At 34.8% G+C, this 72089-nt stretch overlaps 1 protein-coding gene across 1 annotated transcript; it reads left to right on the forward strand.

Moving 5' to 3' along the window:
* The first annotated feature begins 21783 nt into the window (after positions 1–21783).
* Positions 21784–35960, forward strand: INHBA (inhibin subunit beta A). The gene is made up of 2 exons (XM_072412168.1): positions 21784–22463; positions 30384–35960. Exons 1-2 carry the CDS (start codon positions 22076–22078, stop codon positions 31229–31231), a joined length of 1236 nt encoding a protein of 411 aa, XP_072268269.1. The 5' UTR covers positions 21784–22075; the 3' UTR covers positions 31232–35960.
* Positions 35961–72089: the final 36129 nt, after the last annotated feature.

Genomic DNA, 72089 nt, shown 5'->3' on the forward strand with positions numbered 1-72089 from the left:
ATGTTTGGTTCTCCCTATGCATTAAGTGTGACCATGAACATAAAGAATGGACAAACTTATTCTTCACATGCGTTATCACAGGTTGCATACAATTTTTTTTGGTTTAATACCAACTATTTAGATGTATGTAATACTATTTTACAATATTTTTTAATTTGTGGCTATAAAAGCCAAAGAAGCTACACTATTTAGAGGACTTTCTCATCTCTCTCCCTGTTTTCCATGTTTTTACTTTCCTAAATATTTCTAATAATGCAGTATTTAGGGTAGATGTATGATTTAAAACTGTAAAGCATTTTTTAATTCAGCTCTAGGTGGATGGCCTTTTAGAAAATAACCAAAGTTTTTGTTCTGTCCCTTATTTTTTGTAGATGTAAAATACAAATTTTACCCAAATCAGATAAAGCTTCTTTGTATTTATCTTTAAATATTTTTTAAACTAACTGCTGGATTTTGGAAATAAACAGGGTTAAATATAAAGAGAGTTTAAGTAAACCAAGGTTAAAAAGTCATTTGGCTTCAGAAAGTGTGGGCAAAAGTAAAAAAAAAAATCTGAACGTCTTGTTTTAATTCTAGCTTTGGGCCATTTCCATACTGAAACCTGAAGAGCTTTGTAACATAATGGAAACCAAAAAAAAAAAAAGTCAGCTAAATTTTTTTTCTGTCATGAACCCGATGGAGTGATTGTAAGAAAATGTGTTGAACACAAATAGGAGAGGCATAAAAATATATTGTGAAGCCCTTGCAAGATCTTTAGAGATGCATTAATCAAAACTGACAGAATACACATGAGGGTTTTCATTAGATGTGAAGTCTACTTATCTCGTCATTCTGTTATCTCTGATTTCAACAACAGCCCTTAGAAAAATGTGGAAGGCTCGCAATGAAAGAAAAATGACCTCTTAAGTATGGTGCCATTTTTCTTAATGCTGGATGACATACCACAAGAATATTAATAAAGAGGGGGGAAAAAAGAACAGTAAATATTTTAGTGTTTAACCTATTCAATGATCCAGTGGCTATACCTAAAAGTCAATGCACAAGCTTTATTAGGTTAGACAAAACTTAAAACAACATTAGAATATCTATTGTCTATCCTAAACAATACTTTGGAAGCTGACATTTGCTTCTTGCATTGTCTAATGATTTGCTAACTAGTAAGATGATAGCAGAAAAAGTGAAGTGAAGTATTTATTTACAGGATTAGGCAGAGCATTGACCTCTACCCTGACCTGGACGCACATCCTCTTGAAGGGCAAAAGGTAATTTTGCCTCTACTCTAGTTCATTCATAGGTCCTTCCTGCTAAGAAATGTCAATTGAATCAAATTATACTTAGTGACTTCAGGGTTTAACATACATCTAATGGTGACAAATGCTAATGACATGACTCAATCAATACATTAAGCAAATAAAACAAACTGGTTGTGAAGAAATCACATATTACTCTTGTAGATGGTTTGTTGATTTTTCTGTTAATGTGCAGTTTTAGTTTAGAGCTGGTGGATTAAAGTAACCATGTAGTCTAAAACACATTACAAGTTACCTTTAGTAGTTAATAGTAGTTTTACATAAAAAAAATGTGTACATTTTTGTATTTAGGTACACATGACATTTTGTTCTTTATTATTTTATATTCTGCTTTTGAGCCAAAAGCTAGATAATTTGGAGCACATTTTCTCCCAGCTTCAGCATATCTTTTCATAGAAAAAAATAAAATAAATAAAATTCTGCTGTTTACAGATCTCAAAAGCTAAAGCTGAAAAAAACACCACAGTGTCTTTATTTTTCACTCCTGCACACTTTCACTCAGCTCCATCTGAAATTTAATTCTGAGTGCCTAAAAGGGATGCAGTCCATTTACTTTAGGAAACCCACAGTCTCTCCAGAATCTGCCTATGGTCCCGCTTATATGCATTTTTTACTATATTTTTGGGGGGGCAACACCACATTACAAAACTAGGTTTTGTGTTTACCCTTTCACTTGTTGGTGCATTTTATGTTTGGACACATGTAGATAAATACAGCAGCCACAATCAATGGAATAATAAATTGAACTGCTAAGAGTTTTTTTTCCCTTAATAGTTTTTTTGAATCTCTAGTAAACATGTTGGCACAAATGACACAAGCGTTAAGTCTTTAATAATTATATTTAAACGTGAATGGCAATAAAAGGGGTGATGTCTTCATGACAAAGATTTACTATTATTTTGTGCCTAAGGCTAAATGATCTCTTAACAAATCTGGCCTAAAGGGTTGTTTAATAGGGCAAAAAGTCAGAAAGGCAGCTGAAGGTACATCAGTTGAAATACTTTACTAATGATTTTTTGGTTTTGAATATGCTAACATTTTTGCTAATTTACATGGTAAATACAATTGCTTCCTTTTATTTTAATTTTTATTTAGATTTACTTACCCTTTAACTCAGTATAACATATATTAATTTACACTTAATTAAGATTTTGCTTCTATTGCTCTCTTATGGTGATGTATAATACAAATTCTATATGGGTGTTTTTATATAGCTTTATGAATCCATTAGTAAGGAGAATGAAAATGTATATACTCGGTTAATAAGGCAATCACATGCTTAATTTCCAGTGACAGTCTGTGGCAATTCATTAATTGTAGGTGATTAAACAGATATTCCACCTCAGCTTACTATGGCCTATTTTTTATTACAGTAAAGAGTGTGGGTTTTATGTAAAGGGCCTGCCAAGGTCAATTTTGTGAGTTTACGATGGTATTATACATCTGATGTCAAGGCATGGTGATGGTAATATTCATTTGGCATAATACAATAATTTGTCATCTGTATATAAAAGAATTACTGTTTTTGGCTGTTGCACAATTTACACTGGACAGTTAATGGATTTGTTTGTTGCACGTTGTAACATATTTAGGTATACATAGAAAAACGTATCGTCTCTGAGTATGATGTATTCTTTAACGAATGCTATTTGTATTTACAAACACATTTTATTGAGTGCAAATATATTTAAATACAGATATTCTTTAGGTGTATTATTAATACAACTTTTATTTTGACTTGTAACAGGGAAATACTTAAAATCTTAAAGTCATTCTTCATGTGACATGTTGTGTTAGGGTGTTTTGAGAAATTCCTATTCAATTTGATTGTATTTCATCCAAAAAAACTATTATACTGAAAGCCGCCATAAGGCTTTCAAGGGGGCTTCTTACGCCATGTAAAAGTCAATATAAAGCAAAAACAGTAGTTTCTAGTTTTGCAGGATTCTTCAAAAACTGAATTACGTGCTGGCTTCCCATATCTTTTAGTGATTCCAGTGACAAGTATTCCCGGCAAAACAATTGCCTATTGCAATGGTCTTGATAGTTGAGCAGAACTTGTTTATTCTTCATTTTTAGGATAAAAAATATTACGTAGTAAAAAGGCAACCAAGCTTAGCTAAGAAAATTATAGTGTATATTTAGTCACATTTATTTTTAATCAAGTTGTGGCTACTGGTCAAAGGGTCAGGGTCCTAAATATCATGGAAAATTCACTGTGTTGACAAACACAAGTTCTTGGAGGTCAAGAACCAAGGTAAATGGTTAAGCAAGTGGAAGGCTCTATAAATATAGGACAAACAAAAGTAAAAGGCAGAAGAGTGGTTTTATCCTAACAGATTATTCTTGTTGCTATAGATGTGTTCCCTACTGAGGGGTAAATCCCAGGAATATGTAGATACTTTTAGAAGTATGTACCAATAAAAGATTTAGGATGTACACTACATACCAAACCTGACCATAACTGCTATATACATCTTGTTGGATATCCTATTTAAGAAGCATGGACATTAATATGGAGCTGGCCTTCCTTTTGCAGCTATAATGACTCTGCTCTTCTAGTAAGATTTTGTAGTGTGTCTGTGGGTCTGTGAGTTTTCACTTATTCGGCAAAGGAGAATTTCTGTGATAAAGTACTGATGTTGGGTGAGACCAAAACTTTAAAAGGTGTACAGTAGAATTAATTTAACACCACTCAAGTTTCTTTGCATTAAACTCAATAACCATGTTTCTGTGGAAATGGCATTGTGCACAGGGGCACCATCACACAGGAACAGAACGAGGCCATCTTCAAACTTTTGTCACAAAGTTGGAAAAAATAAGTAACGGTCTAAAATATTTTTGACTGCTATTGTATACCTGGTACTCAACAATGGAAACACCTAAACTCAATAATTTAGAAGGATGGCCACATACTTACCACATAGTGTAGATAAAGTCAAATTAAGAATATCTGCTTAGTCTGATGGTGACAGGCTCCAAGGGGATTTCATTTTGTAGTCTACATTGGCGATCCTGACAATACATGGGCTACACATTGCAAATTATAGACAACCTGTAGGCAGCAAACAGGTAATTGCTATGAAACATAGGCAACAAATAGGCAATAATGACAATACATAGGCTATATACTGTCAATCATACCAAATATGTGAACAACTAACAGTAGATTGTGATAATGGGCCTGATTTATTAAAGCTCTCCAATACTGGAGAATAGACAAATTTAGTTGAATTGGCCAATCTGTAATGAATTTCTTAAAAAAAATTGCTATTGGTTGACAAACTTTTTCAATCCTGGACTACATCCATTCCACATTTACTGGATCACCCACATTAGTCTATCTTTTCCAGCTTTCATAAATGTAGGCCCAATGCATGGGAAACAAATAGGCAAAAGTTACAACAAAAGGCAGCAAATGGGCAAAAATTGGAAATATACATCCAACACACACCTTAACACAGAGGCTCCTAACACATACCCACCTTAGCTTTCAGCATCTCCTTAACGTAGCCAGCTTTGGTACTGGCCACTTTCTCCCCCTTTATCTATGTATCTTTACCTATCACCCTTTCTGTGCATTCAGTGCTTTCATCCATCAATATGCAGAAAAGCAATATACAGGCAATGTCAGGCAGATAATCAATGTGCTCAGCTAAGCCTGCCATCTTGCCAAACATTAAAACTGGCTTTTCCCAGTGCTGTCTGCACCCTGTTCCCTATCCCTATATATTTATTGTATTTTAATGCCTATACAATAAACAGCCTAGAATAAGAAAATGTCTGGCTAAATGTAGTAATCAAGGATTAAGTAAAGGGCTAATGAAACTCTGTCTTGTTTATTTTATACATTTCCATTAAGTAAAATTATATTGTTAGACTTGTTTGATTCAGCACTACAAATGGAAAGAAACATAAAAATATGAATGTGAATCAATCTGTATAAAAATAGAGTTTTTTGAAAACATCAGTAATAGTTTTGAATTGGGCCTTTTTTGGCATGTGTATAGTATTGGATGCCTCAATACCAAGTAAGGCAGTAACAGATAAACATGAAAATTGTACCCATGTGTACAAAAATAAAGGACAATTTGTCAAATATTCAAACTAAGATGGTAATCATTTTCATGGGACATATGTGAGGCATTATACGTTCAAAATGTTTTAAAAGGAGCATAGAATATGTGGTACCAAAAATCACCATGAGTAATAACAGAGGAGAGATCATTACTGTAACTCTTGCTTGGTGGACAAGAACGACATTGATAACAGCTGAACAAACTGACTTGACATAGTTATTTTTTTGAGAACTAAGACGAGGCTAACGTAATCTTGCAACACAAAGGGTCCTTGCAAGTAAAAATTGTACGGATGAGCCTTTCAAAAGAAGCCTCTCTTTTAATGCTGCAGTTTTTTTTTTCATGAGCAAATTATGTTTATTTTGGCCCACGGAGCATGACTGCTTTTTTTGTTCAAAAATTAGCTCAAAAACTAGCCTTGGTTGAAATACTTGTCATCTTTTTCAGATATAGTTTCATTGGCTAAAAGTTCCCGTCAAGTCTTTTTTTAGAACTCAATCTATCTTTAGTGCATGGATTAAAACAACAGCAATTATGGAAATAAAGCAATTTTTTTTTACTATAGAGTACAGAATGCAGTGCCTTTGAGTTAATCTCTGGAAGAATGTTGAGTTTAATTACATTCCCTTTATCAAACTGATAGAGACTTATGGAAATCCTGCCTGCTATTTAACCTTTGTAAACTTGACCTTCCTAAAATTAGAGCTGGGCACCTGGAAATATTTACCAACTGAACTGAAATGCACTATGATGAAAGTTTTACCCGTTTACACTGATGATTTTTCTTGTTCTTTGTGTAATAGCACTTACAATGTGCAGCCCTGAACGTGAATCTGAATTTGGCTGACAACAGGTCAGATACTTTGGACTCCAGTTTATTCCTACATGTAACAGATTCTGGACAGCTTGTACGTGATAAGCATACACAATCCATTCATCACAGTACATGCATCATATCACCGTTACCATTTATATCAAAGATCGATGTTTAAATATATATAGAGTAAACCAACAGACAGCTAAGTATTCTCTATATGCAACCTATTTTAAACAGCAATCATATTCATAATAAAATACATCAATATTTGACTCAATACTGGTATGGTACTTAGCATGTTTCATGGCTATCAGGAACAGCATCTACAAATAAACTTTAAATTTGCATAAATAAATGCTAATAAAAGCCACATCTCTTTTGTGTTTAATATACTTTTTTTAGCTATTGAAGAGTATAATTAAAATATTTTTTTTTTTGTGAGTTAAGCTTCAAGTGCCCAATGTACCAATTTTCTGCTCGGAAGATATAAGTGAACCTGAAAGCAGTGTAGAAGGTTAGCATATCATTCCTTTTCAGGGTTCAGTTCCTGGTTAGCAGTGGGCACACAAATTGGGGGCCAGTCATGATACATTTTAATGAGTTTATTTGCAGAATACCATTTAGGAGAGAGACTTAAGGAGGCAGGGTATCTGAAAAGATAGCAGCACAACATAGCTCAAACAACTAACAGGCAAAATCACTATTTCAAAAACCTTAGTCTTGTGGTCTATCCCTTTAAGGTATATCTTAAGTCATTTTTCGATAGAATCAAGCAGTGTTTTTCTAACAGGGTTCTGTGGTACCCTAGAGTTCCTCTACAAGTTGCTAGGGGTTCCTTGGGCAATTTGTTCCTCCCAGGTAAGTTGCCACTGTGATCAATGATTCATTTGGGTATCTGTGAGGGTTGCATTATTACCACTGGCCAAAAATATAAGAGGCATTAATCCTATTGACCACCAGACTATTGTTCCATGAATTGGCATATCATACATATAAGCAGGGGATCCCTGAGTCCTGAAAGGCTCACTACTTTATCAAAGTAATGCCCCTAGTAATACTTTAATTTGCAGTGGATTTGTCTCTTGACTTTTTAAGAGCAGCTAAAGGTACCTATTTAATTGAGACTCTTTTTTGCCAGGACTACTAACAGCTTTCTACATGAAAAATTACCATCCCAGAAGGATCGGATCTAGATGGTCCATTCCTAGTTACATCTGGACCACCTCTAGAACAAGGGTAAGCAACCCTGGAGAGGTGGACCTAAAGAACAGATGGACCTGAATGAACAAATATTCAATGATCACCGGTGTGCAGTTCATTTATTTTAGAGGTCCCAATATAAATGAGTTCAAAAAACGAAAGATTCAAATAAACTGTGAACTTCAGCCATTTCTCTGGACAGTTCCACAAGCTCTGCTCGTTTCTGAAGGTGCCTTTGTCTGTCTACAATTGGGCTGCCAGTGTTGCCCACTCCAGACACATCAGCATGACAGGGGTCTAACAATATTAGCGGCATGATTTACCAGAAAATTGTAATCTACCCTGCTCAAAGCAACAGACTTTACAAGTGACCATTTACATAGGCTCTATATGTGCAGGGCCTAGAAAGGAAAAACCCACTTAAATATTAACATTTATCATCTTTCCAACTCAGACAACTCAACAAACCTTTGATTGGTGGAGTGTATAACTATCCATTACCCAGTAATTGCTACCTTTTATACTGCTGGAAACTCTCAACAGCAGCAGAAAGAAGTCATTATTACCCTGAGCTGGGGAAGAACCTACAGAGTACATGAAATATAAAGCAAAGCTTGGACTGGCTACAGCTCATCAGATTGAGCAAACATGACACTCCAACATGAAGCTGCGGGTCAGGGTCTTTACAACACTTTTCTTCAAAATCTGGGTAGCTGTGATAAGCAAATGGAAACCAGGTCACTCTGTGGGCTGGGGTTACTGCTCCTTATTTCCCACTGAAGTTTTCTCAACACTTTGTAGAATCATGGCAAACCAGAGCATATTCATGAGATATATAGTTGCAGTTTACTTAATAGTGTGGAAATGTGTTGCTTTGCAAATAAAATATATATGCATAAAGGCACAAAAAAGTGTCCACAGCCAAGTTTCAAACTTTGAAAAAGCTCACGTTTGCTTTAAATGCACCCAGTATCCAGTTTCTTACTAGAACAACACAATTATTCTAGAAGTGTAAGCAAATCATATATTTCCAGAATTAGACTGTTTATCAATCTGTATTTTTATTACAATTTAATATGTTGTGTCGCATGCACATCCATATCTCTGTTCTAAGCAGGACTAATAAAAATGTACAAAAGTAATATTGTTGAATTAGTTTGACCTGTTATTATAGGACAGGCATGTTTGTTTTTCATTTATTTTCTACATATTTTCTTTAATTCCCAAATGCCTATGCCTGGGGCTTGAAAAAGCTAGTTTCTTAAAAAAGATGCCTGTTCATTTTATGAAATTCATTACATTCATTACATTGCTATAGGGAATTCACATAGATTTTTGTTTCTATGTTCTTACACTACGCTTGGGTGATCTGACTGGATCGATCTGAGAAAAAAATGTGTACGTACTGATGAGTGGCTGTACAAGAAATCCTTTTTCTTGTTGCCTTATTTCACCTCATGCAGTACAGTACTTTGTTAAATGTTCTCTAACTAGAAGAAACAAAACTTCTTCTAACAAAGTCAACAGAAGCTTGTCAGAGGCAGCAAGGCCTTATGGCTGTTTTTTTAAACACAGATGTGATTATTTACTATAATTCTATGATAATATTTTATTAACATTTGAAAAAAATACATTTTAATTGTTTTGTTTCCTAAAATGCAAAATAATCAGAATTCACAGAGATAGATTTGCAGACAGATAGTGGGTTTTTATATTTCCTTACACATGATTTGGCTTTCTTTGCAGAGTTAATTTTCACCACATTTACTAACCTTAATGCATTCATCACAGAGTGATAATTCAGTTTGCTAAATGAATGGCTTAGACTCTTTGTACTAACAACATCTATTTTCATAGTCTTAAAAGATTACTGTAATTTTGATACAGCCCACCTGGTCCCCGTTCCAGTGTTGCTCACTGTGTGACCCAGAGCCACACAACAGGGGAGTCCTCACCATATCATATTTATCCTGTGGCTTCATTATTATCTATAGTACAAGTTGTACTTTGCAGGACAGCTGGAGACCACCAATAGTATAGTTCTTTAAGAATGAAGAGAGCTGCAGCTAACATACAGAGGATGGAAATGACCCAGATGAGATACTTCTGGAAGAAGGGCTTTGGGTAGGACTGCATAGTGAATAATTTCAGAACAGGCACAGATGAAAATATTGGAACAGGTTAGGGGGCTGTTCCTTAAATCCACTTTCCTGATGTACAGTGTCTTATTATGACCAATTACCACCAGATGTAGACTCACTACTAAATACCTGGTAACAGACCTGGTCAGACACATTCCCTTTATTCCTTTGCAGTACAGATACATGTGTGATGTACCTGGAAGTTCCTTTAAGTCTCCAGCAGTAAACAGGAGTAGATCATGGGTCATCTACTAACATCAGTGTTTGGAAAGGAAGGCAAAACTTGATCAGCACATTCTAAAAAAAAAAAAAAAAAGTGGTAATAGTTGTTAAGATAATCCTAGTAATCCTTTAGAGAGATAAAGCCATTGAAGCTCTGAATGTCATCATGCTGTCAACCTGTGGAAGGATAATGGAAAAAAACTGGCTTTGGAAGTCTCATCTGAATTTTCAGTCTTCCTTCGCTTGAGCATGTTGCAGTCATATTACCATTCATTTACAGGCTCCCAGGTATCCAGGGGTGCACATGGTGAATGTAGAGAGGTTGCACCACAAGAGATTGTTGAATAAACTGTATGCTTAGACCTAGCCCCATTGCACTGGGCAGAATAAGCAGACAGAGAATCTGAAGGGTAGTAGTAACCTAGATAGCAATTTCATACTTCAGAACCCCCAGGGGACACCAGTGCCTTCCTAAATTTTCTTCTGTCCCGACATAAGTATTCAGTGTGTGTTAGGATGTTTTTACAGTATAGCAACCTCCCTTTTACATGCCTTTCACAGATGAAAACTGAGAGAGAGTTTCCACATTATGGAAAATTCTTACTCTGTATACTTGTAATAGCAACAATAAAATGTAAGGCGTTTAGGCACTCTAACAAATATGTTTTAACATGCTGACTTCTATCCACAACTACATTTTAAGAAAAATCACCAGCATCAGGAGAATCTGTTTGTTTGCAGTGAAAAAAATCTTTAACAATTTTTTAACATTAGACTCTGTGTGTAGACAGCAAATGACCTCCAGAAGGTATATTTTGTAATAACTCTGCTGTGTTGCAGAGGTTCTTAGGTCATCAGATTACCAACAAACGGCAATAGCAGAACTGATGCATCACATGTATGGATGATATAGCAAAACTAAACCTAAAAAATAAAAAATAGTGTACAGGCAGTCATTATTGTATGTTGTATGTAAGGAACATGTTATGTGTATTACTTCCTATGACTGTTAATACTGTGTTTAAAGCAAAGCATATTATTTTATTTCAGATTTTATTTCTTCCAATGAAAAGTAAAAGCCAACCTTAACTGGAAGCGCAATCCTTCACTAGCACCACAGAGCAGACAGTTTTGGGAGTCTGCATTTCAGATCCATTTTACACTTCAATATCCTTGGTGCCTCAACCACAAGTAGATAATGACATGTTTAAACACCATTCTGCACCAAGAGCCTGGCCACTCACACTTCATGGCATAATTATTGGCTCACCACTGTCATTAGAACCTCACTGCCAAAAAGTTTGGTTAGTAATTGTGAGACGCATTAGACTTGTGGCCCACAAAGCTAATGTGTATACCAGAGACTTCCAAATTTAGGACCACCTTGTCCCTAAACTGAAAAATGGACCTGACATGAGTTGTATTGCGTACTTTGTTTCTATCTCAGGTTTGCTGTTAGAGGTAGAACTTTACAACCATATCAGACCTAAAGTTGACTGTGAGAGTAATGTTTGTGGAACAAAATGGATTTTTACATGCACCAGTAAACAGATGTTAGCAGATATCTAGTTTGCCAGAGGTGAGTAATATGCCAGTGTAAGATTTTCCCCATGATGTCTTGAATTTCAGTTCTTTATTTTTATTAACTGAGCAGATTTGCATATTAATATAAAATGCAAAAGCATTACATTAAATCATCAAAATATTTACTTAGGTTTTTTTTTAATTTAGGCCTTTTTTGTGCTTTATATTTTTAAGATATATTTAATTATTGGCATTTATTTGCATCTTGTGCCTGTTTGTTAAACAGTGAATTTGAAAAGGTGTGCAGCTCTGAACTCACCAGCCTGCTGTGAAGTTATGGAAAAGTTGACAGAATGAATAACACTTTAAAAGGCATGCCTCCTACATAGCAGTATATACACATTTTAGCAACTTGGGGACTGTCCAACACTTTATTTTTGCTATTAAAGGCACCAAGGGACATGTGAAAGTGGCATTTATTTAGACAAGTAAGTGGGCTTGTAACCTTTCAAGTGGAGAAAGAAGTATTTATGTATATAAAACCAGATACTTAGGAAACTACCTGGTGTATGTGGAACATGCTGTAACAAATTTGGCAAGACTAAGCCAAAAGCATATGAGATGACTGTGGATTACATGGTTCAAAAGGTTCCTTTTAAGTCTTCTGCCAGTGTCGCGTTCAGGTAATACAAATGTAAGGATTAACTGAGCAGTTAAATTACAAGCTTCAAGGCTGTACAACACCATTTGAAGTTGGGCCCCCCAAAATAAATCTTTTTGTGTATCTTTGTGACTAATTTTACACATTCTTAGAACAATGTTTTGTTTTGCTTCTAAGCTGGAATGTTTCACATTTTGTATGTTTTAGCTCATTCATTGGCTTTTCATTTGATTTTTTAAAAAGAGGAACTGAAGCTGCTATGGTTTAACCGTAACAATGCAGAACTCATTTAGTTACAACAGTAGTCTATTTTGTTGGAGAAATTTCAAGAAAAACACATACAAAATCTAATGCTTAGAGGAAATACTAATAGTCCATAAAGTGCTCAGTAATGACATTACTTTTAAGTTATTGTTATGCTAAAAAAAAAAAAATCTGAACGAATATCTTTTAGCTGTCAAGATCAAGAGCTGATTAAGCTGATCAAGAGGTAAAATGTTAACAAACACAGGTCTGCAAAAGGTTTTTTGGGACATCCAATCATGTGCAAGCAAAGTGCTCTTTTGTTTCCTTACACATGAAACAAACATCTAAGTAACACACCAGTTTCACAGCTGAAAATGTATCCTTAAGTGAACTTTGACCACAACACTATAACTCTGCCCATATTACCATATATTTATTCTTTGAATAGGTCAGACAATCTCATTTTCCCAAACATTTAAATTGGGAATTCCCTATTTCTGCAGGTATTTTTTATTGCAAATTGTTAAGCTTATTATCATGGTGTGTAATCTAAACATTTATTTCAGCCGTGATCCTTAGATAATTTGTTTTTAATATGTTCTTATGTCAAGCTTTGCAAGGTAAGAATTCAGCTTTTACATTTCTAACCACGCAAGATTTACAATTTAGATAATGTATTTCATTGTGCTTACAAAGAAAGGAAATGGCATTAAGCCACATTTAAGTTTGTTGATGTTTACAGTTGTTAACTCTGAGACGCTTGTCGTAGGGTGACATGCCTCATTTAGATGTAGTCAAGTTAGTAGAGCACTCTTGGAAGCAAACATTGCGTTCTTTGTCAATTTCGGATTGAAGTTGTCCAGTTTTAGCTCTGGAAGCAATACATAAGCAAGAAATCATTTATAAAAATCTCTTGTGATAGTAATTTATAGCCTCGTAACCTGCCAAAGTGTCCCTGTGTGTTGTCCCAAAGAGCAGTTGTTCTTTCTCTTATCACATATCCTGTGTGCATTCCACTAAGTGGAAAAGTGATGAACAGCCGACTTATCCCCAAGACCCCTAATTTATAAGCACTATGTAATTATTCTCTCCTGTAGCACACCTGTCTGATCTAATTGAGTTGTATGAGGACATAGCTAAGGGCCTATCATGTTTATGGAAAATATATACACTGTGTACTTCTCGTTGTCTCTTAGTTCACATACTAAACTTATTTTGATAGAATTTAGGGCATGCTCAGTATACTATAATGCAAACTAAGGGGAATTTCTCCTAAGTGTGAAATTTTGTGTACTATGTGTGAGGACAGTCATACTTTGTCAGGAACTGTTTAAATGTTTGGGCAACAGTAGTAAAAGCCTAAGTTCTACTCCTTCCCTTAAATCTAAAAAAAGTTTTTTTCCTGCAGACTGTTTCTGATGAAGAAATAGTGTCTGTTATACAAATAGACCTTGCAAGATTTTGGGATCTACAGTAAACAGAAAACTTACCTTAAATTAAAATAGAGATTAAGTCATGAGCTATGGAATATAAAGCATTCCATGGGATCTCATAGGGAGTGTGACCCCCCCCCCCCCTCACACAATTTTATTATATAATTATGATGGATTTATTTATTGCAGTGTTCTTTCATGGAGGAGGGAGATGAGGTCTATTTTATTAAACTGATTTTGCTTGTCGTACAAGATCTGCTTTAATGGTGTACCTGATAACATTTTTAGGTATGGGCATCCACATCTTACTCTAGTACTCAATGTTTTTTCTGCCAAGATGTAGTAAATGCTTGGCCACACTTCCACAGCTCTCTGGTCACAAGAAATAACCAGTCCTTCTTACTCTAAGCCAAATTAAATAAACAGGGAACATTTTCTGACACATACAGGATTTATCAGCTTTTGTCACAAAACAAATTATATGAATACGAAAAATAAATTACCTTGCTCTTTACATTACCCCTAGACCCAAACAAGCATTTAACTATTATAGCCCCAGTGCAATGTGTTTCTCATTTCTGGAGTTAGGCACTAACGTGATAATTTATTTGTTTGGTCACCTGACAAGGATTCATTAGCACAAAATAAATGTGACAAAATATTAGGAAAAAAAACATTACCCTTTATCACCTATATCCTGATGAGAAGAAACATTACCGAGATGTAGTATGACTGAATGCCACAAAGAAAGCTGAATATGGAAGATGTTAAGGTGTGTTACAATTCCATGTCCTTTAGAAACACTCACATTTAACATCAGAACCACCAATTGAAACAGCATTATAGCACACATGGCATGATACAATATTTTTAGCCTATAGAAATGTATACTTTAAAAAGTTATCTTCTAGACCAAAAGTGTACAATCCTCCTTGACTAGTTGTATAAAAAAATTAAATCAATCCTAACCTTTTGACATAAACATACTACACTAAAGGTATTGGTTGGGAAGAACATTATTCTTAACCCACCGTGGAAAAAAAAATAAAGGTATATAGAACAGGGATGAGTAAGGCCATATTAAGCAATAGTTCATTCAGGCCATGAAGTTCAAAATGTGGTCAACTAACAAATTTAACATGTTTCACAGATTCTCAATCTCTGAATGCAGTGTTTGAAGAGGATTTGCTCACCGAGCATGATTGACTATCCACTAGACATTTTATACTGCAAATGTTGTACAAATTATAAAGGTTGAAAAAAGGTAAGAAATACATTAGGTAAAAAAAAGTCAATGAATGTATACTTACCTATCTGTGTTCTTGCCAGATCTACACTTTGAGGCTCACAGTAAACCGCACAGCCCCCTGCAGTCACTTCTAGCTGGTTCTTTGCTTTTTCTGTACATACCGGTAGGTGGAAAATGTCATATGAAATCCTATAATGAGTTAATTTATTGATGGTAACATAATAAATGGACAGGTGAGTATAAATTATGGGGGGAATGGGGAATAGTTTAAAGGATAACAATATGAAAAGGATCCTTTAAACTCTTTTCTTCGGATTATATATTACTGTTTATTTTAAACAGACAAATTTCCAACATTCTGTTTTAAATTAAAGGATTATGTTCACTTTTTAAGTATTCTGAGACCCTTATTCATTTTTGCATTACTCATATTATTAGGAAATTCATGACTGTTAGCTATCAATGGTTGCCATTTAAATCCATGGTACAAATCTGACTACATGTTGCTGTTGACTAAATGAATCAAAAGTCTGTATTTAGATCAATGCGTATTACATTTTTATGATAGATGAATCTTTGTAACCAAGGAAAGTTTTATAAAACTTGTTTATTAAGAAGCTCCACTTACTAAAAATAAACCGCTTTACAGAGACTTAATGCACAAAGAAATATTAGACATCCATCTATCTGTTACTTTTAACAGTGGTTGCTGTCTATGTATTATCATGGGTCACATCTATGTTAGTCACTTGCATGAAGTAACCTCATACAAGAAACATTTTTATTAGTTTGCAGAATTCAGGGATTATTACGTGATGTTATAGGACAGCAGCATGGTAGCGTTGACTTATAGATGCTGTTGATACTTGTGCTAAACATGATTAATACTTTAATTATAAACCATGAATCACTTTTCATATTAAACTAGTGAAAACTCTTGTATACACTTTATATCATGTATGAACCTAGTGGAGGTGCTTTGTAAGCAGCTGCTCAGTTTACTTCATCTTCCCCAGAATTTAAGCACTCATTATATTTTACTGCACTGGATATAAAAGTTTCTTGAATAGGAAAATGTAATTTTTGGCTTAAAGTTAACAGCAGATTTGTTTTTAAGAAGCAGTTTATATTCACCAAAAAATATATATGGGGTGTAATTAAAAATAGAAAAAACATGTCTTAGATGAATATGGCATTTTGTGCTAGTGGAATAAAGCTGTTATTTTTGATAGATGACCTAGCATAACATACTCTATGTATTGCATACATCGTGGGAGCCAAGCACTTGTGTTGTAAAATAAACTTGCAATAGAGAGCTTACTGTTTTCATTAAACCTAATAGCACTGGAAACTCTTTGAGACGGCCCTATAATGACAATAGAAGGCAGAAAACACTCTACAAACACATATTTACTTGAGATTGCCAGTGTAAGACATGTACAGGCAACTGTTTATTTTACAGCATCGAATCATACTGTTTTATGTAATCGAAATTATAGGTTACGTCTTCCATCTATATTGTGATTTAAGGAACCGCACCAGTAAGTAAATCCTTTTAGTAAGACCTACAACAATACTAAAAAAACAGGCATATTGGTGTAAAAGCTGACGACCTGAATGAAGCAGTCACATTTCACATTGTGGATTGCTGTGGACATAAATAAACGTTCGAAGTTAATGGAAGTTTAATTTACTTTACCACACTTCAAACTTAAATTTTACCCATACTGTATTATTATGGCTTAAAGCCCAACTCTGGACTTCGTTATGTCTCCTTTCCCAAATCAACTCCCATTTGTGTTTCAATACCTACCTTTTCGCAAGTCTATAGGCCAGTCATGTGGTGCTGAAAGGTCCTTTTCATCTTTCCCTTTGTTGGCTTGGAGATCCAAACTGATGCAGGAAATGGTCATTCAATCATTAAACCAGTGCTCTTTGCACCCATATACTGTGAATGGAGCATGCTATGGAGATGCCCCAAAACTGTGATGCCCTATGCTGGACATCTTTGCACCTTCGACTAGTGAGGACATATTTTGGCAAAGCAAAGGTACAGCGGTGGGGGGTCAACTCTAAACAACTATTTTTTTTTTTAATTAAAAAAGCCTAAATGACCCTGCAGTTCAGCTTCAAACTTTAGTTTTTCTAAGACAAAATAAACTCCCTGTGAATTATATAAATTGCAAGGATTTTTGCAAATGTTTTGGCATCCATGTCCATAACTAATGTCTGAATGTGGGATTATACTTTACTATAATCGACTGTGTGATGTGATAAACTGCATCTTCTAGTAGAAGATCCTTACAGGGTATTTTCACTGATAATAAATATCCTGTTACAGGAGTACTTGAAGTTTGATGGGCCAACAAAAAGCTTGCTTCTGAAGTGAATGGAGGCCACGATGCAGTGTGCAATTACAGATTGGAGGATGTCTGTGGAACACAGCCAAAGACCTGGGCACAGGTATGTATATGATATGATGATTGAGGGCAAATATTCTAGTTTGTTATACAGTAAGTGTACTCTAAAAAATACTTTTATTACATTACAGAAATACACATATAAACACACACTTGTGCTATAATGCAGGTCCCAAAATACTGTTGGAGATTTCCCTGTCTGCCCTACAAAAGAAAAAAAACATCATGTGTTCATATTAGTGCTCTGACAGTAACCATTAAAATATCACTTTTTCTTTTTTTCAAAAGCAAAAAAGGCAACAAAAAGCAAACTTACCTGCAAATACACATTTTATAGCATGGGTGTATGAGGACTGCCATTACTGTTTTTCTTGCTAGTTACCTGGCTGTGTCTGTCGCCATCAAACGGGGGTCTATTTCAAAGCAAGGGTCTGATTTAATAACAATGTCCAGGGCTGGAGAGGATACCCTTTTATCAGTGAAACTGGGCCATCCAGCAAACTTGGAATGGATCTGGTACAGGATTTAAAACATTTCCTAACAAATAGCAAAGGACTTTTAAGAAATCCGTTCCAGGTTTGCGGGATCACCGAGCTTCACTGATGAAAGTGTATCCTCTCCTGTTTTGGAGAGCTTTAATAAATCAGGCCCAAAGAATCTGACATTCACAGAACCATTCTCAGGTGGGGAAAAATCCAGGTCCATGTTTTTCAATAGCAGTAATGAATTCCCTAGGGAATTCTTCAGTGAATGTCAGATTCACTGCTTGATAAATAGAACCCAAAGAGTCAGAATGTATTAACAATATACTTGATCTGGATCAGTTAAATCAATTAAGTCAAATTAATGAAGCTAAAGCATCAGGATGTCAGAAAACTGGTAACTAGTGGTCAGTGGAGGTCCGCAGTGGCAGCCTACATAAATCTTGTTTGTCATGACATGAATCCAGTATCATGTAGAAACACTGACTATAAATTTAGGGAGTGCACAGTGTTGTTGGTGTCCTTCATCTGAACACAAGTGTAATGCATTGTGGCCTTGAAAAGCTACACTGTCTTCTTTGTGTTCTAGTTAGTGTTAAGCTGCAAGTATTGAATACAGTTCTATACACCATAAAACATTGTGCTCAAAAATATTATTGTAGTTCAAAAATTATATTTTGATATGGGTTAAATTCACATTTGTATCTGATTTGTTTAAGCCCTGTTCCCACATCCAGCTTTGGTGAACACTGCATTCCCTCCCTCATCACCTTTCTCTCCCTGTACATGTGCATGTGTTTTCCTGTGTGTGATTATGGCCGTACTCAGGGGTCATCCTAAACCAAGTAGCTTTCTGCAATCAATAAAAAAGTGTAAAAGACAGAAACTGTCAATTTATCAATGAACAATACACAATGCATTTAGAATAAAAGTAAAAAAACAATAATAAAACTATACATAATAATGTATAATTTATAATTACAGTACACACTATAAATGCTTACAAACCATACATACTATACACAAGATTATATAAAAAATCAAAATTACATTTAAAATCAGGGAAAAGTACTATAATTACAAAAGCTAAAAAAAGAATAAATTTTTGTGTAAACATAAAAACAATGCATTCTTTTCCATGTTAAACAATACATATATCATTCAAATAAATGGAAATAATAACAGTATGAAGTGAAACGTTTTATATTATTATATATTTTATAAAAAAAAAACCATAATCAATTGATGTGAATGTCTCTTTCACCAATTTTTCTGGAATAAGAATTTTAAAACCTGTTCTCTTTGATATATGCAAGTCAACAGAAAACATGTCTGCAGACTCAAAGAAATGAATGCTTGCAACAGCTCGCAATAAATATTCAGGGTTACATGCATGTCTGTTTACATATTAAAAAAGTGAAGCTGGTCCCATCTATCTGCATTTCCAGTGGTATGGCACTCTGCACTAAATTCAGGTTATCTGGATGAGGTCCTGTTAGGTATGTGAATATACATATGTATCAGTATAGATTTATAGTGTAAAGGGTACAAATCTAACATACTGCCCCTGCATCGTGTATGTTTTTAGGTGACAAAACCCCCATGACTAAGAATCAGAAATGTGAATAAATGTGATAAGCAAACATTTAATTCTGGTTTTATTAAAAAATGTAGTTAGGTATAAAGTCATCACTAGGTCAACTAAAATTAAATTATGAGACACCAACATTTAATGTAACTTATGGTAATAACATAATAGCCAGTACTAAATTGATTCTAAAATATCATAAAAGTAATTAAATCGATACTAAAATTCCTTCTTTACCTGCTGCTATAAGACGATGGGATGTAAGACTGAAAACCATGAAGATGTGTTCAAGTTGAATCTTTATGGCGCTAAGTCTAATCAATGGCACACACTAGCATTCCAGATATAGACACATCACACTAAATTTTAGTAAATAGGGGTGAAGCTTCATTGTTGTATTACCATAGGTCTGTGGCCTTAAATCAGGCCCTTGTCTGTCTTAGGCTGATTTATTAAAGAAGTTGTTTTTTTTTTGTTTCACTTAACCCTGCAAGCGTGTGGTCATGTCAAACGCCAAATTACATGAAGTAAAATTGAAAAAACTAGGAACTTCCCTCTGTATGTGGTTAAGTATTTGAAGCAAATAACTATTCACTGGACTAAGTGAAACCATTCCTCTTTAGTAATTCATGCTATATGTATTTAGTGTGGTAGTAGTGTGACTGCATTCATTATTATTTAACCTTAAATACATATATCTTTTTAATATACTGACACACAGACACATACACGGCCTGATTTTAAGAAACTGAAATATGCATATGAAAAAAGAAATAGGTATTCATATAAACATTTACCATTTTCCTAAAGCCAGTTTCCTAGGAGAAATAGGACTGCTTGCTGTGTTAAAGATGTATGTAGCTGAACTTTTACTTTGGTTTCAGACTCGGCACTGAAATAAGCCATAATTATAGCTCTCAGTTGGGTTGTTTACAAAGAGACATGATATTAATATACAATATTATAAGCCTTCAGTTACGCTATATAATACGTCACAGGGTCTATGTGAATTTAAAGGCAAGTATTAAAAAAAACATATAAAACAATTTAGGTTTACACTATATATCAATATTCTTTCATCTACTTACATTCTATTAAAGATGATTAACATCCTCCAGCTATTGATTTCACAAATACACATCTGTATTCTGTATGTTTAAAAAATTAGTCTTTAACAATCTTTACATTTGAATATTTTCCACCTACATAAAAACCTAAAAGGAGATCTTTATGTGACGAGTAGCTAAATAGAAAAAAAGATCATTTAAAAAAAAGTTTATAGTAAAATTTACTTACCTTTCAAAACTGAGAGGCACACAATATTTGAACTGTATTCATTTACCGATTTTCAGGTTAATGAACTGTTTCTGAACTTTATTGTATACCACTACTGGACTGTTGTACTATGAAAAGCATGCATAGAGGCTGATTTTCTAAAGGAGTTTAAAATGTTCACCTAAAAAGAGATAACATTGAACTCAATTCCATATTCACATGCACATTTAATAAATAACAAGGGGTTTGCCTTGCTTATGATTGATTAGTTCAAGCGCACTTTTTCTTTTCTTGAACTTTCCAAAATGCTTTGGTAAATCAACTTATAAATTCTGGCTGACAATCTCTGCTATGAATGTGAATGTGCGTCCTGTACATTTTTTAACTCTTGGTACACTGAACTTTAGCAGCAATAAGTTAAACAGACATGTGATCTGTGTATATTGTATAAAACCTTGTACCATTTAAACAGGGCTTTCAGCTTTAAAAGACACTCATGCCCTACAGAAACAAATAAGGCTGCATTTCTAAGAACAGACTAAAACGTATGTCTGGACCTATGCAGCGGTGTGTCTAGCATGTCATAAAAGGATGAAAAGCAGACAGATAGCAGCCAGTAGTAAAACAAGTCACTTATTGGTGTTGAATCACTTATACAGGAAAAGTGTTACTTTACTCACTAAAGTTTGCTCAGCAGAATGAGTCGCGCTTCTATCATACACAGTAACTGGTTCATAATACATCATCAATAAAATATGACACTATTAATTAAATATCTATTAGGATAACATATCTTGCTTCTATTTTAATACATAAAAGAAACACAAAATAAAAGTATCTATAAACTAAGGAGAAAATACTTTGAGCAGGATAGTAAAAGGTTGATTTTTTTTATAGCACTATATACAAAACTGCAGATGCATTTTTACAAAAAGATGAAAAAAAAATATTCACAAAGAGGAATAAGAGAAGGAAAAAAAAAGAAAGATAAAAGAGAGGAGGCGGTGAATACATGAGAGCATGAGAGCACAAGGAGGGAGCCTGTCACAATGTTCCTCCCCTTCTTGCAGTCCTTACTCATACTAGACTAAAACTCCCACCCTCTCATTCACTCACTCACTTGAGGCCAAGCCGTCCTCTCTGTCTGTCTCTTTTTCACTCTTTTCTCTCTCTCTGTGAAACAGAAGTCAGAGCTTTCTTCACTGACAGCCTTAAGTATTCCCAGCACTTACTGAGGCTAGAGAGAGAAACTGCAAACCAAAACTACACTAACAAACTTTTTTTTCTCTTTTTATTTTTGTGCTGTTGCTTAAGCATAATATTTTTTTCCCCACAGAGGAAAGAAAAGTAAATATTTTCTCAAAGGATACACTTTTTTGATTTTTAAGAAGAGGAAAAAAAAACAAGCCTCTTTAAACTGGTGTCAGGATGTCTGTGCATTTGCTAAAAGGATTTTTGCTGGTGCTTTGCTGGATTACAGTAAGAAGTACACCAACGCCAGGATCTGAGGGGCACACTTCAATCACTGACTGTCCATCATGTTCCCTGGCTAGATTCCACAAGGATGCACCAAGTTCCCAAAGTGACATGGTGGAAGCAGTCAAGAAGCACATTCTGAATATGCTACATTTAAGGGACAGACCCAACATCACCCAGCCAGTGCCCAAAGCAGCTCTTTTAAATGCCATCAAGAAAGTTCATGTGGGCAAGATAGGAGATGATGGGCAAGTGCAAATAGATGATAGAATTGCACGGAGAGCAGAAGTGAACGAAATTTTGGAGCAAACCTCAGAAATAATCACATTTGCTGAAGCAGGTGAGTGGCACTGTTAAAAAGTTTTCAGCTGTCAAGTTTAGGCTGCAAGTCAAGTCTAGGTACAGACTCCAAAGCAGGTAAAAATGCAAAATATATTACTTTATCTGTGATTTCAATCTGATTGTTTGCATCAGCCAAATTCACATAAAATGTCTCTGAACAATCTTTAACAGAGTACAAGTTTTGGAGGGGGGAGGGTATGGGCATTCTCCAAAACTCAATGGGAAGCTCCTGAGTGCTAAATATTAGGAAAAGCCCCAGGGCATGTTTTCCTCCCAGCAAAGCAATCAGCATGACATGAGAGCAACAACATTATTTCTATGGGCTGAGGGTTAAAGATATTCAAAGGCATTCAAGTAGTTGGAACCAAAGCAACAAGCAGCTCATCCAGTGAACTAAACCCATCTGGTGCCACTAAATTGGTGCAGCTGCCATCCCAGGTAGCACAGCAGTTATAGAGCTGTGCACTTGCAGTGCTCCCAGCTGTGAAACGAGTTCTCTGGCTATGTGCTTCCTTCATTCCATAGCAAGATATCCCCTTGCACTTTTAAAGTGACCAATCCTTTGTGGAAAAAGGCTCATCTCAAAGGTGTACTCCACCCAAGACTGGGCTATTAAAAGGTCTCCAAAATTCCAGTGCTGAAATGCAGATTATGTTTTGACATGAGACCTCTCTTCCATTCATAGGGATGGAAAAAAGTTGTGTTCTCCAAACTGCTGATTGCTGAAAACATACAGGCTGTCAAATCTCAGGGCAAGCTACCTTCTTTTCACAAAACCATTGGGAAAAGCATTTTTTTCCTATCTTGTCTGTACACCAGTTTGAAAAGAATGCCATTGTTTAGTGCAGTGTATGGAAGGCAAAGTATGTGCGAGAACTATAAGCAATATTGTTTAAAGTGTGCAGCAGCAATATAAACAATTAAGACAGCACTCAGAGTTTCCAGTCTTAAAAAACCTGTTGACTCAGATGTTCTGTCTGCAGGAAAGCCTTGCAGTGTGTGTGTGTGCATGCTTTCACAGCAGACATTCCTGCCAGCTTTTTGCTGATTCTGAGTACACAATGAAGCATTGCTTTATACCCCCTGTCATAGAGACTGCCTAATCAATTCTATGGGCTAAAAGCCAATCATTATATACATGTGTCACTTACTGTCATCTACAGTGACATCTAATGCACAACTACACTTCTTTACCAGTTTGGGAAGAGAAAGGGTCAATGTAGATGTATGTTCATTTTTTTTTTTTTTTAGAATGCCCATCTGTTTTGTTATTATGACTTGTATTGGCACAATGCGCACTCTCCCTACACAAGATTATATATAGGTATTAACCTCCTGGCGTAATGGCACTGAAGCCAATACGCAGTTGATTACGCCAATTTTTAAGAAATGTTGAACTGCATCTACGTTATGTAAGAAAATGGAGGAACAGATGAATCAGTTGCTATGTAGTTTATGAAGTAGAGGTATATTTTACAAAATAACATTTTATTCCGTTTTGTAGAAGCCTAAGAAGGTAACAGATTCTTAAATGCAATAAGAGAGTCGTTATATGTAACATGGAATTATTGAAATTGTCACATCAGTTCCAATTCGACTAGAGTGCAGCTGGTTTATGATGTCAGCCTTTTTAAGAAGTTCCTCTGTTTTCATTGGGCTGATTTGCAACCCCACAACTACCCTGAAAATGAAATGATCTAATCTGGTAATTTAGAACAGCCAAAAAGCATTTTTAGTATGGGTGGTAGCGGCGTGACACTGCAAGCTACCCAAGTTCAGGATATGTGATAACAAAAGAAGATGGAGAACCCATAAAGTCACATCAGGACAGGTGAATTTACTAAGATGCCTTCAAAAAATTAAACAACGCAAAAGGGCCATAAATGTAATAACTGCTTCACTGATGCAAAATTATTTTATCATTCTATTGTACTCAATGGAGGTCAAATGTATTCAGCACTGAAGGATGAGACAAGAAAACTGTGGTCTGAAACACAGGTAGAGAAGTTACATCTAAGCTCTAATTGTTTCAGAAGCCTTCCGCAAGTATCAAGCAACTCGCTGGCTTATTAGTACAAGATTTACACAACTTTCACCAAGGATGCTTACAGTTTTTAATGCTATCGGAAAAGTGTGTGCATCCTGGGTTAAAGATGCATGAAGTTTAAATGCAATACATTTAAAGATAAAACACTTGGTGTCATAAGACTTGTAACTACTAAAAAAGATGAAATATGCAGCCAGGCAGTTTCTTAAAAAGTAAGAGTTTGCCACTTGGATCAGGCTAAATCTTCCAGTAAGTCTACTTTGCTGTAACCGCACACATTACAATATATATATATATATATATATATATATATATATAAATATATTACTGGACGTATGACTACACAATTATGCGGCTACCGATTTTGCAATTTAACAGATGTCTGGGTATGTTAAAGAAGCAAGTGTGGGAAGTGTGGGTATATAATTTATTTCAATATTATCCACAGTTGACCCAATTTGTTCTTAATGTTATATTCCTAATTTTGTGTAGATGACCATGAAAAAGCATTGAAATGTGTACCACATCTGTCTGTAGAACAGTAGCTTCATTTTAATGGCCACTGGAGGGCAGTAGCCACTGCAGTCTGAAATGTGCCTGTTGCTTTCTTTTCCATTAATACATAAATGCAGAGTGGTAATCTCCCATTGGTTATTTGCTGTCCTATCCATTGGCGCAGGCTGTGTGCAGGCTATATAAATGCAGCATCTTTGCTTTTCTAAGTATAAGAGGCAGAGTAGGCACCACAGAGTCAAATAAAATTATATATTACTGCCCACAAGAAATTACAAACAATGTAGTGTTTCTCTGCTTACGATTAGAAATATATATAAGCCTGATTTAATATGTCTACGAGCTCTCTCATGATTTAGGGCGCTGTTTTACACACAGTCATAAGCAGTTTAGGTAGTTTTCTGCCTGTGATTCTCTTATTGACTGTGATTGCAGTTATTAACAGCAGACCTGGGACAATTTTTTCCTTGTGTATAATAGGGCCCTTATTCACATTCATCTTGGCAGATCTAAGGTTTTCTGCAATCATTTACATCAAATTGACAAAAGGGCAAACAAGGGCAATATTTCATTAGGGGTTGGCTCCAAGAGAGTAGCATTTATTAGAACATTTACAACTATTTGACTTAGAAAAGTGAAAAGGGACTGTTCCCTCCCTTGTGATGGGAACATCTTGCTAAGATTTTCTCGTTTCAGGAATAAGTTAACTGGTCTGGAAAACCATTGCAACCAAACAATGAAATCCCTTTTTCTTATTTATGGGACATCAATTAGCGAGTGTCTTGACAATAAAATCTTTGTTGAGAAAAAAAAAGAAATATACTGTTGTGTTACCTTGGTCAAGGGATAGGTTGTTTTAATACCCAAAAATGATTGGCTGTGAGTCTCTTGTGCAAAAGGTGTGCAGAGGTGTGCCCCAAAATCATGCAGGAGCCTATTAGTGATTCATCCATTTGGATCTTTAACTACTGATAGCAGTCAGTGCCCCCGCAGTGTGTCACTCTTTTCGTCCTCCCGCAATCCATAGGACAGAACAGGTTGCTCAGCAATTGTCCAAATCAAACGTCCACCAATAATCATTTTGCGCAACAAAAGTTGAAAATGTGTACCTAGCATCGGAATGCATTGCATATGTTAAGTTTTTAATTAAATGTCCAGTTGTTATTTTCCAAGAATTAGGACGGCATTTAGCTATTTTTCAAAAGGCAGTGCCAACAACGCACACTTTCCAATAAAAAATCATCTCATTAGCAGTATATAATCAGACCAGTTGTTAGTGACTATTACACTGTGAGCATCTTTAACGCTCCTTGCATTGCGCTATCAGATATGCCAATTGACCCACAAGTTTGTTTGATCTGTGTTTAAACAGAGGGGCCATAGCACAAAGCTCTTATTAATATTGAGAATATTTTTTTAAAACTGTTCATCCTTTTTAAAAGCTGCCAAAGACGAAAATCCATTTAAGCAGGAAATCAAGCTTCAGTGTTAGTTTATTTCTGGATAATTTAACTGTTGGTATTTATCAGCCAGGCGGCAGTATGCCATGCCAAAAGGTCTTTTTGCAGAAGTTAGGGGATACACTGTAAGTTATACAAATGTTGTATATGTAATATTATTCTCAAAGAGTCACTCATAATATGCCAGTATTTCTTACAAAGTTCTCTTATATAACGGTAGCTACTGTTAGCAAGGTTTTTTTTGGTTTGTCTATTATTTTACATATATCATTTTAATAAGTCATGTTTCAGCCCATGTTGTTTCAAGAGGTTTGGGCTGTCTATGTGAAGATTTAGTGAAGTGAAGACTTATCACATCAAACCACATCATATATCAATGTACACTGTAAGCTAGTACTAAGAACAATTATAAATGTGCTAATCACACCAGTAACCAACTGGAGTACATGCATAGCATGGGAATGTTATCACTTTCATACAGTAGATCAGTGTGGAGTAATATATTTGCTAACGTAGCTAACTTACTTTGCTCTGACATACTCAGTATGTGTCAGACCCGTGTTATTAATACAAATAGTAATGCATTTTACTTTGCAGCAGCAATTTTTAGTTCCAGGCTGCTGCATCAACACAATTATTTATTGCTTTTACTTCTGGTTTGTTTATGATTTTTTTTTTTTTTATTTCACGTGCTTACCCCTTTTTTATTGCCATATACTACTTTTTCTTATCTTTTTTTCTGCTGCCAGGTAGTTGTCTTCAAATTTTGGCAAGCTGCTCTCAGCACATTATATACTAGATATTGTCAGACCAAACTAACGTGCACACATAATTATTCATGCCTGACAGATCAATCCACTGACTCATTGATATCATGTGCAGTTGTTAGGCTGTGAAGTGCACAGAAATAGCAAAAAAAATCCCTATATGAAAATATGTTTTGAAAAAATGTAAATATCTGTTTTAAAAATTAACCTTATTGCTGTTTTCTGCACAAGTTATAACACATGTCCACCAAGATGCTTTTAAACATCCCCTGTGTCAGTAAAACTAGAAGTGAAACTTGTACTTATTTTACACTGCATTGTGTATGGTAGCCTGCTTTCAAAATCCAGGTGTGCTGTCTGGAAGTCTGAATTCCCTGTTTATTAGTCTATAATGATATACAAAGTAAAAGTAAGCCAACTCAGGCTTGATTCCAGCCATAAGCAGACACTCAGAGAACAGCAACACAACACACATACATACAAAGTACATACTTACATAATATATCTAGAATTTTTTTAATACTACCTAAAGTAACCCTGTCACTCAAATAAGAAGAACAAGAACCTGTAAAAGAAGGTCCCTTGGGTCACCTTCAGATTTCTGTGGTTTCTTTTGCTGACTTCCAGGTCAGTACTCTGTCCTGTAATGATGTAAGGGTCAGCAGGAGGAATCTGTGAGAGCTATAGGGAATCTAGGAGATCAACAATTCTGGAAGTGTAACTTTTCCAGTGAACTTTTAATTGACAAGTTGTTTATGGTGGCACTGGCAGTTGGGGAGGTAGCTGTTTACATTTTTTTACAGGTATGCATTCCTTGGAAAGTTCATTATAGTGACAGTAATATAATTCATATTCACTTTAAATGTGATCCTCATAAGAACTAGAGTTATTTCCCACTGCAACCACCACCAATTAGATTAAAACTTTCAGGATCGATCTATTGCTGATTGGTGTGTGAGAGAAAGTAACTCCATATTTAGAATGATACCTAAGGCTTTGTACCATTAATGGAGGTGTACATTATGTCTTACAGGGCATTTTGGGATATCCAATAGGCAGGGATAAAGGAAACATGTTAAGAAACATGTTAAGGATATCTATTTCTAAATTGTTTTACATAAGGGAACATCATAGGGAACAAAAGCACAATAAGCAACAAGTACAAGTAAAATTACTTTGTATAAAGCCAATCCAATGCAAGACAAAGCAACAGATTAGCTTTAAATATGACTCCACAATCGGCACATTCCTACTATTGGCTCACCAACTACTCTTTTCAGCTGATAGGAGTTTAGCTGAAGGAACATACCCAATATTTTTAGCACACACCTATTCCTCAATGTGAAGCAATAGTGATTGACTGGGGCAGGGAGTTAGTTCTTAGGCAAACTCCAAGTCCTGATCTGGATATTATACAGGACTAACTTCCAGCAACCTAACAGAGCTGTGGAGAAGCAACAGTAGGTATTTCCAGCTGGTAGAGTCAGAATGTAAGCATTAAAGCATGGACAAAAGACAGGTTTATGGTTTATTGTATCCTACGTAGGAAGTTGTAGTGGTCCTATGTTAGCTATCATTGGATTTAATCTTTCAGTACTGTTTAGTTTAAAGAATTAATCAACTTTGAAACTCACATTTTATGTGCTTCATTTATCAGTATAGAATATGTTTTGGCAGGGCTGGCTATTCCGTAGGAACAATCTCAAAGCATTTAAAACATTATGCTAACTAGTCATCACCCAAACTACTTGTATCATTACTTAAAGGTGGTACTGATCTTTTTAACAACTACTATATTTAAACAGTAAAAACAAATATCACTTAAAATCCACCTTCTTTCAATAAAGAATTACTTGTTATAATAAGAAACACTTCATTTGCTCATGATCAAATAACCCAGCAGAACCTATTACTCATTTCACCCTCTGCCAAGAACATGGAGTCTTTATCAAGGGAACGCCCCCACATCATGATGTTCACGATCAGCACAATTATGCCAACAAGTATATGCATAAGAGAAAACATCCCAAAAAATGCTGTTCCCTGATTATATCCATTCCTCAGCATATCAACCAGCAGTGTTCTATAATTAACACGTACACAGCATGTTAAATTAGAAACATAAATGACAGCGACAAAGCTTCCTCTACATTTCTTATAAATCTAGTTTATGCAATCCTCAGAAACTCATAATGCAATAAAGGGAGCCAATCTAAATGACAGAAAATGACATGCTATGTATATAAACTTATTGACCTAAGGATGGATAGATAGATAGATAGATAGATGGGCCCATCATTTACAGGTATTTTCCAATCCAGAGGATTGCTTATTTCCATTACATACTTCAATAGGTGCTTTGGAACCATATGTTGTTACTTTGTTATATGAGAAAAAAGTGAGCAAACCCAAAGGAGTCACTAAAAACTATCATTTTAGTATTTCTTCGCTGCATTCAATTTTTTTAATTTCTCCGTATTGTAGCTTTAACAGCCTAGTTATCTAACAGAGATGGGACAGTGGCAAGTTTCATAGAATTACTGTCCATGAGGCAAGGTTATCATCACACATTCATAATTACAGTGCTGCAGTGTTTAACAAGAATTCTTACTGACCTGTGGGGAGTGCTGTATGCAGAAGTGCTAAAATGAGAGGAAATATGAATATGTATCTTGAGGCCATATACAGGACAAATTAGAATTGGATATTGGACTTTGGTTATTTGTTTAAACAACGGATCAAAGGCAAACAAATATAACAGCACGTTTGTTTAAACAAAATCTTTTTGCTCTAAATACATTTTGGGATTGCATAGATATTATATTCTAAATAAAAAGGTAAACCTTAATAAAGCACCAAATCAATCAAGTTGCTGCTATTTTACATTGTCACTGACCATCTCAGATACTTTTGAGTGTTAAAGAGTTTGTTTTATCCTAATGGGCCTGTGGAAGTTGCCTTTTTGTCACTTTAAATTACCCTGTTACATATATACTAATTCCAAGTCACATATGGTAAAAATCTGTTGGTACTTTAATATTAATAATTTATTAATAATAATGCATGCAAATGTGTGAAGTTAAAATATTGTGTTAATATCCTTTTTTGTTTTTTGTCATTTTATCATACAGGGCCATCAAAGAAAGTGCTTCACTTTGAAATTTCCAAAGAAGGCAGTGATTTACTGATAATCCGAGAAGCGGAACTCTGGCTTTTTCTAAAACTGTCGAAAGCCAACCGAAGTCGGGCTAGATTAACAATACGGCTGTATCAGCAGCACAGGGTTCAGAAAGAACACAGAGGATCTGAGTCAAATAAAAATGAAGTTCTGATTGCTGAGAAAGTGGTGGACACAAAGAAAAGTGGCTGGCACACATTCCCCATATCTGGGAGCATCCAGCGTTTACTGAATTATGGCAAATCATCTATGGACATTCGAGTCGCTTGTGATCAGTGTCAAGAGTCTGGGGCAACTCCTGTCTTGCTTGGAAAAAGAAAGAGAAAAGATGATGAGGAGAGAGAAGCAGGTACAAATGGAGGTGAGGAAGAAAAAGAACAATCACATAGGCCGTTCCTAATGATTGTTGCTCAGCAGACAGATGAGCACCCACACAGAAGAAAAAAACGGGGCCTAGAATGTGATGGTAAAGTAAGCAATTGCTGCAAAAAGCAATTTTACGTAAGTTTTAAAGATATAGGTTGGAGCGACTGGATCATAGCCCCTCCTGGCTACCATGCCAACTACTGCGAGGGAGACTGTCCTAACCACATTGCTGGGACTTCTGGGGCCTCTCTTTCTTTTCATTCCACAGTAATCCATCAGTATCGAGTTAAAGGCCACAGCCCCTTCAACAACATTAAATCCTGCTGTGTTCCATCTAAGTTGAGAGCTATGTCCATGCTCTACTATGATGATGGACAAAATATAATTAAGAAGGACATCCAAAACATGATTGTGGAAGAGTGTGGTTGCTCGTAAACTGAACACTTGGTATCACACCAATCACAAATGAATTGCAATTGACTTGTTAGTGGGTAATGATTACCGAGAGATGAACTTAAGAAGGAAGATCACGTTCTGCATCTGCTGCAGTTGGTATACGAAAAAAGACATTTTTAGCTCCTATAGCTATGAGCTTGGATACTTTATAAAGAGGCACAAGGATACACCTGTTTATCCATGTATACAACACATTCCAGTTTGTGGAAATGTATAGGCATTTATACAAGTTGTATATATAGATATTCAGAAATAGATCTATAGCACCATTTTAGTTCAACCCTTTATTTTATTTTACAACTGTACTGTGCAGGTGACTCAACTTCTTCCTTTGCACTATTACTGCATACTAAAAAGGAAAACAAAACCGAAAAAGCATACAAAGTTATATTTCATCAAGGTGCTTAAGATCTTAGAACTATGCAACTTATGGGGTTTGAAAACTGTTTACCCAAAAAAAGAAAAAAAAAAGAAAAAAGACTTTTCAGTGGAAGTAACATGTTTAATATTTTTGTTCTTTCATGAGAGATACTTGAAAGGAACATGTTGGTTCAGGTACTGGAACCAAACATTTCTATATTTTGTAAAAAAAAGTTTCTTTTTTATTTGCACTACAACAGTATTTGACCTGTCTAATATCCTTATTTAACAAGTATTTTTTTGAGAGAGGTTTTAAGAGCTGCACTTAACATGAGATATATGAGAACTGCTACAGCACACTTCAAAATAGCTATTTTTATGACTATTTTCAATATTTTTCTACCTTAAATGAGACACTTACACCAAAGACATGTGTGTAAAGATTTAAGTCTGCCTGTGGTTGGTAATTACTGAGCAAATGGGAAGGAAGAATTTAAAGGATTGAGTGTAAATGAAAATGTATCAAAGCCAAAATTGTATACTTTATCTACATCCATTTTAGGTAATTATGCTGCTTCCAGGCAGCTTTTGTTTCCTTTAAAAAAGGCACTTCAGCAACTTATCTCTATTGCATATTTCTTCTTTGGTTAACCATTCCACTAATTGGATAACCATTTTAGTATGCTGACATATGTTCTTGAATTTCAGAATTGTGAATATGCACAAAATGACATTGTTTTGACAATAATGCAAGCTTCATACTGTGTGGCATACAACAAAGAACATTATGGCAAGCATGGTGTACCATAAATAACTGGAGCACATTAATGACATCAATGTACACATGATTGTACAAATGGTATTGCAATTTGGCTGTTTTAGATTTTATCTTTGATTTGTTATTTGAACTGCACTAGTAGGTAACAAAGACCACTTTTTTGAGTCATTTCAAATGTTGCAGATTTAAAAATATCTCCCACTATGTTAGTTCTCCCATAGCTGCTGCCATAATATACACCCATAGTAAAACCTTGCCTTAGCTACTGGTTTTTAGTAGCAATATTTTTTTCAGTCTTTTTTTTACGGGGAAAGCCTTTCAAATAAATACAACTGTACAAAATCACACCAGAGAGAAGAAATTAAAAACATCACTTTGCTGCATTATATTTAAAAAATTATTTTAGCAACGATACATTAAGTGCTCATGTTAAAATATGTATATGTGTAATAAGGTGCAAAATATCCAATTTTGTGCAGGTATATCAAAATACATGCTTATTACTATTTTTAATTTATTCCACAGTATTTAGCTTGCATTGTAAAGCAAATGTTTTATTCATATATTTGCTTTTTATACTGATACATTTCTGACTTGTTTGCAGTTTGCAAAATTAAAAAAAAAGAAAAAGAAAAAAAAAAAGATAAAAAAGAAAAAGGTAAAAAGAAATGCAAAGTAGAACATAGTGTAACACATACACTGTTGTATATAAATCTTTTCAAGTGGTAATTTGTAAAAAAAAAATTCATACAAAGTTACATATAGAAAAGCATTTGAGTAGAAAAACAGTTAAAATATACTACATAGCTACATTTCTTTACTTTTGACAAGCATTTCTTAAATTTGTCAAACATTTCAGTGCTTTCAAACAATGAAGTATTTTGCTGCCGAAAATCTAAACATTTCTTTATAGCCCGAGTTCTAATACTCACAACAAAAATTTAAAAATTAGGTTATTGTACATTTAAAATATAACCTTACCTAGGAATTACCAGTTAAAACAACTATGATAAAAAGTAAGGCTGCACAATATCCTTTACATTCTGAAAATGTACTGAGGATGCAGAATGAGCAGATTTTCATCTTCCTCTGGCATGAAACAGACAGCGTGGAAAGGCATCTTACTATAACTTATAGCCAACATTGTGAGTTCTAATACTCACAAAAATATTTTAAATATTAGGGTATTGAACATTTAAAATAAAACCTTCCCTAGGAATTACCAGTTAAAACAATTAACAATAAAGAGTAACGCTACACAAAATGTTTACTAAGTCTGTTTTAAATAATACTATTAATGCTATACCATAAAGTCACAAAAATAACTGTTATGTTCATATGGTGTGTATATTACAAGACAGTTGAACTCTACAGGGACTTTCCAGTTATGGCCCCTCAGGGTAACATAGAAGTATCAACTCTCATAGCACCATTTTCACCACTGACAGAATACTTTTATCACATTACATCTTCAGTAATGTTACAGGCGAAGCCTGGTATGGCAACTCATATAATCCAATATATGTTGTCATTGTAATAAGCATATCTATATATAGTTTAGACGTACTTTTTTATGGTACTATAAACATCATAATGATTTAGTGTGGGGTAATTTATTTTGGTACACAGAGGGATCACAAAATTAAATTTTTTTCTAAAGTAAATGAAAACCACTTTAGTTTTAATCACATGACCAGATAGCTCATTGATAATAAACCTGGTATATGTATTTTGGGGGATAGGTAGTTTCTTAAAGAAAATAAAAATCAAAGGTATAAAGCTGATCTCCAAATAAAGATGTTTAAATTGTCAGAGAAGTTAACCATGCTTGCTCCAACCTAGCAATCATATAGAAGAATGTATCTTAAAAGCATTGTTGGCTGCACATAGTATGCTTTTGGAGCAAATACAGGTTAACTAAACTAAAATTCAAAATCATGCCTATAGAAAATACATTACCTTCTTATTTTACCTTGTTTTTATATAATATAAAGATAAATCTAGGCTAGGGAAATGATGAATAAAGAAAATAAACATACTTGATAACATGAGTCATATTTAATAAAGTATGTGGCTATGCCAGGAAATAGAAAATCTGCATAAGATGAGAGAAAAGTGGCACAGCAATCAAGGCTGACCATAGCAGAACAGAACAGAAGACAATTTACTCTAATGAAATCTGCATGTCTACAAATAGCAATATAAATTACTACCATATTTTACCATTTTCACAGGCCATGCTACATAGAAAACAACCATCCTTTTAGGTGGCTGTGCTGGAAAAAAATAATTACTGATAAATACAACCACATTTTTCTGAAGGTCCAACCATAGCTTTTCAAATATCTTTTCATCATTAGAGGTTGGTAAATTTATGTTTATATCAGTTTCCTCCATACTTTTTAGATGTATTTTCTACAGAAGCTCTTTGTGGTCACCAGCCTATAATTGACTTTGAAATTAATTATGTAACCTATGAATGCAATGCATGTAAATATTAAAATACAAAAAAAAAAAACAGACTACAAACAATTAGGAAATGTTAACCTTGGGAAAACAACTTTTAGAAACAAATGGATTCTATTTAACAGACTGAACACTATTGCAGATCATCCTCCTTCACCAGAATGTGGATAAACATCATGTCACCTCTTAAAAAAAGAGGTTATAATGCATAACATATCATAAATGTCTACATTTGAAACTGAATTATAATTATTAAAAAATTATTTAAAGTATTTTATTTGTAAAATCAAGTTACACAATTTTTCAAAAATACAAGATTATAAAAGTTTGATCACATTAACTGCCAATGTCAGTTCTATAAAGGTCAACTTACAAAAAAATAATTTATTCTTTTAGCATACTTTATTGAAAAAAATAATATTTATTTTGTAAAATAAAGAGAAAACATGGTAATTCCCTAGTTTCTTCTTACATTGTTAACTCTTGTGACCAATTCATTCTGACAAAAAAATGTTTTCTTTGCATTCCACTTTCACTTTTTTAATTGCTTTAACCTATGTCCATTCTGCTTTATGTAATTAAAGTTGTTAATTTATATGAGAATATTTTCAACTATGTCAATGATTTCTTAATATTTATTGTGTAAAAGGACTGGTATTTTTTTTTTATTTACGTTTGTTGAAAGAGATATTTGCATTTGTTTATAGTAGATATTATTTATTTTGACAGCATTCCATTCAGTATGATTTACATGTGGACGGTATGCTAGCTGTATAATTAAGTGGGAAATACTCAACAGCAGCTCCTTGTAGATTTTAGTTTTTTTTAAAGATCTGTTTCGATAGTCTTTTTTCCATCCTTTTTAAAAAACATTATTTTAACGGTTTACCTTAAGCACAGGTAGTTGTTTTGGTAAACCCTGACATTGTTGTTAAAAAGGATGATTAAAAAAATCAAAGGAAGACTCCTATGTTGAGACATGTATATGTACATGGAAGATGTTTGGGGTAAGATATTGTTTTATCTTGAACTTTTGTAATCTTGCCCTTTGAAAAAAAACAACATGAACGTAAGTGAGAAAAATAAAGGGAGTTTACTGAAAAACATGTTGGTCACTGTGTGTTTTTGTTACTCTGGGGTCTTTTTAAGATGGGATGAAATGTAAAGGAAATGCTATAAATACGTTCACTGTGCTATTTCTATATTGTTTTCTAGGGAGGAACTGCCTATGTTGAAAGCTGATTACTTTGTCACAACCCTTAAACACTCTGTGTTGCATGCATCTAACTACATTCAAACAAGACCTAAAAACAACATAGTTGCTGCTTTAAAAAAATTGGAGCTGGCGTACTTAAAGAGTTTTTTTCACACCTTTATTAGTTTTTCTGATTTACAGGAATTTAAAATTTGAAGGTTCCTGTGCATACTTGTGACAAGTTACTAACTCTCTAGGTAGCAATGCCAGGATTCATCATGCAAACCTTGGAGTCTGCAGTCAACAATAGCAGTTTACAAAAATCATTGTATAAAATCTAAAGGACAAGTAAAGAAGAAATAATGGAATTGGTGGTCAAGGACTGAAATTTTTTCCAGCTAATAGAAAATATTCAAAAATAAATCCATTGCAGTTTTTCTGTATCACACAGGTTCACCTATGATAGTCTATCTTCTTCAGCCTTGGATAGCTTTATTAAATCAGGTAAAAAATACACTATGCTTATGCCTACTTGTTCACGTCTTTTGTTTGGATATGCCATATATTCTAAGCCTATTTGATGGCCGTATAAACTGCATGTGTAGTGATGCTTCTACATAGTCATAACACCTACAATGCAACCTGATGAAACAGGTGTTCCCTTCAATAAAGCTTTGGACACAAGCTTTATTTTCAACAAGCTATATATGTTCAAAAGGTGTTTAAAAAAATAATATTGTTGTGTAGCCCTCTTCTTGATTGCAAAACCTTGCTTACTTGCATCATGAAAAGCCCTAGACCTTCAGAAAAATCTTCCTCCATTGGCGGGTTAACTTTTGGGGACATACAACATTACTATACTTATTGGAATTTCCTGGATGATACCATTATTCCTACCAAACTATCATTATAGGTGATCCTTATAGTATACATAACTACCAACCAAATGATGTCAATATGCCAGTCAGGAATTCCTTCGGTATCACCACAGTGCAGGGGATCTGCCATTTATTGGTGCTAGGTTAACATAATTGGTAGTCATAACTGACAATGGATTTACATTTCTGAGTTGTCTGATTGACCCTGGATCTACATCATAGACAAAAATTAACATTGTTTTTTAAAATTTGTAAGTGTGTGTTTGAGTAAATTTGGGGAGTTTAAATACACATTTAATTGCTTGTGAAGATGAATAAGGGGTACTTCTACACCTCTGTACTTATTTCCCGAGAGGGAGTGGAGATCTGGTTGCCCCATAATAAATAGGGGTTCCAAATTCCCCCATAAGCCCCCACAAACCTTATATTTTATTTGGGGACCAGATGGAGGTAAGATTCCTTGTCCCTCAACATTGGTCCAGTATGGTACAGAAAGGGGAAGGTCATATACTTGCTGCACCCTTCTTCCTGGCTACTCAAGTTATATACTTTTTGGAATCATGAGGGGGGTCCCACGTTCTAATTTTAGGGAACAGTACACAAAAAAATAGGAAGGCTGTTACAAAAAATATTTTCTTCTCTGTTCTTTAAAACTAGAGGCTTTTTCAAATTAATTACCTAATTTAAACTAAGCTAGAATATTCACTTCTTCAGCAATGGCTTACCTACTGTCTTTATGTTTAAAACGTACCTAAACTCAGAATTTTCACTTTACATAAAGGGATAGACAACCTTTTTATTTAAAGTAAAAATTCTGTTTGTGTTTTAAAAAAAAAAAGGGTGCAACACCACCCCCTTCATTCTCGTTCGCCTAGGGAGTGCAGAGCCTCCCGGTATACCTACATCACGCATCCTGGGAGCCTCTTGGGTGCTCCTTCTGCGCATGCCTGAGCTCTTTCCTCAAAAGGGAAAAAAATTGCCGATCTCATGCATGCGCAGTTAGATCAGCAAGTTTTTTTTCCCAAACTACATCACCCGCTCTTGTGCCTGCGTCTGGTGACGTAGAAAGAAAAATCTGGAAGAAGAGGAGAAGATGGAGGTGCCTAGTGCGCCAGCCTGAAGAAGGAAACTGGGATGACACAGGACCTGATGGACTGATCGTCTGCTCTGCGGAATTAAAGGTAAGTGGGTTTTTTTTGGGGGGGGGGCAGCTTTGAGTTTGCTCCTCTCCTCCACTGTAATTTTACAGACAACACAAATATACTTACAGTATATTTTTATAGTTAGGAGGATAGCTCAGTAATTACTGGCTAATAAGACTGCTTGTATATGATATGGACCGTTGCAATAACACCTGGGAACACTTAACTGGCTAACAGACTGTTAGAAACTGAAAGAATAAGTATGCTACACATGTTCCTAAAGAAATGGCCGCATGGCAGAATCAAAAGGCACTTCAACAGAAAATCTTCATAATTGTAGAAATGTACTTCCCTTCTATGGGCCTGATTTATAAGGCCTGTTTTCTTAAAGCTCTACAAAGCTTGAGAGGTTACCCTTTTAACAGTGAAGATGGGTGATCCAGCAAACCTGGAATGGATCTGGTCCAGTATTCAAAATATTTGCTAGCAGATGACTTTGAAGAAATCCATTCCAGGTTTGCTTGAACACCCAGTTTCACTGATGAAAGTGTATCCTCTCCAGCCTTGGAGAGTTTTAATAAATCAGTAAAGCTTATCCCTGTTCAGGGTAATGGAGAATGACAGAACACAGAGTCCCTGCCGAGACAAGAAGAGATGTGGCAGTGGTCAGCCTTGACCCTAAGAATAATGATCAGGTGCTAAATATAATCAAAGTCCAACTTGATCATGTTCAGTTTAGTGTACAGTTCTTGTAAATGCCTAGTACCAGGAAAAAATAACCAACTTCCAAATGCATGGGAGCTATATCATCATGCACATGTCAATTAGGATGGCTGAAGATCAAAAACCCAAAAGAAGCCAAAAACAAGATGTGGGTTTCAACAAAGGGAACATTGTTAAAGAAAAGGTGAGAACAGTTCCTCTTTACAAGTAATGCAGCTTGACTAACATAGCAATACCTCCTGTTTACTTTTTTGCAGTAGGGGTTACTATTATTGTTAATAATAAATAGGATGTATATAGCGCCAACATATTACACAATGCTGTACATTAAATAGTATTCACGACATATGTTGTACAAATACTGTATTTCTTGCCCAAAATAACATTAGCAATGTGCAAGCATTAAGCCTAGAAGCTAATCAGTCTGTTAGCCTTAGAATCACACTAAAATGATCAAAATTCATAGACACACAAGGCACAACAAGGATAAGGGCAAAGAAGAAAAAAATTAGGGTGCCCACTTGACATCAGAACTTCTTTAGTAGAAATGACTAAATGAGCAAACACACATCTAAATTAGATGAATTGTAAATATACAGCACACAAACTATGCAGGAACCACAATAACCAAAACCTGGCTGGATGGTAAGGCTACACAGGAGCACAAACTGGATATTTTTATAATACATAGGAATTTATTACTGATAGCCACCCAGTTACCAGATCTCTTGATGACATTTAGGCCCCGACGGGTTCAAATCCTACCTTGTTCTATCCAAATCTAGAATAAAAGCCTGGCACCAAAAAGATTAGAAAAGTAGCCATCATTTGGTCACAAGGTGCTTATGTCAGCTATTTGGTATTACCTCCAGGCTCTTTAATATTATTACATTTAACAGCAAAGGTAAGAGAGCAATTTTTTATTTTAGGCCCACTGTAAAAGCCAAAATAGCTTTACTAATGCTGATTGGATTACCATTTTCCTTAGACAATCAACATCTGCTTTGGCATATCTCACACTGTTTACATTGAGGTGATGAAGTCATCCATGTGGATGTAAATGGTAGGGTATGTTCTGACACAAATTTAACAGTGCAAGCAATCTACAACTGAATATGACTTGTTGCTAGCTCTACCATGCCCTAAATATCTGTAATCCTTCACAGGCACAAGTCTGATCAGAGTTTGGTAGTATATTTTTACCAGATACTGTACATTTATGCTCATTAAAAAGTCAAATGGCGAGGTGTGAATGCAGATTGCTGTGAGTGTTTTTCGTATATTAAACATGTGTTTTGATGAAAAAATAACTAAATTCTATTTTCTAAATGTGTAAGGAACAACTTCAGAGGTCAATAAATAGTTGCACAGTTGCATCTGGCAGGCAACCGCTAGCTACATCGAATCAGTATAAAATGTGAAACAGAATATCTGGCAGAGCACTGTGAAACTTTAAAATTAGTAAAATGTCTCGAACATCAGCTAATAAGTACAACATTGCCTTATAGGAAAAATAAAGATAAATACAAAACATTACTATATATGGAAAAGAAGCTAGTATTCTTTATAAATGTGGTGCAATATGCAAAAATGTGTTGAAACCTGTGGTTACCAAACACAGTTGAACCATTTTCCAAGCACAGTTAAGAAAATGGAAGGTAACGGAAGCATCAAAATAAAGTTGGATGTGATTCTAAATGCTCTGAAATGCCCTTGGGAATCAGGAAGGCTTTTTCCCCCTTATAGAGCTATTTGAACCATGCTTTTCACATTTTTGTTTTCCTTTTGATCAGCTGCAGGTTTAGGACATATATATTTTTTTTCAAATTAACTATGCAGCCTCTGTTAATCTCAAACTCTAGTCCAGGGTCTAATAGACTACTAATGGACAACTGGCTTGGACTTAGAGGCTACATGCATTCAAGTTTTGTCATTGTGCCAGTTTTATGATTATAGATTTATAAAGTACTAGCTTTTTCTGAGGCACTTTACAATTATGGATTTTCATAAATATGTGTGTACATACAGTATATACAAAGTTACACGGTACAAACAAACAATAGGGAGTTTTACCTCCCAGTGGATTGTGTCTGACAAAGTGGTAGGTCAATATACAACAATATTGTAGTATGTGTGGAAAGTGGACCCTGCCCAGGGGAGCTTACAGTCTAAGGAGTGGGAGGTTGGCAGCAGTGTCCTACCTGCGTAAAAGTAGGGAAGCCTTGGCTGGTTCACTGCTGGACAAGTTTCCTAGGTCAGATTATATGAAGACACCAAGAGGTGGGTTTTGAAGTTGTGTTTGACTGTGAAGGTCTTGAGGGATGTTGAGTGCTTAATAGATTATGGAGGAGAGTTTCATAGTGAGTTTTGAATGCAGGTGTGGTTGAAGGTAGAAAGGGTGGATGGGAGGAAAATTTAATTTCCAGAAAGAAGGGAATGCCTGAGATAGTATCTGGGGTTTAATATTATGATGTATGAAGGAGCTGTGATAAAGAGGGGTTTATAGGTCAGAAGCTTTGATCTGCATCTTTTGTGTGATAGGCAGCCAGTAAATAGAATGACAAAAAGTAGTGACATTTAGGCAGTGATTTAAAAAGTGTATGAGCCAAGCAGCAGAGTTCAAGATAGAGTGGAGTGATTCAAGCCAACCCCCCTTCCCACTAGACCACACATTAGTGTAGTAGAGTAGTCTATTCTGTATATGATCAGGACACACATTGAAACACACATTTGTGGTGAAAGGGTGAACCTATAGGATGTGTTATAGTATAAGCCATCAGCAGTGTGTTAGTGTTGCGGTAATGAAATAGATTCGGAAGCATAGAGGTAAATTTGCGTATCCTCAGCATGCAAATGGTATAGGTTGTACCAAAAGACAAGCTGGCCAAACCCATTGGTGAAGATGGAGAAGAGAAATCAAGACTAAGCCTTGTGGTACTTCAACACTGATTGGCAGTTGGTCAAATCACAGCTGCTATGGCTTAACCTTTTTATAAATAGAGAACTTTGGTAATAGAACAAATGTACAATATATCTCAGAGCAGCAAGTTCTATTTTCCTAGTGCCTTCATCTGGAATAGATGAATTTCTTAGGGAGGGGGAAATACTTGACAAAGTGCTGAGTGCAACATGAAACGCTTCAGAGCTTTTATCTTTTTGATGACTTTTTGAATAAAAAAAGATTTTCTAGAAAGGATGCAGTAAGCACTCATGCTTTTTGTTGTATGGATATTGTTATGGCTATGAACAAGCTGGACCTGCACCTGTAATATGCCTGACTGGTAAGTGCAGACTGACCTATAGGGATATCAGTTGCCTGTTTATATCAAAGTCGGGCACTTGACAAGGATAAACTAGACTGCTAGAAGTCTGGGACTGCCTTAGAAACAGAAGTCTTTCCTTTCATCTAATGCTGATAGACTTGCTCCTGGTGCTATTCTTTCCAACAGCACCAACATTTTTATTGTGTCAGGAAATTCTCAGTGGCAACTCCCTTGCTGCATTTAAGTCCAAATGACGCTGTCTATACTTTAAAGCTATACTCAAACTTTTTCTGTACTGCCATGCATTAGCAGATGTAATTTATTCTTCTCAATTCTTATTTCACTTATTTCATTCTTTTTACATCAGGCTCTAAATGATGTCATGTGCCTCAACATACAAATACAAGCAGAAAAGAGACAGCAAGGTAAATGAATGAATATACTGGCATTATGTGAATTTTATTGCAGTGGTTTTGTGTGTATGTATGTAAGTGAACTCTTCTGTCTACACAGGGCACAATTTTCTAAAAGTTGTGATCATGCATGAAGCTCTCGAACTCTAGCTGACAAGATAATCTCTTATGTTTTTTCTTCTTTACTGTAAATAAATGACTAGAATTGAGAAGGATCCATTGAATCTGGTAATGAAGCAAAACTTATAGTTAATATTAAAGATGGCAATGACTGGGACCTGTGAAGTCCCCGGCAGCCATTACAGATTACTGGTGATGGCGTAAATAGTAATTGAAGCAGGCTTTATCAAACCTTTTTTTCCGGAGGGCCCCCTAAACAAAGTTTGCATGCTGGGGAACCCTGCTATAATCATTTAGCAAGAAAATTGCTATTTCCATTGATTCCCAGTGGAAAGAAGTTCCCTTATACATTAACAGTCAGAATATCACCCTAACCTTAAGGTCCTTAGTTTCATTATTCGCATGCACCATCTTATGTAAGGTCATTTAATCACAACTCAAGAAACTTCAGGCAACTTCTGCAGGAACACTGATTGAGAATACCTGAATAGTATTATTAGTGACACAAAGAAACCAGATTAAATATACTCGGGAACAAAGATACACAAGACAGACAGAAGTTGCAGAGAAAGTGACCTTAAAAAGTACATATCAGAATCCCCTCACATACACCCCTCAAGACCATCAGAAGTTTTTAGAGGGTTGAGGATATGATTCATTAGAACTGGATAACTGCTGCAGCAGCTGAATTGTCAGCTATTGGTGTTTTATAATTTTGCTTACTTTTGCTGCTTGTTCAGAATATGTAAAAACATTAGATTGCATTTATTAAGCACAGTTTTCCCTAAAAAGCTTATTTTATCATCCAAGACCACCTTGTGCGTTATGCTCTTATGCCCCATCGTGACAACGTAATTTCCTGGTTAGACATTTGTAGTTTCCTTTATCACTGTTTTGCCTTCAGCATGTCCATTGACCAATTAATCACCACCTCCAGTCCTGATGGCTGATTGGGAATGAACCAGTAATGCTAAAGTAGGATGTAAAAGAGTGTTCTCTTTTACAAGAAGAGCTATGGCTGGGTAACTTTACAAATGCTTTTGTAACTTGTTGGTGGGTGTTGGCCTCTTTATTATTTGTTTTAGAACGTATTGTGTAGATATAGAGGAAAGAAGGAGGTTTAAGGCTCAGAGTTTTTGTGCAGAAAGTCAAGTGTGTATTTTGTAGTTAATACATACAACAATGAAACAAAGTAATTTTTTCACCATATATCCAATTACCTGTTACCGTCACAGATTTTGGATATTTTTCCTAGACATAATTTTCCTAAACATCATACAAATATATTTTTGAAAACAAAAAGAGGAACTGTAGTGGTCACACAATACCGGACACGTTTCACCAATTTTAGGCTTCCTCAGTGGTATGTGGTTGCAGAGATTGTATGATTTATTTAGTTGAACTGCAGTCTAGGTAGGGGAGTAGTAAAAGCAGTATTTTTTTGATGTTTACATCCCAAATGCTTTTTTAGTAGCAGAGCAGTATAATATATTAGACTGTTTGTTAAATTAGACTAGATTGTTTCTCGCAGAATCAACCACTAGCCATCAAACAAAACTGTGTCTTGTTTTCTTCTGTGCAACTCCACATTGTGTAGTTTAGTAAAGTTAGTTCGGCATACTTCTGAGCCAGTGCTGGATTTTATTCATTCAAATCCAAAGTACACAGATGTTGGTAATTGTGTTTTTTTATAGTCTAAAAATAAAAATAGTTTACTAATTTTACATATTCTCATTACAAAGTAGCTGCGTGTTAAGCAATCAATTCAATCAAGAAATATTTGGTAGCTCCATAAGCATAGAGTAAAAATCTGAATAAACCTAAAAGTATTTTCATAAGAATTTTACCCTAAAGGGATTGCAGGGTAAATGAGCATTCTCTGGAACAAACATTTCCGATTTCTGAGTTTAGAGGCTTATAGTTCATAAAATTGGTCAGGAACGTAGAAAGAAAGTGAGTCACAGAAGAGAAACACTGTCAGGAAACTATTAAGACGCCACCATGCTTTGTAAACTAAATCCATTTCCTGCACATACCCCTCAATGTCTAAGAGTAACCACAACTAAAGTTACTTCTGTCACATGGTGATCTGTATTTGTAGACTACTGTAAAGCTTCCTGAGAAAGATTCTATACATTGGCTTTTTTCTTTGCTCACAGTATTTAATAAAGAAGCATAAAAAATAGGTGACACACATATGGATAATATGTATTAGGTTACTTTGTTTGTTCTTTGTTTTATTTTACAATTTGCTTATGCCACTTTATTATAATTAAACTAAATTTACATTTGCAACTTTTCAAAGAATTACACAGTTGTTACATTCTTTTTTTTAAATTGTAAACAGTTTAAAAAATCATACCAAATGAAAAGTCACAAATAATAAAGTACAACCAGTAAAATAAAGAAAGGGAAAAAATAGCAAAGATATACAACATTACACAGGTCACAATAGAAGCCAATTGAAAAAAAGCATCCAGTAGTACAATTCCCTTTAGAAATCCACATTTATTGATTTATCTCTTTGGCTCATTTATATACGGTACATACAAAATACCTGCTGATCCTACTAGTTTTTTGTATACCCAGCCCTGTTTTCTATCTTCATCTGTCAAGCTGTAAGGCCTGTTGTCGTCAACATGGGACACACATCCATAAAATCTATGTATCTCAAAATCAAGACAATATCTGAACTTTCATATTTAATTGTAAAAGACTGTGTATGCCCTCTTTCTAAGGAAAAGTCATATATCATATAGTCATATAGTCATATATATATATATACATAGATGATGTACATTAATACAGTAACAGAAAACATAATTACCGTTAACATAAAAAGTTATAAAAGAACTTCAGCAGACAGATAAACAGGAACGAAAAAAATCATATTTTTTTTTAACACAGTTCTTAGAAAAACATTAATATAATGGACTTCTCCAGAAACTTTTTGTTTCAATACTTTAAATCTACCCATTTGCTAACCCAGTTTTAGATTTATATTACAGATGTTATATTGCTATTTGTATACATATTATAATTATAATGCTTGTTTATATGGGTATCATGTACACCAGAAAAATGCATCTGAATTAAAACACTAAAACATATTTGATGTGAAGTATTTTTCATATTTCAACTTCTGAAGTCTCAGAACAATAAGTAGACCATATGACTTGGATAAAAATAAGAAAACAATGGAATTTCTATCTATTTGTTCCAGAAGGCCTTCTGTTTTCTGAAATAATTTTGCACTGTCTTATGAAACCTTAGTGCATGGTTGCCAGCTTGCCCTATATTTAAGGATAATTCCAGGTTTTAATATTTTATACCCCAGTTATGGCTTATCTTCGTTTGGCTGTTGGAAAGAAAACTAGCACTTTGTTTATAGGAATGGCATAGAAATGCATTATAATTTTCCAATGCTCAAATAAATGTTCAAATAAAAGACTTTGTGTTGAAAAAACTTGTGTTATGGTTAAGCATTAGACAAATTTATGTCCTTTAATTGTAGATGACTTTATTGCTGATTTCACTTTATGTTTTGCATGTGTGGCTGTTGGAAAGCTGGCACAATACTCATTTGTGATCTGATATCAGCAGGTTCACATTAACACAAACTTGTGCTCATGCCAGTTAAAAAAAGGGAAAAGAGGGACAGGATTTGGTTGGCAGCCACTAACAAATCTTTATGAAGTGTTTTTTTAATCTGAAGACAGAAGGCTGTGCTACAGAAAAAGAAAAATCTGAGTTTCACTTTTAAACAATAGCAATGAGCATTCAATAGTAGAAAAGGCAAACCTATTCCTAGGTTGTAAGCCCACCGAATTATATAAAATTACCGACTTGCAGTTGCAAAACAAAAATATGGCTTAGCCAACTTTTAGAATGTTATATATGAATATTTACCACATATTTCTGGTTGTGAGGTAAAATTTGGTTGGTAAGGAAGCACTCTTGGACTGTACGAAATCATTCACCAGGATTAATACACCTTTTCTGTGGTAATTAATGCTTTTTGTTAATACATCCAAAACAGGCTCTACATTACTATGTACACATCAAAAATAATGTTAGTTAATATCTTTTAATTTAGGAATGTTTTGCCAAACTGCAATAATATTATGGATCCTTCTCATCAACTTCTCTGTGCTGAGGATTTCGTTTAGTTCCCTCACAGCACAGAAAAAAAGTAAAACTTCAAATACAAATGCTCCCAAAATAGACTTCATTTTTATCTTCTAAGACATCCTGTGATAGTTTCTATGACTTGTAGTGTTGTGACTAAATTTTTATAGTAGTTTTTAAAATCTAAATTGCATGTGGATGAACTTTATAACGAATACTGGCTGAGCAACACATGTGGACTCTAAAATGGCATCTGTAAATGAAATAAACCTGCATTATGTAAGCACAAACACTGTAGTCTATGATATGTTTACCATACATTAGTATTGACTGGATTTTATATTTATCATGTTCAGTTGTTTTGTATATTCTGTGAATTGCATATGAAGAAGGTATTGTAATAAACGTCTGATAAAATATTGGTAATTAGGTGTATTATATTACATCCATTGTATTACAGGTATGTTTTATTCAGGTTTCTGTACTTTATGTGTAATGTAAAATCCACTCTATGATCATTATTCTTGTTATGGTAAACTGAGCGTGCACAGAGGAATTTTCCAAAGGTGCGCTTTGGACCTGAAAGTGTACAGACAGTGAAATGGTGAGAATTTGGTATAAATGCTATTTTTTCACCAGATACAATTCCCCAATCTATCTCTGTAGTCTTTACTTATAACAAGTCATCACTTAACCTTGGGAGACTAGTTGTGCCATGCCAGCTGCCCGCAGTACAAAAGGAACCGCCTCTGGGGGACAAAGACTGGCAAATGATGGTTCCAATTTGAGAACATATAAATGGGTATTAAGTGACATCCCTGTTTTCTTACAGGTTTAAAGCCATGTGCACTCTACTTCCATAAATACTGAAAATCCTAAGTGTCTCTACCTAATGGCTTCAAGTTCACATGTTTGCAGATGTGGATGTTTAGTTGATGACTATATAGGGGTAAAGGAAAAACTAGTGCTACAGGCTTAAAAATAAAACATAGTCATAAAATTACCTAAATAATAATTATCAAGTTTGACTTGAAAATTTAATGTTTCACTGAAACAGTACAAAAAGAGGGGACAGGCAGCAGATACGGCTTGGCATACTGTTCCTTCCCATTTCTAAATCATTCTAAGGCTTTCATTCTTGTTTTTGTCACACTTGGAAAAGATTTCCCCCTAAAGCGGACCTAAACTAAAACTTTTTCTTTACATGAAAATCTAGGAAACCCTTTTATGAAAAAAAAAATTACTTTCTTTTTTGGGGGGGTGGTTTAAAAAAAAGGGTGAAGCCCCTCCCCTTCTGCTTTGATCACTGCTGTTTTAAAGACATAATGGGAGCGCAGAGCCTCCTGGGATACCAAGAGGCTTCTGGCTGCTCCTTTTGTGCATGCCCTAAGTCACTTTTTTCTCAAAGGGGGGGAAAAAATGCCTATCTCATGCGCAGTGAGATCGCAACTCTCTTTTTCCCCCATTTACAGCAGGCTACGTCACCCATTCTCACGGAAGGAGGAGAAAGAAGATGGTGGTGCCCGACGCTTAAAAGAGGGGTAACCAGACAGTGAGGGGGGACCCAATCCAGGTGAGGTAAAGGTGAGTGAATTTTTTTTGTTTAGTTCTACTTTAAGGTTTTGGGTCCACTCTATTAAACAGTAAGACACAGACTGACACCGAATAAAAGTAGGAAGTAAGAGGAAAACCTTCCCAATGACACATCTAAGGTCACAACACGAAAGAGGATATATGTCTTGCAAACTCTATTTAAAATTGGCACCCTACTTGAAATGGCCATTCTGCCCAACATCAATTTACTATTCAAGCTACATTTCAATGCATTTGCTTCACTAATTTATCACAAAAATCCAACAATGTTTCTCCATACAAGAGGTGAACAACCACCCACAAACTGATCTTTTAATACAATCTTTTAGCCACGCCTAGAGTCTCAGCATCCCAGCATGAGTCAGTAGGATTACCTTGGTTCTTGGACGATTCCCTGCATTAGGTATCAGATTTTCCAAGTGTTTATCAGACTGACACTTCAAAACCTGCTCGTAAAGTGCTATAAATTTCTTTTTTTGAGTAAAAGGATAAATACATAAGATATTTTTGAAATGTACATAACATTTTACCTAGCACATCTTTCTGAACTCTTTGGGGAGTGACTTTTCAGAATAACAGCCCTGCTAAAACTAGAGCTCTACCAGTGATAATTCCACTTCCACTTTAGTCCATAAAAATATTATCAAGCTTCCATAGATTTATTTGTATGGAATCAACCAAAACATAGGACAGGCAGATTGACAATGTGTCTAGCTATATGTTTATGAATATTGGTATGTTCTTGTTATGCTTTCCCTAAACATATCTGTTTGGTTTGCCTAAATTCTTTGACTGTTGCTCCAGCCTTGCTACCCACCTTCCTTGAAGTCCAAATATGAACATAATAAATATAGCCCAATTGTAATTCGTTTAGAACAGATTAAAGCTTTTATTCCAAGAAAACTCACTTTGTGCAGAACTATGTCAATTACTTAGAAAGCTTTTTCCCTGAAATGTGAACAGACGAACTTTCAAATATCAACCCTTGTTTATGTAACTGAAATGTAAAATGTCCATCCCATAGTCATGTAATAGGGAAACTTATGTTGTTGTGTAGTTATGCTATTGTAAGCCAGTTGTCTAGTATCATTGTAAACCTGCTTAGCTTAGCTGTACGTAGTCATCTGGCCTTTTGGTTACTTGTAAATTATAGCTAAACATGGCAGCATTGCACTTCCAGGTTGTTCCAATTTCTAATATCTCTGCTTCTTAGGTCAGTCTCCATTTTAATTATGTGAATAGTGCACGATTCTTTACATGCTGTAACGATATGATCGTTCAAATAAAATCCAACAATAATGTACACACACTAGATACAATTGGTTGAATGATGCCGGAAGTGCCATGTGTCAGAGAAAGTGTACCGCAGAACCATCCACGATCACTGAATGACTGTACACACAATAGATAGTGAACGATCGCCCCCAAACAAATCTGCCTGAATGGTCCTTTGTATCTATCTTAGCCTGTTATGGTGCACTTTTTGTGTTAACGATTATCGAACAATCGGTTGTTAATCGTTTGTTTCCAACGACAATTATTGCACGTGTATACGTAGCCTTGGGGTATGTAAGTCACAACGTCCCATATATAAAAAAAACAAGACAGGTTCTACACCCCCTACTCTATCCAAAACAAATCAATTAAAAATGTGTAAGCTGGACACATATTTTAAAAACTATATTACTCTGTAAGACCCAGATTTTTAGCCTTTGCATGGAAGTACCTCATCCACACAGCAGCATCTAAATTATATAGTACATTCAGGGCACTACAAATGCCAGATTTATGGAGGATTTATAAGAAAAATAAAAGGTACAAACTATTAATAAATACATATTATGTTAAATCAGGGCTTTCAATTGACCTCACTGTAACAGGTGGAAAGATTAGTTCAGCTTTAACACAGAAAAAAAATGTTATGCAGCAGAAGTTAGGAAGGTTCAATTTTCAGGCTTTTTCTTGACTACTAGAGCTTTTAGTTCTGCTGTTCCACACATATTACACTGACATAACATCTTACATTATTCAAATGATCATTTGTCAAAATCAATTTTCAGAGAAAGTTTTGTTCTACCCACAACGTTATTCCATAACATGCATTAAAGCAGTTGTTCACGTATCTATGAAAATGTTAAAATTAAAGGTAAGGCCGTGTATTTTTTTGATGTATAAGAGATAATAAAATCACAAAATTTTTTCCATTTGTTGACTGAACAGATAGATTGTATAAATGTGAGGTGTGTTTTGCGGCTTTTGACCAACTGAATACCAATTTTAATATTGACTGATTGGGCCTGATTGATTAATTTTCCCCAAGGCTGGAGAGGATACATGTTCATCAGTGAAGCTAGGGGATTGAGCAAACTTGCAATGGATCTAATCCAGGATTCAAAACATTTGCTAGCACATGACTTTGAAGAAATCCATTCCAGGATCACCCAGCTTAACTGATGAAAGTTTATCCTCTCCAACCTTGGTGAGATATAACAAAATATGCCCATTAAGGGCATAATTGACAGCAGATTTAACCATAAAAAATAATATTATTGAATTGTTTCCTTGGGCATAACATTTCTCGGGCATGTCCTAAAACTTTCATCCTTATTAGATATGCAGCTTTTAATTTACTCTTATACATGACTTTTGAGAATCTGCTGACCATTGTAAATTTAATTAAAAAAAAAAAAAAATCATCAGTTTGGGACTGACAAATAACATTGCAATGCCATCCAACAACAAAGAGGTTAAATGTGATAAATATCAAATAGTAAGCTATAAACACCCACAGCCTGTGGCTAAGAATTTTCAAATCTAAGTGATGAGGAACAATTTTCCTGACAGCAGGAAGTAGAATCAATGTTATGCTGCCTTTACTAAAACAAGCCTTTGTTAGAAAACTCCACTATTTTAGTGACTTCCTGCTTTTCCTTGATGGTGCTTTGTTGTCCAACATTTTTTGGTACTAAAATTATCTTCCATATTAAAAAAAAACTCAAAACAAAGCTAAATATATATTATATTTTTTACATCACCCACCTCAACAAATCATTGCTGTTTCATCCAATAAGGTATGGAAAAAAACATCTGGCTTACACACATTGTTTGAAAAAGTCTTTAGATGACTGATGTGGTAGCACTGGCCTTCCAAAGCCGAATGTAGCTGTACCAAAAGTACCACATTCCAAAGCAGATTTTAGGATTTTTTGCTCATCTGTAGTTGTAAAATATATCACGTAATAAATAATCATACAGTATTTTATTACTAGACATATTTCTTAGAAAATAACAATATATTATTAAACTGCAACCTTTTTATACTTTGTATTTCCTAACATAACTTCTGCAAATTAATTCCTTCTTCTTAGTATATTCTATTCTGCTTAAAATATCTACAAAAATGTTGTTTTCATGTGAAAACTAGTAAGTGTGAAAAATACTTTTGTGCATGGAGACACATACCGTAGTTACAATATGTTGAATGAGGCAGTGTTGACTTTGGATATCAGGATCTGAAAACAAGTACTGATTTGTTTTAGGTTTCGATATATGCTGTAGAATATATATATATATATAGTCCTCCAGCGTCGGGTGCCCTCTCCGGGAAGAAGAAGCCGGCCGGCGGAGAAGGCTTCTTCTCCCTCCGTAGCGTGTACGTCTGCGCATATGATGACGTTGGCGCGTGTGTGGGAAATTCAAATTGAATGTCATTTAAACACATTTTGTATTGGATTGAATACAAACTCCTGTATCCAATCCAATACAAAATAATTCAAAATAAATACAAAGTATGTAATTGGTAAATTCAAACTCTCATTTTGTATTGGATTGGATACAGGAGTTTGTATTCAATCCAATACAAAATGAGAGTTTGAATTTTGTCCTCATTTTGTATTGGATTGAATACAAAGTCCTGTATCCAATCCAATACAAAATAATAGAAAATATATTTATGTGGTTTTGTCTATAGGTATGTGACGGACACTAGGGAGGTGTTTTAGAAAAATATATTACTATACAGTATACCGAATTATCGCATTTTCAGTATTTTTCATTTATTTATGTATTCTTGTTTAAGCTGATTTTTGTGTCTTTTATTTAATTTTATTAAAAGTATTTTTTTTTTTTACATGATTGTGTGTTTCAAACATTTTTTATATTCATGATATCTACTAGAACCCTGTTCGGACATATTTCTGTAAGTCTACAATTTAAAAAAACAAAATTTCATGAAAAACAGTGAAGCGCTTTTGGAACAGAAATCTAGACATCAGTGTAACGCCCAGGTGGTTAATAATCATAAACTTCAAATTTAGGTAATCCATAAATCCTATCCAGTGTAATCAGTATGTCACCCCGGAGGTCAATAACTGTGTAAGCTACAATACCAGTGGGTCGTACGGTATACAGGCATTTCCGTTCATACCTGGTGGCAGAAAAGAAGAACATGGGGCAAAAAAATAAATTATTACAAAAGTAAACTTGCTGATAGTTGTCAAATGTTTTCAATTCTGGACCAGATCCATTCCAAGTTTTTTTTAAATACCCAGGTTTTCCCATGATATTCTATCCTCTCCAGTCTAGGAGAGCTTTAATAAATTAGCCCACACTATAGCTTCATAGTTTTCTGATTTTGTCGATATTGATATTATTAATTAATTATTGATAATTAGTACTGCATTTCCTTTAAGTGTCACTGCGCATATTATTATAGCAGCTATGTAGGATTCAGAATTTTATAAACAAAACTGACCCTATTTTACCCTGGAAATTTTGATAATGGCTCATAATGCTGATATTGGCTTTTAGCAGAAGTTTTGCAAATATCAAAATGCCTTGATAGGTGGAACATGCATCCAGTCTGAACGACTGGGTACTTTTAGGCAAACCTAGGTAATGCTTAAAGCAAGACTAAACTAAAAATAAAAAAATTACACATACCTTTACTTTGCGCAAATCCCTCAATGGCGCTGGTCCTTCCCACAATCCGGTTCCCTGTCGTCCTGGAATTCCTTTTTGTCCCGGCGCAGAGGAAGTGCCGGGCGCTGCCATCTTCTATTGTCTCTTTCGTCTTCTTCTTTAGTCTTCTTTCTTTGTCACACGATTTCGCACTGCGCTGGTAGCTGTTGTGAAAGGGAAAAAAGAGAGCTGATCCCACTGTGCATGCGTGAGATTGGCATCTCTTTCCCTTTGGATAAAAAAAAAAGGCACCTTCTGTGTATACCCGAGATTAGGGAATGAGCAAAAGTAGCAGGCAGAGCCTCTGGGATGAATGACGCAGGTATCCCGGGAAGCTCTGCGCTCCCATTAAGTCTTGTTCGCCGCAGCAGTGCTGCACCCTAGAAATAAGGTGGACTCAAAGTGACTTGCAAGCTTCTAATGCACACTGTTTGTAAGCAATTTAGATACGTGGGGATAAACATATTATTTATTAATTATTTATGCTAGAGAGGACAGAATAGTTAGAGCATTTTAGTGACTTGCACAATTTCTATTTTTTTCCAAATTACAGCAAATGTTGGCATTTTTTTGCAAAATAGTAAGGCAGTTATATAAATAAAATTATAAAACCTAATAATAATAATAATATTCTAATTACTAAAGTTCTTCTGGTTTTATTATATTTTTCAGAAATCTATATAAAAGCTGTAAATTAATGCCTAGTTCAATTGATTAAATTAAGGTAACCTATGGGTGAAGATTGGTTTGTTTAGTAGGTTTGATTCCCTATAAATCAAAATTTATTGAACATATATAGCCACTATGGCAAATTTTAGGTTGTGTCTTTAGCTATTTCCTATCTATATTTACAGTGGGTTTAGGGGTTCAGCGCTCTAACGCTGGCATAGACAATGGCAATTTAGTGAAACAATCAAATTTTGGACTTTCCTTCTTTTTCAAACCTGCAATGCAATCAAATACATAAAATAATGTGTTTAATCAACTTCAAAGAGATGTGTTTGCAATTTTCCTATTTGTACCTGTTTCTTTGAATAAACTATATTAAAACTGTTAAATTGCTACTCAGTTTTGACCTAAAATTTAACCTTCATTCAACCGTCATTCAACCTTCAGCACAGTACAATTACTTAGTTCCCAGTGGATGAAAAGTAGTTGACTAAAAACTAAATTGCCACACGTATGGAAAGCTTAAGGGTTTACACAAAGCTGTAAACTGTGAGTACATGGTGAACCTTGAACACAATTAGTCAACAAGTATCAGTGGGTGGGGGGGGGGGGGGACAATACGACACCAAGCAAATAGTGCAGCTATATACATTTTCGGAAAAAGGCATTATTTTTTTGATTGTAATTTTTTTGTAGTAGAAAACAGTTTATACCTGTCTCACTGAATTATCTGTTTGCACTAGAAACCATTCAGGTGTACATAACTCAATGATATTGCTAAAATCTGTGAGCTTTATCACTGCTGACCTTGTAATCAAGCAGTTATTAGAATATCGAACATTGGTAACATGAAGGTAAATAAAGGCTGGCTTTTTCCTAGACCACAACTAAAGCTTGGTACTGACGTCTGATGGATGTCAGATGATTGTTGCTAGAAATGATCTTTTTACTATAATTAATGAATGAATGCTGTACACACAGCACCATTATGTTCTACGTAGAGAGAGACGGATGAGGAGTTAACCATCGGTTGCTTATCCATCGGCCGTGGCATGTTGATGAAAAACGTTTCTGTATGTAAGATTTTTATCCCAGACAAGTACAGCTGTTCATTGCGCGTACTATTGGCTGATGTGTGTACATAGTATTAGGTCAGACAGATAGGGGTCCACTTGGCGAGAGCTGGGAAGGGTTATTGGATTCACATGAAACTGAATTAAAACCAAATTTCCAGGATTTAAATTTAAGGTTTTAGAATTTCAGTTGAAATTGTGGTTGTCAAATATTTGCATTTATCTGATATGCCTCTCACATCCATTAGCCAATGGGAATGCTACCAACTGTGTAACATACATAGCAAGCATTGCCCCTGATACCCACCAGCCAACTGAAATGTTCCCTGCTGTTTACCTTGGTAGCACGGTTCCATTAAAGTCTATCCTAAGATTTGAGTGTTCTATTTGAGTCTTTTCAAATCCGCAAACTTCAAGTAATGTTGATCAAGCAGGTAGATAACAGAACAATTTATAATGTTCTTTTTACTATGGATAGCATTAAAATGTTGGAAGGCTGTGGTTCTATTTTTGTCCGGAATATACCTACCTGGCTGTAGCATGTGTCCCAGCATTTAGGCCTGTTGATGCTGTCATTAAAATCAAAATGTTGGTGCTATGATCAAACATACCAGCAACACAAACAACTCAAAAACATATATTCTTTAAAGTAGAAATATCTCTATTTCCAAGTCCCTTATTTGCCATAATATCCTTACTTAAAGCAAAAGGGATAGACTGTAGTTCTACTGTTTAAGGAAGATACCAAATGTTCCACTCTCATTTGCCTATTTCCCATGTTGATCTAAACATTTACATGAAAATAGATGCCTCCTCCTGACTGCTTTTTTTTTTCAAACATTTCCCACAGATGTAAAATGTAATTCACCATTTGGGTAACAGTACTGTGCCAAGCATTACTTTAATGTAACTTAAGTTCAGCATTTCATTAAAATGAATCTGTGAAATGACGTAGCCCAATCTATTTATCACTAGTAAGTGCCACAGGCCATTTTTAGACAACAAATTTATTTTTTTCATAGCATTGGTAAAATTCAATTAAATATTTATTTCATATACACACAAACGTTCCTCTACAGAAATTCATTGTTCTAATACTGGAAACTCAATTTGGTGGTCCTGGTTGTGCATAAGCAGAAAAATACAATTTGCAGATTCATAAAAATAATTTGCAGGATTTTAGGTAAAATGGTACTCTTGCTTTGAACTAAATTTTAAGTTTTTTTTGCAATGAATTATTTCTGCTTTATAATTGACAGTTTACATAATTGACAGCTGATACTAAGTACAGCATAACTGGAAGAGAAACAGACATTTGTAAATGACACTATTACTTCAATATATAATCTTCTAGCTGTACATTATTAGCTAAGACAGCTACATGCTTTGGTTACATAACAGGACTAATGTAAATCTCTGTACAGCTTCTGTAAGAGGATGCAGTCGTGTCACTTAAGATGCAATATTAGGAATTGTTTTGATTTTACAGATGCAAATTGTAATGACAAACATATGTCCTGTAGAAGGTATTTTTCCTGAAGACCTGTTATTATCTATAAATGAGAGGATGCCATGTGCTTTTTATTCATGGAGCACTGAAATGTCCTGTTGGGAACACAAATTTCTCAAGTCAGCAAAGAATTTCATACAATGCTTTTACTACGCAACAGCTTAAATAATGTGATTTTGTTTATTTTTTCTGGCTTAAAATTCTGTCTAGAAAACAAAAAGGAAAACAAAGATTAGTGATATGAGAAGTAGATTAACAAAATGAAAAAATGCTATTAGGCAGTCTTTTTTTTTTAAGACACGTGTTCAGCAGATTTTTCATTGTGGAAACCAAGGATAGGAAACTCCAATTCAGACATGGAAGTAACTTCAAAGAAGTGAGAGGAACATTTGCAGAATCAGACATGAGTTTCAGACCATTGGCGGACTGCAAACTATTTGAGTTTGCCAAAGACTAAACAACGTTTGAACTGAAGCACAAAAAAACAAGCCACTCCAGTACACTGTAATCTACCTTATGTCCTTTTAAAGCCCCTCTATTACAATAAGAGCCTCCAGCAATATTTGATCTCTAACTGTACACGTCATCATTAAATAGCAGTTTATTAAACTAAAATCACTAATGTAAATAGGGAAAGGGCAACACAAAAGTCATGCATAGGATGGTATCATTATTAACTGTAAAGACGGCCTATACATCTTGACTAGCTAAATGCACACAAATGTTTTAAAGATAGATAGATAGATAGATAGATAGATAGATAGATAGATAGATAGATAGATAGATAGATAGATAGATAGATAGATCTCTGTACAGCAGTAAGGCATGGCTTAACCAAAGAATTAAAATGTAATAGTGCAATTTACTAGTCCTTAGCTGTGGAGGCTACATTTGTTTCAGATTTTCAGGCTAGGAACATATTCAAGTACAGCAAATACCTTTTGACTTTGCCAAAAATATGGTGTTCTATGAAGCTGTGAGCTGTATTGAACACTAAAACAAAACGTATCTTTCTTTGAACTACTAGTCCTATCTATCTATAAAATCCATGTGTCAGGCAGTATTTTATTCCCATAGTGGGGAGCCCCAGAAAGAAAATAAAATGCAAGACTGAAGTATATGCTAGGTGAGGTACATTGGTTAAAGGTTTTCATCAAGAAAGGGTAGGTAATTATTAATGCAATGTCTGCTTTAAATGGTAATATTATCTCAGACCCTATCATTATGGAAGTCTAACTTCAGTCTTCTAAGATCCATATCTTTTTATAAGATGTTTTTGGTCTGTTGATGTCACAGGTACTCTTTACCCTCTTCCTCCTTCAGCAGTGGATGCATAATGAATCATGACACAGAAGTATGATAAAGAGAGAAATTGTGATACAGGGAGAATGATGATATAAAACAAAATATCACATATTACCATGGTGTCTTTCTCCATTTCTGCATTTTCCTTGCAGAACCTTGATGACCCTAAGCTCACAAAAATTGGTTGAAAATTACTGGGCAGGTTAGTTTTTTAAGGTTTTTAGTTAGGCAGCTGAGAGAATGCTACCACTCATACAATTAATGCATTTATGAATATTTTTATAGATTTAGAAGTTTCGCTTTTTCGCTTTTGAGTGCCCTTTCCATAAATCTTGGTCAAATCCATATATATATATATATATATATATATATATATATATATATATAATGCAAAACTAAAACATGAAGCCATACTCATAGTTAGATGTCAAAGTCATTGTGGTTCTATTTATATTCCATAGCAGTAGAGTAGACATTAGCCTAGTCCTTGTCTGCAGAGATATGTACCAGATACATTGGTTTAGACTATATAGAGCTGGATACAGAAGTGCATAGCTAAGTGCAGCTCTTAAAGATAACGGTTTCTTTATTGCTCCATTTAAAAGGGCGCCTTATATCTATTTTTAAAGGTACTTAAGGATAGTTCTTTGTTAGTGAAAGCCATAATAAATAGTTTGATAAGAAGTAGAATTTATTTTCACTTTATTAATCCTTCTTATCCAGGAACATTTATCAGAATACCAACTCAAAAGGTCAGTGGGGGAGAACAAATCAGTACAGTCATAGTAGATCCTACAGATTTTTCCAATATGTTACTTCTACTTGTTTTTCTTCTTTCTACTTCTTCAGTTTTTCTACTTGTGATAGGAAATAGGGTAGGAAAATAATTGCACTGGGTGTTATTTATGAAAACAAATTAATCATAACTGAGATGAATCATTCTTACATGCATATAGAATATTTGTAGAATAGATGGATATACACTATTTATTGCATTTGGAGCCACCCTAATTTGCCGGTTTTTCCATTTTTTAGATTAAATGCATTAATCCATCTATTAACATTTTGCATATAAATAAAAAAAAAAACCAACTGTCTTGCTATGGAATAAAATGGAATAAAAAAAAACAACAACAACAAATGTACAGGTATTTACTATCTTCAGCATGGGTTTTCTCCAGGCACTGTAGTTTTCTCCTACACCCCAAAATGTGCTAGTGGGTTACCTGCTGCCCCCAAAAAACTTAGCTCTACCCTATGTTAGGGACAATACACTATGACTAAAGTAGGGACATTAAATTTGTTAGCTTCCCAGAGGAACAGTCTGGGACATGACTGTGGACTGTAAAGCACTGTTTAAAATGTTGGAGCAGTAAAAATACATATTAACCTCCTGGGCGGTTCATTTCTGTCCGGATTTATATGTTTAAAAGCGGTACTTTTGTTTTCATGAACTTATTTTACAGTATAATATAATAGTATGAGTATAATAAGTTTGAAACACAAAATCAAGTCTAAATATTAAACTAAAAAAATGAAAAAAAATGAAATGTTTTTTAAAAAATAAAAATAATAATATACTCATACTATTATAATATACTGTAAAATTAATTTTCATGAAAGACAATGTACTGCTTTTAGATATAAATCCTCTGTATTGCATTCAATACAGTTATTTGGCACAAAATAATTTAAAATTCCTGCCGCGCCCCTGGCGCAACGGCCACATGTACAGACATCACTGATGAGTCACCAGAACTCCCCGGTGACTTATCAGATGCAGAGGACGCCGGCTGGAGGAAGCGAGGGGACGGGAAGGACAAAGGAGGATACCGGCGGATCAGGTAAAGGTCTATTTACTATTGGTTTTCACTGTTTTAGCTACCCTGACTGTGACTCGGGGCTCTAGCATCTTTTTTTTACCCTGAGTCTTACTTGGTGTTACTGCTGGGGAGGTTAATAAATACTGATTAGTGTTTTTTACAACCTACATAAATAGCAGCAGTTATACATATTGATTGTTTTATTCTTACATGGTATGCCCATGTATAACTCTAAATAGTGGTTGGAAAACAATTTTAGAGAAAGTCACATTTTTTTGTAGCACTTCAACAATTAGGTGATGTATATATACTTTTGTACATATAATAGATGTAAGACTGAAAACCTTTAACCAAGCACAGCAATTAAGCACTTTCATGATAGGGACAGATTTCCTTGAGCCTAATAAAGTGTGCTATGGCGCTGCATTGTTTGGTGGACATAGTGAAAAGTTGGATTTCCTAACAGAAACGGTTTATTATTTATTTACATATCCGTGGCAGGTGCCGCAGCCTTTTTAGACCAATCTCTCGGAGAACTAAATCAGTTCTCTTCAGTACATGTGTTGGATGCCATTTTTAATCATTTGATATGATACAATTTGAAAGAGACTCTATCTGTATATTTATATTATAGTATTTTTATCTGTTTATTACATTTTATATATGTTTTGGTACTATGTTTTTTTACTATGGTTTATTATGACACACCTACACATATCATCTTAAGAGTCAAAGCTGAAGTTGGTGTTGAAAGCTTTTGCTAGGCACTAATTGCAGGCATGATGTAGACTGAATCAATGTCTAAAATGTGAAATATCTCCACTTAGAGCCACCTGTGTCTCCATAGTGATGTGCATCTCTTATGTTCTCCTCTCTTTAGTGTCTCTGCCTCTAGGTTTGTCAATATGGCATCTCTAGGTACCTGGTAAAAAACACAGGTCACAATCATGACTTGATACCAGATTACAGTCTTTAAATACAAATATTGCAGTTTTGCTGCAGGCACTCTCAACACTTCCAATATTTAATTTACTATGCTCTTTGGGGTACATATCTGGCATTTGCAATATTAGTATGGACAAGAAATGTTCCTAGTACAATGCTTACTCCTATTTAACTTTGTAAGGCGATTTTGAAAACTGGAAGTCAAGCAACATATTGATGACATCACTAACCTAAGCAGTCAAAACATATAAAATTCTATAAAAAAAATAATGCACAAGTTATGGTTGCAGACCCACATACTAAATATTCATGGGGTGTTACTAATAACAGGTGTCCTATTTTTTTATCACTAAAAATCAAAATTGAACACGAATCTGAAAATATGTTACTGCCATGCGTGGCAGACTGTGATGTAAGAGAAATCTGAAGTAAACTAACTCAATGTCTGCAATAACATGCTCATACAAAATTAAATATCTCAGGGCAATTATAATTCCCCAGCTGAACATACAATAAAATCCAGTTGTCGTGTTAATTATATTGTTTACAGTTTAAGCCAGCAATCTCTTTCTAAAACAACGTCAGTTGTCGTTTTGAATCAAGGTATTAATGTGGTTGTTTGCATTAGGTTTGTTTCAACAGTCAGCTTTAAATTATACCCAGTTATTTGAAACTATATCATAGCAAGGCATATTGCACTGTAATTAGATCTTTCATCAAAATTCTGTAGAGTTTGATTCATGTCATAGTTGTAGTTAAGCGGAAATAATATATTACAATCTACTCTACATGTAAACCTAGGCTATATGTTCATGTTTTACCGCCAAACATATACATTATTGTACGGATCGAGGCACTTTAAATCTCTGAAGGTGGTATCTGGAATTACAGCAATTACAATTTAACAATGAATGTTTAATAATTCTAGGGGATGGGGAAAATGCTATAAAATGTATCTCATCCAAACCCTGCAGCTAGAGGTCCCCTTTTCTCTGCAGCCCTATGGATTGTTGGTGGGGTCTAACCATACTTATATATAGTGCAGGACTGCTGATCAGTAGGCCTGTAATATTGCCAATCTGAATAACAGTGACTCAGATTTTGAAGCACACAGGGGGACTGAAAAACAGGGAAAAACAGAATGAGCTCTGAATTCTTTGACTAGTTTACCAGAGTGCAGGAAGTTACAGATACAGTTTTGGCAGTTTTATATTCACAATCCTGTAAAACAATTCTGATAAAATACCAATTGTTGTAACAATATTTACCCACATAAAAAGTAGGTTAAATTAAAAAAAAATTTAAACAAAAAACATATAATTTCAAGCTAAACAGACTGCCCTACAGTGTAACTGTTCTTACTTGCATATTAAGGTATTCATTCTCAAAGATCACAACAAAACCTGGTGAGCTTTGGTTATTTTCTAATGGCTTAGTGTTGCTTAGTAAGCTCTGGGGTTTCATCCTCTGACCACAATGTTGCAGCAAGGAACCAAAACTTTGACACACCTGGAAGTGTATTGAATGCTGAAAATCTTCAATGATTGACCAAGGTACAAGTATATTTTTGCAGGCTGATCTTTTCTTTTTTTTTAAGTCCTAGATTTTAGCTTTTTTAAAATGGCCCAGTCTGCAAGAAACAATCCACCAAATAAGCAAGTTATTATTAATAATAATGAACAGTATTTATACGGAACAGTATTTATATAGAACTAACAAATTCCACAGCACTGTACATTAAATAGGGGTTTCAAATGACAGACGGATTCAATCCAAGTTTTATCATTGCAAAATCACTCTGTCGTAGCACTTTTTAATGAAGATGATTGACAAATTAGGTATATTTGATAATATAATTTGATAGTAAATAGTTATTTACCCCTTATTGTTACCTAACTTACCCCTTCCTTCTCAATTCCCCTTATCTTTATTCTCTGGATTTTTTCTACTAATATTAACAAGCCATTATTTGCTTAGGTTTGTCCTTAGCACTTTTTTGATCATAAAAAAAATATATATTTATTTTTTTATTGCAAACCTATATGATTTAAGGATTAATGAGTATTTAGTTAGGGTACATCCTCTACAATTATTATTTTATTAACTTTATTTTTAACTAATTGCCTCAGTTATCTGCATGCTTGTTTTAGTTGTGTGACTTCGCACCAAAATATCACCTTTACATCAATTCACTTAACGTTTTTTAGAAACGCTAGAAAAGTTCTGCAATGACAACTTCCCATCTTAACTTGTCACTAATACATATATTTCACTGCATTTGCACTTTTATACCTAAATACATTTCAACAACATGTTTACTTGTAATGAAAATTAGAATGTAATGTGAAATACATAGCCTCAGGTATAAAATATTTTTGTGCAGAGTTATGACAAAACTGTGTTTAAACACAAGAAGACAATCAATTTAATTAGTTTGGAAATATGTTTCTGAAATATTAGTGTTTTACATTATAAATGTATTTAATAAGTGTATGGAAAAAAGCATAAGACGTATGCATTTATAAACAAAGACACATAATGAGTAAATGATGTCAAGACCACAGGCATAAAGTAACAATGTTAAACGCAAGTTATAAATGTTTTATCACTCCCTGTAAGTTGTGCTTAATAAAACACATCGGGCAAACATGGTAGGTTTATACATAGTAGAAAGCAATTTACATATACTGAATTTGTGTATGCACTAATCAAAATCTAATGTCCCATTATTATTTATAGTTTGACTAAGCATAAATATGGGGTTCCTATATATGTCAGACGAAGTATTCAAAAACAAAAACATTGATATGGCTCTAACATGTTTCCCCTTATGGCAGGTGTTGTACATGTCCAAATTTTTTTCTTGAGCATTTGAAATACTGCATATTTTATTTTATGAAACCTGGAGTTGGGTCTTTAAAAAAAATGGATACAATTTGTATACACAAAAAACTTCATGGACAAGAATGGGAATGGACAGAAGAAGTGATTTAAAGTGATTTATTGAACGGGAAAAGTCAAACATTGTACCAGTTTGACATTTCTTCCTATTTTAAACATCTGTCACGCTCAGTGGCATGTTAGAAAAGATGTCCTGACTTGGATAATTGAATATGTTCTTCAATATTCAAACTACAATACAGAACTCATGAATGTTGCAACAGATATATTACTCATGACTAATGTGATTGGAGAAGTGAGTCAACTGAGCCATTTTGTTAAATAAATAAAACTATAGTAATAAACTGTAGAACATTTGCCCAGTCATGTACATGTAATGTAAATTTTGGTAGACTAGTTTACACCCTCCAATATTTATACAATACATGTTATCTGCAAAATCTACAATTGTCAGTGAAATATTTTTATAGGTTTATGTCTACTCAAGATTTATTAGAATCGGCACTAGGTCTCCTAATGCCTAATTTCATGATACAGTAAGCTTGAAAATTACCCAGGGGGCAAGGATGTGCAAAACAAGCCCCTCCCTAAGGCTCCTGAATACTAATTCCCACAGAAGATGTGTCTCCCATGAGCACAAGCAGCCACCTCTGCATTAAATTATTAAGGGAACTGAGCTGGATTGTGTTTTCAACCAGTTCAGGTGCAAAAAAGCACCTACATAAATATAGGAACTGGCAGATTTCCTGTGTATCACTTCTTTGAATTTTTACAGGAAAACTTGTTTAATTCAAACATGATTAGTGGGAAATTTGACAAAACTATTGACAGTATTAGCTTAAATAGATGACTGACTTAACAATACCAAACCAAGAATGTTAATCTTTTTACACCAACTGAGAGGTGATGGACACAATTTGGATGATTTAAGACATAGAGAGTGCTCACTAAGTAAAATGAATGTCCAGTTAGCTTAGGGAAAAATGTAAAGCTGTGTTTGCTTCCAATTGTATGCAAGCAAAGATAGTGTGACCATACACTTTATGAAATGAAAATTCATTTTACTACATAAACTTTACTCTTATGACCTTTGTTAACTCAACCTGAATATCTTCATGCACCTTAGAATAATGAAGACAAAGAAATGCTACTTTTCTATTGAATCAGGATTGGGGGTTGAAACGAGATAATAATGTATACAAGCTTGGCATACCAAAAAAACAAAACAAAAACATTTTTTTTTATTATCTTAGCCTTGTCAGAAGACCTGTGTGTAAAGTTTGTGCAGCATGTTTAAATAAATTCTAGATTAAATAAATGCTTATTGTGAACTAGTAAACTAATTTAAATGGAATAAAGTAAAAGTCCTGCCTGTCACTAGCCTCCAGGTGCTTGCTGTAGCACACATTCTACAAACCAAACTAGCTTACTTTGGTGGTTATGCCAACTTTAATGAAGATAGAATAGTTTTGTTAATAGGCCCGAAGTAAAAAAGTGACAACATTATTCACAACACTTTATTTTCCATACCTAGCAGATAACGCCTCAGTATTAGCAACAAAAACTGGGTGAGGTTTTAAATCCTTCTCTAACATCAAACTCTATGAAAATAAAAATTCTGGCTTGTGGGTTTTAAATAAGAAAGGAAAGGGGAGAGGACAACTGCTTACTGACCAGTGCATAAGAACACCTTTGCAGATCCAATACTCTTTTTCCTTTGCTGTCATATTTAAATATACTGAAAATATAGGAATAAATTCTAACATAGGACAGCAAAGCAGTAAGTAATATATTTCCATTTAAACATTATACTTAGTGTAAAATATTTCAGTGAAGTCGTGTTCAGTTATTTCTCATGCAATGCCTTGGCATAATTGTTTCTACCTGCCATTAGAAACAAGTGGCAACCAGGTCATTTTTGTGACTTGCAGAACACACCCTAAAAGAAAAAAATGCTATTTTTCTGCAAATCAATAATAAAGGATCAACAGGAATGGCTGACATTGCTGCCCATATTTGGGATAAGAGAGACCCACTGGCATGTAAACAGAGCTGAAGGATATCTGTCAGTGACTCATAGGCAGATTCTAGAAAACCTGTCAATGATTCAAACATCAACAAAGAAGGACTTCCCCAGTCCTATTTAAATTGTGCTTGCAAATCTCCTGTGATTATACTCCAAAAGTTACATTGCTAATGATTACTTGGTACAGGGAAAACATAACTTGGCATACATAAGCCCCAAAATAGCTAACACATTTTGTGAATGCCATTTACAACTACCACTTCCTTTTGCATGCTTGGTACAGCTACCAACAACTTTATGAGCTTCCACAGTAAAATTTTAATTTAAGAAGCCGGCCGGCTTTTTTTTTTTATGTGATTTGGTTGCTGCATCAATTTACTTTTTTGAATTAGGACTACGTATAGTGATGTATTTTACATTTTACTTGCCTTCTTCACTGTTTCTATGCACCTGAGGATATTGTAAATGGAATAAATGTTCCATTGAGGTAGCCCTGTAATTTTACCAGTTGGCGTATTTTCTTCATGTGGATTGGGCATTTGATGCCCTGCTGGAGGCGTTCTTGTCATATTAGCTGGTAGACACAATGGAAGCCAATGCAAAATAGAAAACAAGTGTGAAAATGCAGTATGGAAGATTAATATGACAGCACAAGCGCGCAAGAAAAGAACTCCTGATTAACCCAATCCCCCATCTTTTTTTACCCTAATTAATAGGGTTACGGCTCAAACGGTGCCCTTTGTTATTCTAAATGAACCTTAAAATTTTAGAGTACAAAGTTTTAAAGAAGGCAGAAGGAAAAAGGATCTGGATAGCCTGTAAAAGGTATAAAAGCCTTGATAGAATGTATGTTGCCAAGCCAGGAAACGGTCAATGAAGACCAGTGTTTAGAAAGTCTTTAGAAATGGTAGTTAGCAATGGGGAGAAATTTAACTGGTACAATTTAGCGAGGTCCGTTGGGAACTGATTCCAAAGATAATGGCAGTGTTTTCCCAGAAAAGGTAGCTCCAAGTTGTGTCCGTAGTGACTGGGGCAGAGTGAGATTAAAGGCGGCTGATTTGGAATAATTAATTTTAAAGTTCGATAATGAACCATATTCCTGAATAGCTTGGAATAGATTGGGTAATGATATTATCGAGTTAGTAACCATAACAGTAAGTCATCTGCATAGGCCGCCACTTTCTGTTCAGTTCCTCTAATGTGCAGACAAGATATGTCCTGATGGGAACTGCTATAAGTAACGGCTCAAGTGTAAAATGAAAATTAGGAGGGACAAGGGACAACCCTGTCTGGTGCCATTCTCACAGGGTTCAAGTAGACTATTTTGATTAATTGCAACATATTGTCTCCAGGACCCATGTGCTGTAAGGTAATCATCATGAAATCTTAATTAACCTGGTGGAATGTCTTTTCTGCAAGAGAGAAGCAAAGCTGGTTTGCCCTACAAAATACATTTTTTAAATGGAAAAAAATTACAAAATTACAAAAAGCAAAAAAACTCACAGCTAAAAAAACAAACAAAAAATAATGAAAACATTTTAAAAATGTAACTTTGTTCTCACTATAAATGAATGAATTAGTACTAGGAACGAGATATACTGGCATAAATGTAATTTTTAACTCAGGCTTAATGTTTAAGTTGTTTAAAGCACCCAAAGTAGATTACTTACACTAGATATGCTATGTATGCAGGACAGATGATTCTTGTCCAATACGAACGAGAGATCTAATATGTGTACAGCTGCCCAACATCACTCGTGGATCTGTCCTGACCCCAATCCAAGTCAATAGAAAAGAGCACAGGGGGGTACTGCTTGCTTTTTCTCCCCCCTCCATAGAACAGAACAGCGCTGTCACTCTTGTGTTGCAATCTTAACAGTAATGAAAAATTTCCTGACAAATTTAAAACTTGTGTATGTTGCTTTAGTTTTCAAGGAGCTGAGCTAATTTTTCTAAGCCATTGTTTCCATTAATAGGAGGTTTTATTGAGCTTGATATCAGTTAAAAAAAGATCAAAGTCTTTACCCAGAAACTTTAAAAGTTAACCTATACTGCAAGAACGATATCGGAAGGATTTGTGAGGAACTTTACACAGGGATATATTGAAAAAATTGCCAGGATATAAAAGACTTTTTGTTTATGTTTTACACCACTGGTGTGCACAATAAAAGCTAAAAATATCTGTTTATAAAGGGAAACCTGTTTTAAAGCCACATCAATGGAATTGGAGTTTGGGAATAAAAATACTTTGTACTCTTTTTTGCAGACACAAAACTATGTGATGGAACTAATTTCTTGCTGGCTGCCTGCATTGTGGAACGATCTGTTGTAAACTAGGAAGATACTTTTTTAGAGACCCAAAGTAACGGTTATACATTTTAAGACAAGAAACAAAATTTGGGTGTGACCCAAATCCTTTTGCTGTTGCTCATGTATGGAGCTTGTTTCAATGCCTATAGCATTGTGGTCATGTAATCAAGCTCCTGGTCATTATAGCACTCAGACATTTGTTTGGATTATTTCCCATCCTAAAACTTCCCATCCCAACTTTTCCCAACGGTATATTAGTGTGGTGAAGAATGCTACCCTTTTAGATAACGAAAAAGATCATTGGTGACAGTAGGAATTGATCTGAAAGGCTTAAATCGCCCATTACTCAAGGAACTCCCAGCAAGCTCTGGAGGAACCCTGGTTGAGAAACACTGATATAAAGTATGATCAGGCTGTATCCTGCACTGATATTGTAGTTGAGCTTTCAATAAAAAAATGCTACCAAAATCATGAATAGAGATAGGGCCCCTCTTTGATTAGTGTTTGCAACCTCAAAGCTCACATATATTTGCATGTTTTTTTTTATACATACCTTATGTATTTATGATATGCAGTCCATCAATGCACTTACTGCTGTTGTGAATAGAAAATATTATTCTGTGCTTAATATCTACTTAGTGGAGTTGAAACATTTTTAACCAACCACCCCGAGAGTTTAATTGGGATCAGTGCGCTTGTTGATAGGCTTTTCACCATTTATGATCTTTGTGGGTTGGTACCGTAAATAAAACCTGGAATATTGAATAAAATATAGGAGAAACTTTGTTAACTGGATTCATTATGTTTTTTTTTTTTTTTTTTTAGTAAATAAGTAAAGTAAGTTTTTACATTTTTTTTTGACACTACAATTTCTTAAATGATTTTACATCAGCTTCCTGCTCCTCAAAAGCCCGACTATAATCTAAAACTATAAAAAAATATGTTAAACGAGTAGTTTTATTGACAATACTATTACAATATAATCAGCTTAAACACTAGTATATAGAGATCTGACAAAAAGCTTGGTATAGTTGGGGGTTTACCTTGTCCTTATAATATCATTAACGGTAACCGTGTAATTGGTAATTTGCTACAGACACATCTAAACTTTAGCTCATGTAACCTGTTGGCCACAAAGGGTGCCATTCTAAATTGAGTCACTGTGCTCCTTCCTGCAATCTAAATGGAGTGACTGTGCACCCGCCTGCCTTCTAAATGAAGTCACTGTGCTCCCTCATGCAACCCTCTTTTAAGTGCATCACCGTGCTGCCCAACCTGATGGGCGAATAGAACGTAAAATTGCAGGAGAAATTTGGGATGAACTGCTTACATTCTGTTAGTCATGTAATTTGTATCTAGCAAAACCGTCAAAACCTTAGGAGCTCAAATTATACCACAGTGTTTTAGTATATAGTACCATATTCATACTTAAAGTGTTATTGGCAAAAACAGCTAAGGACTGGCAAGCTCAAATATAGTACCTATTTGTTTGGGGGGTTTAGTTACACTTTAAAGAAAAAGGAAAAAATGACCCATACGTGCACACACTACATTTTTCCTTAAAACATTTTTCCTCTATTATAATTGTAATAAAAAGAAATTTAATCTATAGATCCCTATACTGCTGAATGATAGGATGTATGGCATGTGATTTATGATAAATACTGAAAAACAAGATGCTATTATGGATTTATTCAACAGACTTGGAGTTCTTTAACCACCTGAGCGTTACACTGAGGTCTAGATTTCTGTACCAAAAGTGATCCACTGTTTTTCATGAAATTTTTTTTAAAATTGTAGACCTGTAACTTACAGAAATATGTCCGAACAGGGGTTCTAGTAGATATTATGAATATAAAAAATGTATTTTTTTTTATTTTTTTGTATTGGATTGGATACCGGAGTTTGTATTCAATCCAATACAAAATGAGCGTTTGAATTTACCAGTTATGTACTTTGTATTAATTTTATATTATTTTGTATTGGATTGGATACGCAAGTTTGTATCCAATCAAATACAAAATATAAATTTGAATTTCCAAGTTATTTAGTTTTATTTAATTTTTTTTTATTTTTTGTATTGGATTGGATACAGGAGTTTGTATTCAATCCAATACAAAACGACAGTTTGAATTTACCAATTACAAACTTTGTATTTATTTGAATTATTTTGTATTGGATTGAATACAGGAGTTTGTATTGAATCCAATACAAAATGAATGAATGAGTTTCTATTTGAATTTCCCGCACACGCGCCGACGTCATCACGCACGCAGGGAGAAGCCTTCCGTTTTTTTTTCTCCGCCGGACGGCTTCTCCCTGCAGAGATCATCCGGCGCTGGACGAACACGGACGTGGACCATCAGCGGGACCAGGTAAGATGCCGGCCGGTATCTTGTGTTCAGCCGGCCGGGATCTTGTGTTCGGCCGGCCGGGCGGCGGAACGCAAGATGCCGGGCAGCGGAACACAAGATACCGGCCGGCATCTTACCGGTCCCGCTGGCACCCGACGCTGGAGATCAACGGACGACGATGGACGGAGGACGACGCTGGAATGGGAAAACGACGCTGGAATCCTTACCTCCATGGTCCCGCTGGATGTGCACAGCGGGACCATGGAGGTAAGGATGTGACAAAATTACGGGGTTAACCATCCTAGCAATTTTTTTTTGCCCGTACGAAGGTCGGGCATACCGGCTAGGTGGTTAAAGAATCCAGGTTGAACCTCAATGTCACACCTGCATAAACTGCTTATGTTTGCTGTTATAAGACAAACATTGAAGCTGCCATTGCTGCTCTGTCTAACTAAAAAAAACTCTGGTTGCCTAATGTTATCTTGATCCAATACCATGATTTATTGATATACAAACAAGTGCTGTATATAGGAATTTCTTCCTTTTCATAGACTTACCTTATCAGCATAAAAAATTAAACTAATTATTGGAAATTATTACAATTATTAAAAACGGTTGATTGTAGAGCATCATATTGCATCCACTTAAAAGCAAATTTACGGGCTTGGTATTGATCCAGTTCCATACACAAATATTCAGTAATTATTCCACTGTTTGCAATTCAAAATAAAATCTAATGTTTTCATTGTATATATTCATCAAGAGACAATTCCTATTTTAAATGTGTGGATAGGAAAGACAGGCTCATTTCCAACATTTTTCAGTGAGTCTGCAATTTTGGTTTTAAGCAAATCAAGCACAATACCTCAATTCACTATGGTCCCAGAATATAACTTCCTCTCCAAACCAATTAGTGCAAAGCATTATCTGCTTCTGCTTTGGGCACTGAGCGAGTTAGTACCTAGATTGGGAGATATCAGCAAAACAGTGATCCATTGTTCTTGTGTGTTTTTACTTTTAGCCATATTGTCTTTTTTATACTGCAGCAGATAGTAAAATTATTTTGTATTCACTACTATCATATGTTTTCAAAGAGAAGCAATGTTACAAAATGTTACAAATGTGTTGGAAGATCATAGGTAGTATGAAGTTACAGAGCAAACACAGCTTTTTTCATGTGACTGGTCAAAAGTAATGGAAACACAAACAAAAAGAGGTATGCATAGCACTTCTATCTGCTAGGACAAAGCAAAATCTGATAGTGTTACCTTATCTGCCCATGCTCAACATATTCCCACATAAATAACAGCATGTTGAAATTTCATCACAATACTCAGATTTCACATCATTAAAAGAAGAGTGTAGAAAAAAAGTTTTGGGTTCTTTTCATTATGTGTTGAGTTTGTTCTTCAATAAAGTATTTAAAATACTTCATATTGTAGTAAGTTTTCAGATCTTCTTCGACATATCTTACAACTGCTGTCATCCAAGAATTACATTGTAATAAAACTAGAAAAATAAACATTGTAAGATTGTTTTATATTTTTAATGTGCTAAGAATTCTTACAATCACAAATGTGCATCTTAGCCCTCTATTGAATTGTTTTGGCAAATCAATTCTTTAGTTTTTTTGTTTCATAATAAATCAAAGCAACAAAATTATTAGGTAATGGTCTTAGCTTGCCATGTACCTTGAAAATCCACATAATGATGTTTATGTGCCTTCTGTTAATACTGAGAGTTAAGGATTACTTGTGTCAACATTTCACCTAAAATTAAAAGTAATGAACAAAAAAAGGCATACATCAAGGATGAAGCAGTTAAAAAAAACATGTACATTGTACTCCTGTGGAAAAAATGTATAAAAATTCTGTAAAATCTCAATTCAGAGCATAATAAATAC

Source organism: Pyxicephalus adspersus, chromosome 5 (assembly GCF_032062135.1).
Source record: "Pyxicephalus adspersus chromosome 5, UCB_Pads_2.0, whole genome shotgun sequence".
NCBI lineage: Eukaryota > Metazoa > Chordata > Amphibia > Anura > Pyxicephalidae > Pyxicephalus > Pyxicephalus adspersus.

Coding starts and splice junctions, on each gene's coding strand:
- INHBA (XM_072412168.1), top strand. CDS start 22,076: ATGTCTGTGCATTTGCTAAAAGGATTTTTGCTGGTGCTTTGCTGGATT. Junction 22,464..30,383: donor AATCACATTTGCTGAAGCAG/GTGAGTGGCACT, acceptor TTTATCATACAG/GGCCATCAAAGAAAGTGCTT.